The sequence below is a fragment of the Oryza glaberrima genome, chromosome 8 (assembly GCF_000147395.1).
Source record: "Oryza glaberrima chromosome 8, OglaRS2, whole genome shotgun sequence".
NCBI lineage: Eukaryota > Viridiplantae > Streptophyta > Magnoliopsida > Poales > Poaceae > Oryza > Oryza glaberrima.
In genome coordinates this window covers 18,474,314-18,542,685 of record NC_068333.1, presented here as the reverse complement: position 1 = coordinate 18,542,685, position 68,372 = coordinate 18,474,314, and the positions used below count along the sequence as shown (strand labels likewise).

The following is a 68,372-nucleotide window of genomic DNA, read 5'->3' as shown; positions in this document are numbered from 1 at the left end:
GGTGGAGATAAATAAAACAGGTGGGTGTTGCTGGTGTTAGCTCGGATTCATCCCTAAAATCCGGCACTTATATTTCACATATGAGTATCTTTTTAAAAAACAAACGGCTCATGACTTATAAGATGGTATAGGTGCTGATTTTAATTCTAGTCCCACCCGAGAGGCTGGGACTTGGTAGAGCGAGACGAGAGGTTGAGAGAGCGAGAAAATCCTCTCGTATGTGCTGGTTTTATATGAATTGACCTGTACATATGAGAACATTATTTATTGTAACGCTCCGCTTCTCGCGAGACGTTAAAAACTAATTCGGTAAAATCCTAATTGCGAAAATTTTGTTCTTTGTGTGCGAGTCTAAGTCGTGCCATGGATCTCAATTCAATCCCGTTGTACCCTCTCATCGAAATCAAAAATCCTCCACCTCAAGATTTCCTATCCAAAATTCAAGTCTCCGAAATCAAATTCCGAAAGTCAATCCCTTCCTTTGAATCCTTGCCGAATATTCGCTCCGACTACAAAAAAATATCCAAGTTTCCGTTTTGAATCTCTTCCTTGACTTCTCCTCGAGTCTCCCTTGATTCCTCCCTAAACCATCAAGTTCGAATGTCAAATTTAAATTCGAATCCAAAACCCCAATTCGAATCCACTCCAAATCAGTCTTCTCTGCAAAAGTCTATTTTACCTCCCTCGGGTGTTGTGGGCCGTTTTCCCCCTTAGCCCACCTCCCTTCCTCAGCCGTTTCTCCTCCCTCAGCCTCGCACGTGCGTTGCACGTGCCGAGCCGAGCCGAGAGAGAGCTCTCTCGCTCTCTCTGTTTCTCCCTCTCTCTCTCTCTCTCTCTCTCTCTCTCTCTCTCTCTCGTTTTCTCTCTCTCGCGCCGACGCCGCTTCCTGCCGTCGCCGCCCAAAACCCGCCACCGCCTTCGCTCTTTCCCGCGCCCACGCATGGCCGACCGGCCGGTCGTTGCCACCGTCAGCCCTGCCGCGCCTGCGCCGCGCAGCCGCCCGGTTGCCGCCGCGTCAAGCCCTGGCGTCGCCTGCGTCGTGCACTGCCGCTCTGCCGCTCCACGCCGCTAGCTTCCAAAGCCGAGAGAGGCAGCCCCTCTCTCACTCCCTCTCCCTCCTTCAACTTTTCCCGAAACAGCAAGGAGCAGAGCTCCCTTTTCCCCCTTCTTTTTCCCTTTCCCCGACCACCGCCGGCGTCACCACCTCTGCGCCGCTTGACCGCTCGCGCCACCCGCCTCATCTCCTTGACCGCCCCAAGGTCGGTTCTCTCAAACCGACATCGCCACCTATAAAACCCAACCCGAGCCCCTCCCTTTCCTCCTCGTTTCCTTGCCCAACCTTCACCGCGCAATTGTTGCCACCCCGCCCTGCAGTCGCCCTCGCTGTCCGTCGCCGAAGCACCAGGGAGACCAGTGCGTGCGTGGACGCGTGACGCGGGACTCCGGGCACCCTCTCCTTCCCCTTCCCCGGCCCGAGGCCGGAGAGCTCGCCCCGCACCGCCGCCGTCCTTCACTGCGCCCGGCTCGGTAGTGCCTCCCTCCGTTCTCCTTCCTCGTTCTCCCTCGCCATCTCTAGCTTGCATGATAGTTCGGTTAGCCCCTCGAACGCGCGTAGACGCCGCCCCGAGTTCCGCCGCCGCTCAGCATGGCCTTGCCGCCGTCGGCGCCCGCTCCCGGAGGCCGCCTCTCGTCGCCGGCTCTCCTCGGTGCTCCTCCGTCCCATCCGGCGCCGGAAACGGATTCCTTGAACCCCGGATATGCTCCCAACCCTTTTAATCGAACCCCCGTTGCTCCGGTGAAGTTTCCCCCTTTTCTCGCCGCCGGCGTGCGCCGCCGCGATTCGTTGTCGCCGGCCTCCCCCCCGGCGAATCCGATCCGGTGGCTCACTTCCTCTCGTCCGTCCCATCGTTCCGGTGTACCCCCTCTCTCTCGAATCGTCACAATGAGCTCTCGTGAACTTGGCTGCCGTCCGCCGTCCATCTCGGCCTCCCCTTCTTCCTCCTCCCGCCGGCCCGCGTGGCTGCCACGTAGGCGCCACATCGGCGCCACCTCGGCTTTGACCGGGCCAAGCCGGTCAGCCGCCCCCCTCCCTCCGTCTTCCCTCCCGTGCGCGCGGTTCACGGCAAGCCGTGCGGCTGCACGTGGCCCCGCCGCCATCCGTCCACCCGGTGCACCGCTCCTGAGCCACGCGCACCTGAAACCCTAGCGCCCGCCCCTGCGTGTGCCGTTTCCACCGTGCACCGCCTCACCGACAAGCGGGCCCGCTCGGGACCCCGCGAGGTGAGCCCGGTCCACCCGGCTCCCCATCCCCCTCTCTCTCCCCGCGCCTCTCTCTTGGGCCGCCTCCCCGTAGCCCGCGCCGGCCTAATAAGCTCGGCCGAACCGCGCAAATCCTCTCGGGCCGCGCCAAGCCGCTCGGGAAAGTCTGATTCCTATCCCTCCTTCCTTTTCTTATCCAAAGGGATTAATAAATCATTTTCCCTTTTTCATAAATCAAATCCTTATTCCAAAAATTTCCATGAATCATTTCCTTTGGTCCCGCACGTCAGTGACCATCAATAATATTCTTGAGAATATTATTCCATAAACCATTTCTCGTGTTCTAGAAAAATCCAATAAATCATTTCCTTGTCCAGAAATTCCAGTTAAGATTCCAAAATTCATATCTCTCGATCCGTTCATCCGATTGACTTCGTTCCACTTCCAGTATTTCCGTAAAATTGAGATCTATTTAATGGCACTACTATTTAGTCTAAATAGGATCTTTCTTTTGGTCTTTTGTTTAGGTTTTTGATTGTTTGCGTATAGTTGCGGTTACCGGATTTTCGTCGATCGCGGGTTTTCTCGAAGATTCATGAAGCTTCGTGAAGACCTTGAGCAAGGCAAGTCACCCTTTGACCAATTGCTCCTATAATTGGAAAATCATTATTAATTTGTTTGCAACTTGCATTAGTAGAATCACACACTCAACTTGCTTGGCCTCGGTTTGCGTGCCAAACCGACGGACCAACCCAGTAGTCGCACTAATTCCTGTAGGTCGTACTACCCTGATTCCTTGTCGCTCCACCCTTGTGGTACCTCGGTATTCGTGCTCCCTGAACGCGTATACCAAATATCCCACATACACCGTTGTTTGTCGAAAACTTGGGAAATGGGTTTGTGAAGCCTCAAAAACTCGACATATGGTGTTGGTGTGTTTGAAAATAAAATGAATTGTGAAAACTCGCGATGCGGTGGTTGTGCCTGTGTGGCACTGTCCCGTATTCGCATATAAGGACCGATTCCTGTGGGAAACTCATCAAGCATAACAAAGTGCAACCACAAGGTAGTATGGGACACCCTAGCTAAGTAACTAGTCGGTTCAGGGAAGCCTCGCATGCCAATAGTTGGGAACGCCGGGGCGGGGTCGGTTGGAGCCAACCTGGGTTCCTGGTAAGGCAAGAACGCGAAGCTTGCCTGATTACCGATCGAGGTGGTTGGAGTTTGATTTGTGAAAACTAAAATGGCCTATATTTATGTGAGGATTTGATCCTTCTATGTGGCATGAGGTATCCCTGGGTCGGCTTGGGAAAGGCTTTGTTGCGAACCTCCGATACCGACGGGTGTTCGGAATAAGTTCGTATCTTGTGGGTAAAGTGTACCCCTCTGCAGAGGTTAACTAACTGTTCGAACAGCCGTGCCCATGGTCATGGGCGGATGTGAGGTGGTTCCCGTTACGTAGATTTGTTTGCCTGTGCTTTGTGAAAAGTTGTTGTGGTGTGGGAATCGTAACCAGAATCAGCCTATGAGGCAGATGGATGACCTGAGTGGTCAGAAACGAATCTGTGTGATTCGGGATGTCTACGGGCATCATAGACTAGGCTTCCTGAGTGGAAGCGGATTGTTGTGCTGCTGGGCAGCTGGACTCTGGGAGTCCGAGAAAATGAAAAAGGCTCTGGGAGCCGCTTTATCAAGTGAAATGGCTCTGGGAGCCAAGAAGTAATGATCTGACCCGGGAGGTCGGTACATTACCATTTGAGTTGTTGAAAAGCATCTCTTAAGTCGATTTGAGACGCGAGTCTCTTTTCGGCCCAAACTTAACAAGAAGTGAATCACTTAGTGATTTCAAAATAATTTCAAACAAAGGATTTGCAAATCAACCTTGCCTCTCTTCCAAGCTTGCATTAAACTCCTAAATTCCCGTGACTTGCTGAGTACGAAAGTACTCACCTTTGCTCTATATAAATATATATAGTTCCTTCGCTCTGAAGCTGAAGATAAAGTGAAGTGAAGATTAGGGTTTCGTCCTGGTTCCCAGCCGTCGCCTGTGGTGTTGGGTGTTAGTCCGTTGGCTCCGCTGCTGCTGCTGTTGTTGGTGTTTCCTCGTCCGTGTCGTCGGTTGCATTCTCGGGCTGTTCTGAGCTGCAACCTAAGTTAAGGTAAATAAGTCCTCTATTTATTTTAAGGATTCGCAATGATTCATATTTGTCACCGTGGGTACCAGCACTATGTCCTGGGACTGGTACCGAGATCGCGGTTTCGTAGGAAGCGGTTCGCGCCGTTATTCCTACGACACGCTCCTATTAGGTGCCGTTGTATGGCGGTGCCGGATTGGGGTGTGACATTTATTAGGGTTTTTTATAGGGTATAGAGATGTATTGAAATTTCCATGTTTAAATTCTAGATGAACCAACTACAGTAAACAATGCTACACTGCCATATTTCATGTATAATGGTGATGGTTTTGCTACTTGCTGCAATAAACTGTTACTGTGCTACTACAGAGAGAACCGTGTTAAAATAGTGTATTATGCATGCATGTCGATGATGACACAAGAAGATGTAACTGAGTTGAAAAAAAAAGGAGGTGAAATTGGGCATGCAAAGTTTGGTGACCAGCACAACAATCAACTTGTAACCCTACATCTAGATTCTAGACCCAAATTAAATATGGCCCAACTGCTTGAAGGGCCAGGCCTATCACTTTGGCTGGTGCTTGTACAGACTGGCCCACGCTCACCATTCTTGCTGCTATTACACATTACCCCTTTCTTACCCAAAAGAAAATACTAGCAAACATTTACTCTACAGTTGTAAAGTTTTTTCTTTATGTCCAAATCTTGAGAAAAAAAATACATAATCAAATTAACATTGCCATTTTTAAACATAATACATACACGAGCGCTCTTATACATGCGTACATATCAATCCCTATACTATAGACACATGCATAACCTACCCTCGAACGCACACTACAACCCACCAGTATGAGCACATCCTAACACTAGGTCGATATATCTTAGTATTAAAGATATGTGTTGCTGTTAACAGACGAGCAACCACACTAAATCTTAGACTCATAAAAAAAAAACTAGTAATAAGTTAAGCTCAGTCACAATATCACCAAATTCTTCTTTTAAGCAGCCGCAACTGGTAAATCGTAAGTGAGGTTGATTGGGGCCGGTGAAAGAAACCAAGAGGAAGGTAAACAATACGCACGTGGCCAATTGTGCTGCCTGTCAATTGTGGAACAAAATATCTCTCTGACTCTCACTCTGGTCCATGCAAGCAGGCTTATTTTGGCCCTTTTCCGTGCAAGCTGTTGGCACACGGGTTGGTTGGTTAACGTAACATCTGAGCCGTCCATTCCAAGAAGAGAGGGTGCACGGTGCACCAGAAAAATATGGAGGAAAAGGACGTGCACGAAGCAATCACGATCCCCACCAACAAAAAAAAAAAGAAAAGAAAAGAAAAAAAACCAACGTCGACGTCTCCGTATCTTCACGGCCAAGAGGGGGAGGATATTCCCCTCTGGCAGACTGCGCGTATTTTATACCTACCAAACACCCAATCCACCGTGCACCGGCCGTAGGAATTATTATCCCTCGTTGAAAACATCTTCTTCCATAGGAGGAAGGATGCAGGTTGTGTACTGCTTGTAGTGCCGTAGATCGACGGCTGCTTTTTTTTTATTATTTTTCTGGTGAGGTGTTATTATTAATTTTTTTAGTTTTGTCGGAGTACAGTGGTGTTTATTAATGTATGGGTTTGCTTTTAGATATATAAATTGTTTTTTATATTAAAGTATTTTCTGGTGAGGTGTTATTATTTTTCTTTTAGTTTCGTGCCATTTTTTTTATTGAATTAGAGGAAGCTGGAACTTTAGCATTGTTTTATAATGCTTAAAAAATGTGTGCCATAGTTGTGGTTTCTCATTCTAGTTTAGTGGCTATATAATTTTATCATATGATCCGGGATAAAATATATCAGCCTCATCTTTTCGCTTATGCCTATGTTTATCAGCTAAAATTTAAATTTTCAACCTTAAATTTGAAGCTGGTTTTGAGGTTTTTTTCATCAAAGTTTGTTTTTCAGCCTTTGATTTTAGATCGCTAAGAACATGTATATAAAAGTTTTGTTCACAAATTACTTTTCGTTTGCAAATATGCCGTTTAGCTTATTCCACGAATTGTTGGAAATTTGGTCACAATTCAGCATATTTTAATCCAAAATATTAAGATGATAAACATGACACATATAGAATATGAACTAGTGCAATTGATAAATTCGATCATCATGAATGTGCTTAAGATAAAATAAGCATCAACATAGATAAGACAATGCAATAGCATTGAGACTAACCATTGAACAAATGGTACCAGAAAAGAGGAATCTAGCAATAGAACTTGAAGAAATAATGTAAGAAGGTTATACCCCGAGAACTAGTGCAATTGATAAATTCGATCGTCATGAACATGCTTAAGATAAAACAAGCATCAACGTAGATAAGACAACACAATAACATTGCGACTAACAGTAGAACAAATGGTAACAGAAAGAAGGAATTTAACAGTAGAACTTGAAGAAATAATATAACGACTAACAATAGAACAAATGGTAACAGAAAAGAGCAATCTAACAGTAGAACTTGAAGAAATAATGTACAAAGGTTATACCCCGAGAATGACCCTCCGCTAGAGTTTGAGACAATATTGCCTCCGTTGGTGTTGACGGGAACCTCCTTTTTCTTCCCCCCGCTAGACTTTGAGACAGTATTGCCTCCGTTGGTGTTGACGGGAACCTCCTTTTTCTTGTCTCCAGTGTTGTTGTTGTCTCTAGTGTTTGACATGTTGATGAAGACGAAGTAGACGTTGACGAACAGTGAGTAGTCGCGCCTTACGCTCCCAAAAACCTGATCGCCCGCCCGTCTGTGCAAACGTCGCAGCAATGCGTGGTTTCGGAGGTCTACTCTCCCAACGTGTGTGCACACACTCATCGGGATGGGATTACCGTAGTAACAACTGCCTTGGAAATGGATGAAAGTGTTTTTTCTCTTCTCACGCGGGAGATCAAATCCATTCTCATTTTATAGGAAAAATGGAAGATGAAGAGTAAGAGTCATGGAATAGGAAGAGGAATAGAGTAACTAATTCTCATCAACTTGCCATCAACCATCCTCCACTACACAACCATCAACCAACCATCAATTAGTAGTAATTGATATAAGTTACCAATTCATTAATCAAATGGATTAATTCTCAAAACTCTTCATCCCATTGATATCCCATAAGAGAATGAGTACACATGAATTCTTAGCATATGAGCCCTGGAATTTATTTGATTTAATTGATTTAAATGGATCAATTACCCAATTAAATCTAACATGAATAAGCCAAACAATGAGGCTTAAATTTATGTGAAATTCTAAAGGGCATTTAGTGTTGCCTTTCATCGTTTTGTAAGACACATTCATACACAAACCATGTTCGCAACACCATTAAGGCTGTGTTCACAGGAGGCAGTTCCCAACCCAAACACTGCATACGGAAAACGGAGCAGTCTATTAGCACGTGATTAATTAAGTATTCCCTCCATCTACTTTTGATAGTCATATTTTATTTTGGCACGCAGACCAAGAATAAGTAATTCTACTTATTATCCATTTAAACATGCTACTAGTTATTCCTCGTAAACAAGCGATTCATTAGTATTTACATTTCTCGATGCCCATGTAGCCAATCTTGTGTGGAAGAATGGAGAGTCACGCATTAAATCCGAGAAAGTCATTAAGAGGATAGGTTGTTGGATTGAAATATGCCTATCAAAAATAAATTTTTCAGATTTGGAAATATGCCTATCAAAAGTAGATGGAGGGAGTATTTGCTATTTTTTTTTTCAAAAATGGATTAATTTGACTTTTTTAAGCAACTTTCGTTAGAAACTTTTTGCAAGAAACACACTGTTTAACAGTTTGAAAAACATGCGCGCGGAAAACGAGGGAGAGAGGATAGGAAAAGGGGCATCCGAACACAGCCTAAAATAGGAATAGCTAGGATCAATAATGAGTTAGGGCCACATCTCCTAATAGTACCAATCTTACTTATGAGCCAACAACTCAAGGCTTGTTTTTTTTTCAAAAATTGGATTGAGAAAATAGAGGAATAAAAAAATATGTTATTATGATAGGAATTTAAGTGTGAAATAGAGAATTATAGAACACGGAAATGATCGTTTAGTAGAAATTGAATAAAAGAGATATACTTATATGAAATCTTCTATAAGGTTGATCCTCATGTTAAAAATCCTCCAAAACTTTATATGGATCAAGAAATTTGAATTTCACATGATCCCATAGTTTTCTATCATTTGTTATAAAGGGTTGTATAGCATAAAATCCTATAGGATTAAAATCTAAAAAAAAAATCCTATCTTATTTTCAAATCAAAGCAACCTGTAAGCACTTTACCCCATTTTTTTTAGAGAGAATCTATTCTATACCACTGAGTTTATTCGAGTTCAACGATTTGCCATCGACATTGTCTCCTTCTATAATATACCGACGACTTTATCGATTGTTCTACAATACACCATTGGGATGGACATTATTTTCAAAAATGCCCAAAATACCCTTATGAACATACAAGGTTAACAATTGATTTATCCTATTAGAAGTTTCAAAAAAAATATGAAAATTTTTATATGGCCTCCTTACACGACATGAAAGTTTGTATAGAAGTTTTAAGTTTTACAATTATATATTTTTTAAAAAAAATATATAACTTATTTGTTATATGCTATATAAAATTCTTTTATTGATGTTTTTAATATAAATCATCTTTCATACACTACATAAGATATTTTTTTGCTATTATCTCTCGTATAAACAAATTATCTCTCATATACCACATAAAAATATTTTTTTCTAAAAAGTAAATATACCAGAAAAAACTTGAAACATGCATACAAACTTCCATGTTGTGTAACGAGGCCGCATAAAAAATTTCATATTGTTTTGAAACTTCTAATGAAATAAATCAATAATCTTGTATGTCCCTAAAGGTATTTTGGGTATTTTTGAAAAGAAGGCCTAGCCCAATGACGTATTGTAGAATAATTGATAAAGTCGTTGGTATATTATAGAAAAAGACAATGTCAATGACAAATTGTTGAGCTCGACAAACTCAGTATAGAATATATTCTTTCTTTTTTTATATAATTACATAGAAGATGCAGATAATCAATTTTTAACATGGGCAATTCAGGTTAGACTTGCACATTATTCAACCCTACTACATGTTTGGTCATGGTTGAACAACCACTAAACCACAGAATTGTATTTTTCCATGTGAAAAAAAAGGACACCAAACCACAGAATGGTGAGGCAGTCCATACACCGGATCCACGCAGTGCACGGACGGCGGAGGCAAAAGCCCGTTGTTTCCGAGGCCCTCACGCCGCCGCCGCCGCCGCCATCGCCGTCTCCAGCGACCACCACCATAAAAAGCGAGCCACCCACGCCGCTGCCCGCTGCCCTTTTCACGACCCAAAAAAAAAGAGGCCAACGCCAACCCACACATCCCCTCCCCTCCCCTTCCTCCGCCCACGAGTCCACGACCAATCCGGCAATCGAGGTACCCGTCCGTCGATCTCTCCTCCTACCTCTTCTTCTTCTTCCCCTCCAAGATTGGATCGAGATTGGCTCCGATTCGTGCTGTCTAACCGTGTTCGCGCGTGGTTCTTGGCTGGCTGCGTGCTTTGGTCTGGGATAGTGGGATTCCGTGGTTGGTTGGTTTGTTGCTTGCTTGCTCTGGCCCCGATCTGTTCGCGGTCGCACGGCGGAGTTCCCGAGGATTTCTTGAGAAGTTTCATGGATTGCTGGTAGGATATATGCAATGTTACTAGATGGTAATCGTTGGGTTCGATGGGTTCTGTATTTAGGGGGGAGTTCACCATGGTTTGGGATTAGGTTGCTGGGTTATCGCTGAAACAATATGTTTTCTAGTAGTTCAGTGAGTCGTCAGGCTGATTGACTGGTGTTACATTTCTTGGAAACCATTTTGTAAGAAACCTTTAGATTGATCTTGGTTGCTTGGATGTTTTCAAATTGTGTGCTGTTAAATCCAGCAACAACTTCAAGTTGTTCTTTGTTTGCTTCGTGCTATCGAACAAGTTCAAGAATTGCAGCAGTCGGCTGCTTTGCGTTGCTTTCGTATTGAGTTAACAATCAACACCTGGTTTCAAAAAGAAAAAAAAATACAATCGATATCATGTGTAGTAGTCTGAAAGAACAAACTACGCAGTTAGGAACTTAGGATTTGGTGTGGAAGAGCCTTTTTTTATTTGGGTTACATTTTTTGTAGTGAAAAAGGAGGAGGTGGTTTTACTCTGTCTAAGTCAGGTGTATACTAGTATTGATTAGCTGGAGCGTTTTATTTAGATATCCAATATTAACATTACTTCCCTTGCATGTCCATGTATCCATTATCCCTGATCCTTTGTTTGCTATGATTATTTCTGTTGAGTGATCCCTGTTGTGTGCGATAAGCCCAATTATCTTTTAAGTGACTCTCATGTGCTGATGTACTATTATTCAAGATCTGAAGGATTTGGTGCTCTGATGCCCGTAGGTGTTGTCTGTTGTTCCATTGCATTTGCCTGGAAATACTGTAGAATCTTGTAGATAAATGATCCCTTTTGTCGGGGAAGATAAGGGATCATTTTAATCTGTCAGTATCACTTTTCAGGGTTTTTGGATGAATTAGTGTACTGATTTATAAAAGTTTCTTCATGTTGCCAATCTGTATATTATATCTCACCAATATAAATCTATATTCCTGCAGTTAAAAATGGCATCAGCTGTTACCATCAGTTCGGTTGGCGCTCAGGCTGGCCTGATCTCAAAGCCAAGGAATCATGGCTTCACAAGCTACAGTGGCCTGAAGGCAGCATCATCCGTTAGCTTTGAATCAGAGTCGTCATTCCTGGGTAGGAATGCATCTCTCCGGGCATCTGTTGCTCCAAGAATTGTACCAAAGGCGAAGTCTGGTTCTCAAATTTCTCCTGAGGCTTCGTACAAAGTGGCAGTGCTCGGTGCTGCTGGTGGTATTGGCCAACCATTGGGCCTTTTGATTAAGATGTCTCCTCTGGTCTCAGCGCTGCATCTGTATGATATTGCAAATGTTAAGGGAGTTGCTGCTGATCTCAGCCACTGCAACACACCTTCTCAAGTTCTGGACTTCACTGGGCCCTCGGAACTAGCCAACTGCTTGAAAGGTGTGGACGTTGTTGTCATCCCTGCTGGGGTCCCAAGGAAGCCAGGCATGACTCGCGATGACCTTTTTAACATCAACGCGAGCATTGTCAAGTCGCTTGTTGAGGCTGTTGCAGACAATTGTCCAGAGGCCTTCATCCATATTATCAGCAACCCAGTAAACTCCACGGTGCCAATTGCTGCCGAGGTTCTGAAACAAAAGGGTGTGTACAATCCCAAGAAGCTCTTTGGAGTTACCACCCTAGATGTTGTTAGAGCTAACACATTTGTAGCTCAGAAGAAGAACCTCAAGCTCATCGACGTTGATGTTCCAGTTGTCGGTGGTCATGCTGGGATCACAATTCTACCACTGCTGTCAAAGACCAGGCCATCTGTTACCTTCACAGATGAAGAAACTGAACAGCTGACAAAGAGGATACAGAATGCTGGAACAGAGGTGGTGGAGGCGAAAGCTGGTGCTGGCTCCGCTACCCTCTCCATGGCCTACGCTGCTGCCAGATTCGTCGAGTCATCTCTGCGTGCACTTGCTGGCGACCCTGATGTTTATGAGTGCACATTCGTTCAGTCTGAGTTAACCGAGCTGCCGTTCTTTGCATCCAGAGTTAAGCTTGGAAAGAACGGTGTCGAGTCCATCATTTCTGCTGACCTTGAGGGAGTGACCGAGTACGAGGCCAAGGCACTTGAGGCATTGAAGTCTGAGTTGAAGGCCAGTATCGAGAAGGGCATCGAGTTCGTCCACAAACAGCAGACAGCCGCGGCATCTGTTTGAAGCAAGCAGAATGGAATCAATACAAGGAAGATAATAAACGGAAGAGGCTCTTGATACCTTTTAGTTTCCAGGCTAGAATTTTCTCTTGTCGACGCGTAGGGAGAGGCTCCAGACTATTTGCATTGTATTGCCATTGCTAATTTCTTCAGAATACATGAGGGCGATAACGCCCAAACTGCTGCCTGTTTTAACACAAATTTTGCTTCAGTTTCTGAGAGGTTGGTTTGTAGCTGGACAAACTAAGGAATAAATCAATTCTTTGATCGTTTTCAGCATTCTTCTACGATGTGTAGCTTCTGAAGGAATCCTCACTTCCTGTCATTTTGACTTTCATTGGTTGATAAACTTCATACAAAACTTTCTTTCTGGCATTTCAACTGGAGCCATCATTTCATCTAAGCTAAGGAATGAATCGATTTTCTGATCGTTTTCAGCCTCTTCTGTGATGTGCATCTTCTAGGCAACCTCATCTCCTGTCATTTTTAACTTCCACTGGTTAATAACCTTATGCGAAAGAGAAAATTTGCTTATTTTTTTTCTTATGTTACATTTCAACTGGAACCATCGTTTTGGTGAGAGTGACGGCCGGAAGCTGGCATATGCTTTGGTAGATTCGGAGTTTAGCATCAAGAGAACACTAGAAGTTGGTTGCTTCTTGCTGTGATGCGTCCAAAACGTCTCCATCTCTTTAACTTGGACCAGAAACGTGGAAATGGAATTTGCTGCCCCTGTACTCCTCAGTTTCGTCCAGGGACACAATTGCATGTCGTCTTGGCAACACAATGCCCTTGCAATTGTCCAAGAAAAATAAAAAACGAGTTAGGCCCTGTTTGAAACAGTGTCTTCTCTCCTACTATGTTCGTATGTCTCCTCTAGAACAAGAATTTCGCATGAGACGAGTTGATTATTGCTATTTGCTTCAATGTGGTCCGTGAGTTTTTCATGTATATATATGTGCATCAATTCATCAAAATAGTGGAGGAGCTCCCGTCCGCGTCGACCCCCGTCCTAGGGGCGACACAGACGACGAAAATCCTCCACCGCCGCCCCCTCCCTCCTCCCCTTCGCCTCGCCGCCGCCCGAGCGGCTCGTTGATCGGCAATGCTGGATGGCCGCAAGGACGGCGGTGGCGGGGTGTTCTCCCCACGAGGATGCCCGGCGGCGGGGGACACCGGGGTTTCTCGGCAGCGGCAGGTCACAGGAGGTGGCGGCCGGGCGGTCGATGGACGACGGAGGACTGCGGAGGTTGGCGGCGGCCCGACTGCTCCCGTCGGTGCAGGCGGCGGCTTCCGTCGGCGCCGGTGGCCCTAGGGGCTGCGGTGGAGGACGGTGACAGCTCCCGTTGGCGCTGGCGGCCCTAGGGGTTGCGACGGCTATCGTCGGCGCCGGTGGCCCTAGTGGTTGCGGCGAAGGATGGCGGCAGCACTTTGGATAGTGGATGCCTAGGAATCTGATGAAGTTGAAGTCGATCCCGTTGATTCGTGTCTGGTTGGCTAGTTCCGACTATACGACGAATGACAAAGTAGGCTAACAAGCTGCGTGTGACATCAACTCACCTGAAATTGATGAAGATGGCACCAATGGAGGTTTGCATCAACGGCGCACTAGGGGCGGCGGCGACTGGTAGACTTCCACTGGTCTTTTCTTTTTTTGGTTGTTTCTCCTCCTTATTGAGGTGTGAGTCTAAGTAACTCTTATATTATTTTGGATGTGTATATCCTTCGTAAATATAGAGGTCGGATTAATGAAAATCCATTATCTAAAAAATCAATTCAGGATAGATGAACATTGCTTTGATGTAAAAATTCACGTAAATTTCATTTCTTTCTTTGATTTATATGTTCCACTTCCCCCCTAAACTTGTTCAAATTATGCGGGAAAAAAAGAGAGAAACATTACATGGCCATACTTTTATTGCAACAACAGAATTAAAAAAAAACACGGCCAGATTAATAATTACTCCGTAATCAATAACATGGATTACTGAAATGGATTAAAAATTAATCATCATCAATTCTTTGTCGTCGACGTCTTTCCGAATTGAAATCCTATACCTTCAAAGACACCATACATTTATCATTGACAAGTGAACCCATGGTTCATCGAACCCACGTGCCAGTGACAAAGGCACATGCTTCGAAGGTAGAGTCTTCCCCGTAAAGCTAGGAGAAGAGGCTGGTTAGAGAGAGAGAGCTCAGAGCTCTAGAACGCCGGGAACTCGATCCGGTTGCCGCAGGGGCGGCCGCCGGGGGAGACGGGGCAGTCGACGAAGCGCTCGCCGGCGGCGTCCACGCAGAAGTAGAGCTGGTACAGCTGGCTGTTGCCGGACTCGTCGCGGTTGCACTCCACGAACGGCTCGGCGCCGACGCCGCGCTGGATGGCGCCCTTGATCTGGGACAGCGTGTAGTAGCCGCCGTCGGGCGACACGCCGCCGTCGCGCAGCGCGGCGAGCACGGGCAGCCGCGACCGGAGGCGGAGCGCCGCCTCGAAGTAGCCGTGCTCGTCGCCGAGCGCCGCCGCGGCGCAGGTGCCGTGCTTCTCCCACTCGTGCGCCCAGAAGCGGATGCCGTCGTTGCTCGGGCACGCCAGCGTCGGCCACTCCGAGCGCATGCTCCCCAGCAGGTCGCTCACCTGAACCACAAGTCCACAAGAAACAAAAGGTTTTGTTTTAGTTTTTTACCTTTTTACCTGCAAAATTCACTTCTTTAATTGGGGAAATTGGTTGATAAACACTGGGGAAAAATTCTTTACAAGTAGGGAAAGCATATTTTCTTATAAAGAGAAAAAAAAAGGCTTTTTAGTTGTAAGATACAAAAAAATAAATCACAGTTTTTTACTTGGGAAAATTGCTTGGTGAACACTGGGAAAAAACTCTTTACAAGTAGGAAAAAGTTTTTCAATTTCTCTTATTTCTGAGTCTCTCAAGAAAAAAAAAAGGAGCTTTTTAGGGTAAAAAGGGTTTTTTAGCAATGATTTGGAGATTAGTAAATCATACTGGACATATCTTTACAAGTAGGGGGGGGGGGAGCATTTTAATCTCGGTTTTAAGTTTCTATCTTTGCAAATGAAAAAAAGATAGTCTTTTGTGAGGATAATGGGGTTTTTTTTATCATTGTTTTATTGTGGGGTGGAGAAATCAGACAGGGATTTATTTGCAGATTACGAAATCACACCCAAAATAGGTAATGTTGCTGTTTGATTGGAAGAGCAATTAAAGTAAGAGGTAAGTGCAGTTGAGTAGAAACCAAGGCAAGGATGACCTCTGTTTCGTCTGCTTCCTTGCTTTACTCTGAAATCAATCTTGAATTAAAAATCTTTTCAATGATGTCTTGGATTGACTTAGTTCTTTCAAACAAAAGATCATCAAATAAATAAAAAACAAAATCATCAAATGAAAAGAGACAATAAGGTTTCAGAAGAACAAAAACTCCAAATTAACAGGATCAGTCGATCACATAGAATCCCAACAGAAGAAAACCAGAGGCTTCATCAGACAGACAGCAACAAACCAAAAACAACAACAACATCATCATCATCAACAGAGACACCATGACACAAATGAACCGAGAGGAAGAAGAGGATGAACCTTGGAGGGGTCGAACTCGCTGTCAGGGTCGCAGTTCTGCGGGTAGCTGCCGTCGTCGCGGTTGGGCCAGAGGCCGTGGATGCCGAAGTCGGCCGCCGGCTTGCCGGAGCGCGGGTAGCAGCAGCTCTGCTTCGTGTCGCAGTACGACCCGGGCCACTGCAGCACCAGGAAGAAGAAGTCGTAGTCCTGCGCGCCGACGCCCACCACCGCGAGCAGCAGCGCAAGCCCGACCCGCGCCGTTGCCCTCGCCGCCGCCGCCATGGCTGCTTCACTCACTCACTCACTCACTGCAATCTCTTCCTCCCTCTCCTTCTCTCTCTGATGATGATGAAGGCTGTGGCTTTGTTGCAAGAAACGAGCCATGGATGTGCAGATTTATAGGCAAAGTTTAGGCAGGAAGTACAGAAAGAAAAGCATGGGTAGAACGCTGCATTGATTCTGCATGGATGGCAAATTGCGATGTTTGCATTTCAAGGTGTGAATAATTGCCAACTTATTTTTCTTTGGGATTGGGAGGAGTAATAATTGGCTACTCATCAATCTTGCAAGATATGGCATTGGCGGGCAAAGCTAGGTGTGGAAGGCAAGCAGTGTATCCATCCAATTGGAGTTTTTATTTTTATTTTTTTTTTAGAAATGTATCCAATTGGAGATTGACAGGTCGGAGATGGATACACCCGTACACCGCCATCAGCTCTCTCTGTCTATCCGGTTGCTGTGCTTTCTATTTGGATTTCATCAGTACTGATCTGTTTACATATACTTCTTCCGGCAATGAAAATTTTAATGTTTCCATAAGAATTGGTCAAACAACTTTTAATGTTCCACCATTTACTTCATACTTAAATACTTTAACGTTTGGGTTTCATAAGCACTCACACTCTTGTCTGCATATACTCCTTCCTATCGTAAGTATTTAACGTTTCATGTAAGGACTAGTCAAAATTTTATACTTAAATAGGCTTATATAATACAATAAGTTTATGGTGTTATGATAGCACTTTTAATTTTATACTTAAATAGGTTTATATAATACAATAAGTTTATGGTGTTATGATAGCACTTCTTTTTAAGGCAAATCTACTTATACACGTTCATTTGTTTTAATAAATCTAAGCATTTGAAAAATTATTGATGATCAGAATTTTAAAAACCGAATCTTATCTTAAACACCAAATATTTAAGTAGTAATAGAGTATTTGTCATTCTTACCGTCAAATATTTAAGTAGTAAGGGAGTATTTGTCATTCTTATCGTTAAACGTTAATTAGGAAATTAATTATGTAGTTTTATCTTGAGATCTTTTATCTAATGTTGATAGCATGTCCATGATAGCTAAGCTAATCCTGTTTAACTGCAAATGATATAGGAGTAGGTAGGAAGAATGGCCAGATGGAAAATTTTGAATCGAGGGGTGAATATCAGTGAACAGAGGGACTGCTAAGTAGTACTATTAGCAACAATAATCAGCACCGCATGTCTGCAGTAAGGAACCTTCCATTATTAACAGGAAAAGACCCTGTTATATCCAGTTCATTCCTCGTTCTGCAGTTGTTAATTACCGTGTTTTTGTTTTAGTAAGCTGTTATGGCTTCCCTCTCCTGGACGTCCCATAGTCCTCCTGTACAAGAAAACACATGTCGGCACGCAATTCTTGGCACGTCTTTGATTTGCAGCCGATCACCACGTACTGCCAACTTATTTGGTGCTCTCTGCTGCCGCTGCTAGCAGCTTGGATACTGGGGGCTTAATCAATCCGTTCATATTGTTCACCGGCCCCGCTGCATCCATCGGCATACTCTATTCACTTCAAAATAAACCAATCTCTTAGTAGGATATACTCCCTTCGTTTCAAAATATTTGACACCGTTGACTTTTTAGTGTGGGTTTGACCATTCGTCTTATTCAAAAAATTTAACTAATTATTTATTATTTTTATATCATTTGATTCATTGTTAAATATACTTTCATGTACACATATAGTTTTACATATTTCATAAATTATTTTGAATAAGACAAACGGTCAAACATGTACTAAAAAGTCAATGGTGTCAAACATTTTGAGACGGAGGGAGTAACAAATTCTAATACAATAAATCTGAACATCCTAAGATATAGGATACTCCCTCCGTTTCTAAATATTTGACGCCGTTAATTTTTAAGCACATGCTTGACCACTCATCTTATTTAAAAACTTTTATGAAATATGTAAAACTATATGTATACATAAAAGTATATTTAACAATAAATCAAATAATAGGAAAAGAATTAACAATTACTTAAATTTTTTGAATAAAACGAACGATCAAATATGTTTAAAAAAATCAATAACGAATATTTAGAAACGGAGCGAGTATATTTTATTTTAAGATAGAGAGGACGCATTGCGCTGTTGTTGTTGCTGTGTGTTGCCGGGCGGTGAGGCGGTGAGACCTCGCTGTCGGAGTGGGAACAGCAGCAGCAGCAGAAGCTCGTCAGAGAGGCGCAGCGGCAACGGCGACCGGCGGCAGCGTCTCGTCCGTGTATATGGCGAAGCCCGGACGCCATCACTGGGTGTCCCGTGGATGTGCTGTTGGGTCAACCAGCCGACCAGCCGTGCCAAACTGCCAACGCAAAGCCAAAACGTACGCCTGCGACAGATAGTGATTTTGGAGTAGGCTATAGAGAGGCCATAAGGCCCAGTTTGAAAGGCTGAATCAGAATGGGGGAATAAAATCAAAGGTTTATGTATTTCTTTTATAATATTTGAGGGTAGAAATAAATGAATTAGTACTTACATAGTTGAATTTTTGTTTTAAAGGGAGTATTCTAAGCAATTTATATATAGAAAGTTTTTTTTCTTTTTGCAAAAATCGCCATCATTTATGAACTTGGGAAATGTTCTCATAATAATACATACTAATTTGTAAGAGAAAAAGAACGAGGCAACTTTGATTTGCTGCCCTATCAAAACTTGGTAAAAAAAATGAGTAAATTTCACAAAACTATATATATTTTAACCAAATTATCACAAAACTACAGATTTAAGGTTATATATCACAGAACTACAGATTTAGCAACAAATTTATCATAAAACTACAGGTTTAAGACTAATTATCACAAAACTACATATTTAATATAAAATTATCACAAAACTATATATTTTGGGGGTTAAATCAGTTGCACTAATGTTATGTTTGAGTTATAAATGTTCAAGTTTTATGATTAATCTATATTAAACCTGTAGTTCTGTGATATCTTTGTTACTAAATCTATAGTTTTGAGATATTTTACCTTAAATTTGTAGTTCTGCGATAAAATTAGTGTTAAATCTATAGTTTTATGATACATCATGTTAAATTTGTAGTTTTCTAATAATTTGACTAAAGTACCTGTAGTTTTGTGAAATTTAATCTAAAAAAAATTGATAAACTTACAAACCAAACACCTCCCTAAAATGCTCTATACCAGAATTTTAGTAATACCAATCTATTCATCTAACTGGAGTAAAATATAATTTTGGTGTCAATGCAACACATATATATTTTTATATCTCTGTATCTTAACAAAATTTGATGGTGCCAAAACGTACTGCTTACAATTCTAATTTTGCATGTCCTCTAGAAAGAGAGGGACTGATGGTGACCGACGAAAAAGTTGCAATACTTACATAGGTTTTGCAGGGAAGCACGGCACCGATCTGAACAGCGTACCGCGAACGTGGTTGGCTGTCGTCCATAGTCCAACGCACTTGGAAGGACAACCTAACAAAAATACAGATTATCATTAACAGGATAGATAGCTCTTCTGATTTTTCTTTTTTTTTTTGGTTGTTGTTGTTGTTGCTTGGTTTTGTATATGTTCAACCGGAGAAGCCAAGTCTTTTGTCAGATGTGACATTTGCTTGATGCATCTTCCATTCGTCAAATCTATGCTTAAAGAAACTCTCAGCTAAACAGTAGTATACACTTGACAAGATGAAATAAAAAGGAACCAAAATGCCATGCAAACATCAACATCAACATAAGAGAGCTAGTGGGAACAAACTCGGTCATAGACTCATATACATGATGCACGCATCTTCTTGTATTGCGTAATCCAATGGTATAATATCAGCAATAAAGAAATTAAGCGCACCTAATCGATAAGACTTATTCAGAAGAGAATCAACGTCCTTAAAAAAAAGGTCTTGAAAGCGCTTGGTTGATCATCAATTTCATTGTACAAATCAACTAAAATAATTGATGTGCAGAAGAATAGCCAGGTCTGATTAGCAAACGAAGGATACATGTTTGCGTCGAGGATTGATGGAGCGCCAAATTAGAACATGCCAAAAGGAACTTCCATTGGGATATTCCACAGAAATCCTAGATGCCTGTCATGGATAGGACACTAGAAAACATACGTGTCACAAGATCATAGATCAATACAAAGTAGTAGTAATAAAATAAGTAGTCTTCGCATTATAATATATGCACCAAAATAGCTGTTTATACCTGTTCAGACTTGAGAGCCATCAGTTGGTTCCAAGTTCCAACATCAAAGTAAGGTGCACTAAAATATCATGAGTTTTGCAGAGCCGCAGGGATAGCTGGTGCCTGGACATGGTCCCATTATTCCTATTATATGAACTAAGAAGATATACTCTCTTTTATCACATTAAATGTGAAACTAATGCTTCTCCTGCAATTTTATTAGAGAGCCTTCGACCATCACGTCAACAAAGATAAATTCATCAAACAAGTCATTGTAGAGATCGGCTATTGTAAAAGAAAAAACAACAGTCACTAGCCTGTATAGATTGGGCATCCTGTTAGATGAAATAGAACACATGAGCCATTTGAATCATAAAACTGTTATTCTCTGCCAATTAAGAATCAATTCTGAGAGAAAGCAGGCACATAATTGAGTGATCTGTGTCAAGAGTAAACTGGGATCCATTTCAACTAAAGGGGAAAAAATCAATTACTGCTAATAACTGAGCGCTCATGTCATGCAGAATGTACACACAAGTAAACTGGTAACTTAGCATTCATGTCATGCAGAATATAAACAGGTACTCCCTCCATCCCTAAATGTAAGGATTCTGGCTATGAATCTGGACATTTGCATCCCTTACATTTAGGGAAGGAGGGAGTAGCAGGTAGTAAATAATTTCCTGGTTACCAGTAGTAACTAAGCATTCATGTCATGCTGAATCAATTTCAAGGCAAGAAAAAAAAAAAAAAAAAAACCCTTCAAGGCATAAGCTTCTAGTGAAGGGAAATATTGGTTAGACATCCAAGAATTGAAAGCTCAGGAAGCTGTCCTATACAGATCACACTACCATTAGATATTTTCATACGCATATAAGCCATGTACAGTAAAAGAGCAAAAATTATATTTTCCACAGAAGATTCTGAAATTGTGCATGTGCCTTGCAGAATTTTTTTTTTGTAAGTTATGTTTGGACTTGGAATTTCAAACATTGAAGTACTGTATTTGTCCTACGGTTAAAACTTTTGGATGGATATGCAATTGTAGAAAAAATAGAGTGACTTTCTTAGTTTTCACCTTACCGAGATAGGCATTCACTCGTGCACCTTGTATTTCACTATTTGCTCTCTTAGATATATACTGTTAATAATCCTTGAACAACTGAGTCGTGGACATTAAGGTTGACTGGCTTGTTCTCAACTAGAATCATCATCACCACCATGAAAATTGATAGTGATGCTTCATTTCTCAAGTTGTACAAATATTGATCATTACTAATCTCTGCTGAGAGATCAACACATCTAACAGTATCTTAAGAGGTGGAAAGTGTATGTTCCTTAAGCTTTGAAGCCCAATGTGCAGGTGCTTGCCAATGAAACCTTGTGTGACAGACTAGCAAGGAATTGCTATAATTCATCATTAGTTTCCTTTCACATTAATTTCCTTTCTGCTTCTGGCCAAGGATATTCTTTATGGTGTTACGTTTTTTGTAGGTTCAAATAAGCAATAATGTATAAATGAACCTGATAACTGAACACTGCCCAAACCTCAACACATTGCTGTTCTAGGGAAGATCATGTTCTTCATAAGGCAGTGATGCAATCTTAATGACCTGGTGTTTTAGATAGTTTTTGTTGAGATCTGGTCCTTGTGTCCAGATAGATCATGTGACATGTCTGACTGCATACACAACTGATGTAATCTTGCATCTCATGCCAATATCATCAATTCCAGCACTCAACGAAGCTCTGATATTCACTGTGTGCAAACACTTTATATCCTTTGTAATCAGCATAAATGCACAGGAAAGAAATGGTGGACTACCAATAATCATTACACGAACACTGGAATTCCTTGAAATGATGGAATCGGGTTCTGTCTCTGACAATCACTAAGCGATGATATACACCAGAGAATACCTTTGTGAAATTGTGGCAGTCTACACAAACACGAAGATTCTTAGCAAGCCTTATTGGTCTATGCTGTGGTGTCACAAGAAGAGCAAAAGCAATTGCTAGCTTTTCACTGTGATATGCGAGGGCGCATTCCTTCCCCTCAGAATCCAAATCATGCAACTCCGACGACACGTTAGGAACATAACCAGCTATTCTAAGATGTTTGTTTATCTCATCAAGCTTTTCATAAATCTCTGCCTTTCTTGGATGTGAAGCATCAGCTGCAATAAATTCATGGATCTCGCCGTTCAGTTCTACTGTCGTGCAGCCAGGAGTAGTTTGGATCCCTTTCTCCTTCATCAACTTCCTGACCTCTGCTACCTTTCCCCAATCTTCAACTGCTGCAAAAGTATTAAGCAATAGAACATAATCCCCAGCTTGTTGCGCTTTCAGTTCAATTAGATGGTTGATTACACGCTCTCCAAGGTCAATATGACCATGAATTCTGCATGCACCAAGAAGGGTTCGCCAAATCGTTGCATCTGGTGCTACCCTCATGTCTTTTACCACCAGTTCATATGCCTGATCAAGCAAGCCAGCACGGCCCATGAGGTCTACCATGCATCCATAATGATGAACATTCGGCTTTAACTGATATTCGTAACACATAATATCAAAAAACTTGAACCCCTCATCAACCAGCCCGCTATGACTACACGCTGAGAGCACACCAGTAAATGTCTGTTCATCAGGAGCAACGCCTGATCTACCCATCTCCTCAAATGCAGATATAGCATCCTTCCCAAAACCATTAGATGCCAAACCCGAGATCATTGCACTCCATGTGACCACACTCTTCTTAGGAGTCTCACAAAACACCTGGTATGCCTTGTCCACACAGCCGCACTTTGTGTACATTGTAATCAACGAGTTACGCACCTTCAACTCACCCCCATATCCATGATTCACCGCATACTCCCAGACCTTCTCCCCGAAATCGAGCGCACCCAAGCTCGTGCACGCTTGGAGAAGGAGAATGCAGGTGACATCATCTGGTTCTGCCCCATTCTCCCCACCCCTCATCGCATCGAAAAGCTTGAGAGCATCCTTCGTCCGCCGGTTCCTGGTATAACAAGTGATGAGAACGTTCCACGCGACAGTGTCCCTGACCGGCATTTCATCGAACACCTTGCGAGCGCTGTCCCCGTCGCCGCAGGCAGCATAGGAACTCACCAGCGAGGTGGCCAGGAGGGCGTCCGGGGAGTGCCCCTCGGCGACGACGTTGGCGTGAAGCTGGCGCGCGTGGGCGAGGGCGCGGCAGTGGCCGAGGACGATGGACAGGGAGAAGGCGTTCCCGCGGCGGCCGAGCGCGCGGGCGCGGCGGAGGAAGCGGAGCGCGTCGGGGCCGCGGAGGGAGCGGAGGATGGCGTTGAGGCGGAATGTGGAGGGGAGGGTCTCCGGGGCGAGGGCGAGGTGGTGGAGGAGGACCGGCAGCGCCCGGTGCGACGGGAGGGAGGCGGCGGCGAGGGAGAGGAAGGCGGAGGCCGCGGTCGGGGCGAGTGGGAGGAGGAGGAGGCCCGTGCGGAGGAGGTGCGCGTGGAGCTGGAGGAAGCGCGCCGCGGGGAGCGGCGACGTGGAGGATAGGAGCGCGGCGGCGGCAGAGGCGGTGGCGGCGGCGGCGGCGGAGGACGGCGGGGAGGAGAGGAGGGCGCGCGTGAGATGCGATGCCATGGCGAGGCGGAGTGCGGGAGTGGCGAGTTCTTTGTTTTTTTTTCTCTTTTTTTTTGGTTGGATCGAACGCGTGAATTCGGCCCAAAACACGCTCCTGAGTTCGGCCCAAACTGCACGCAACCTGGGTGCAAAGAAAAAAACATTTATTTATTAATTATTTTTTAAACATATATATTGCTGTAAATTTTTAAAAGGGAAATATATTTTTTCTTTGTGGATATTTTAATATATGTACATTTTTAAAAGAAATATATTTCTGTAAATTGTTCTTTAATAGATTTATTTCTGTAAATTTTTGAAAGAAGTATATTTACAGAAATATATTTCATTTAAAAATTTATATATACTACAAAAATCCACAAAGATCATCTTATGGCCCATGAGAAGTTCGTTCTGGCCAATTTCTACTAGCCAGTACGTGGGCCAAATATTGTTCCAGGCTTAATTTCAGTGGGCCTGTCGTTGGGCCAGGATGTGTGGCCAAGCTTAATTGAACGGGCTTCTGTTCAGTTGGGCCATTTAACGTGGGCTGAATTAGTGCACAATCTTACTGGGCCCGAAGCACATAAATTCAGCCCATGAATCCGCTATAAATATGCCTCTTCGCCCAACCCTAGGATTTTACAGCCCTCCCCTCCCCGCCGCCTACACACGCATCTCTCTTTTTCTTCCTCCTCGTTGTGCCCTGTTTTGCTATTCGTTTTGGGTACAGTTCATTGTTGTTGTTGTTGTGATTTTCGCTCTCTGTTTGTTTCCTCTTTTTTTTCTGATGATTTTGTTGCGAGCCATTCTGATGATTTTGTTGCTGGCTCGCAATGAGGTGATGTGGTGGGTGCAGGTGATGAGAAGCAAGACAGGGACATCAGATCTCCTTCCGAGGGGAGTGATCGACTAAAGTCTCAATGGGAATCTCTCTGATGCATATTATTTGCATTGCACATCCAAATCGATATGTTGATTGATTTATTTTGCTTGATAATTTGATATAAGTCGGCGTCTTCATCAGTTTCTATTGCATCTAATCGTTTGCGTTTCAGTTAATTTTCTCTTGCCTTTATATGTGTTGGAGAGGGGGAAAATGCATTTTTTTTCCATTTAAAAAGATACTTGCACAAGGTTGCTCAAAATCTCTGAAGTAGCAAGTAGACCGTGTGGCGGTGTGGCTGATTCAGGAGACGAAAAATGATCCCTCGTTCACCAGGCAAACACATACTTCTTAGATAAAACTTCAAATAAACTTTATAATATTCAATTCATTCGATTACGCCCTCAAATAACTGTATTAAATTATGTTTCATCAATCAATCATCATCCATCAGCACTACTTCCTCCTCCGGTCCATAAAAACTAACTTATTACTAATGTGACATATTCTAGTATTATAAATCTAAATCCTAGATTTATTGTAACATCTTTAAAGTAAAAAAGTAAAAGAGAGCTGAAAATAGTTTTCACCTATCAGATTTTCAGGTGAACCGTCTGCCGGAGGGTCATTGGGCTAAATTATTGATTTAAAATACAAGTAAAATGCATGAAGTAATTTTTCTGAATGGCCTATTAGCTCAGCTGGTTAGAGCGTCGTGCTAATAACGCGAAGGTCGCAGGTTCGAGACCTGCATGGGCCATTAAAATTTTTTACTCTTATTGTTTTCTCTTTCTATGATTTATTTTTTTCTGTTCTACGTGTTATTGTTTTCTCTTTTTACTCTTATTGTTTTCTCTTTCTATGATTTATTTTTTTCTCTTCTACGTGTTATTGTTTTCTCTTCTTTAGTCTTATTGTTTTCTCTTTCTATGATTTATTTTTTTTCTCTTCTACGTATTACTGTTCTCTTCTACGCACCATTGAGAAAATTAAATTATTTTTTCTTCTCTTTTACGTGCCATTAATTCTATGATTTATTTTTTTTTCTCTTCTACGTGTTATTGAGAAAAATACTATTGCGTATGTATTTTCATTTTTCTACATGCCCAGTTGTTGAAGTCATCTTCTACCTCCGTTCCAAAATAAGTGCAGCCGTGGATATCCGTGTCTAACATTTGACTGTCCGTCTTATTTGAAAACTTTGTGAAAAATTTAAAAACATTTAGCCACACATAAAGTACTATTCATATTTTATCATCTAATAATAGCAATAAAAATATTAATCATAAAAAAATTTTAAATAAGACAAACGATTAAACGTTGATCGTGAATAGTGCAATGATTTTGGGACGGAGGTAGTAAGATATCCAAAATACTTTTGTGAAATCATTTAGTACGACCCATTTCTATACGCTACCTTCAAAATGTACACCAATGCATCGTTGTTCTAGCTCGTGAACAGCTGGTCATATCAATTACTACTAGGTACCTATTATGGCCGTTTCGTTTTCCACTTTAAATTAATGAAGAAGTGATGATCGATAGAGCAGGTCTGAACGGGTAGAGGAAAACACTCTTCACGTTCACACCTAACGAAAAAAGAATTAAGTGATTAGTAATTAATGGTGCTTATCGATCGGGACATCCTCCCGTTTGAGCAATCGCGACGTACTCCACCCAAACGCGAAACGATCCATCGGCTAGATGTTGTCAAACTTATGAGCTCCTCATGGTTTCATGGAGCTATCAAATTAATTATCTCGTATGTTTTATATATATATCTCTTATCCTATTCAAAACTTTTAAGTTTAATTAAGTTTATAAAAAAATTTTGCGAAATCCAAAACAACAAATTAATTTCATTAAATATATTTTAATAATATGTTTTTTTTTTGTTAGAAATGTTACTATATTCTTCTACTTAAAATGACTAGTAAAAAGTTAGGGCGACTCATAATATGAAATGAAACTGCACGGTAGATGCGGTATAAGGGGCCTGCTTATTTGAGCCACTACTAGTGTTTTGTTTTGAAGATTCCTAATCAAATTTTGAGAAATCCTTGGCATGTCGCTCTCTTCTCATCCTACCGTGTGTATTGAGAGACGGCGTGCTTAATTCCTCTCCAGTAGAGAGCGAGAAGGACTGAGAATAGATTTTTTATTAAAAAAATAACTTAGGAAACTGTTAGAGCAAACATTTCATAAAATGACTAAATTTTAGGATTACAAGCCATATTATATATTTGTTTGTGATGCTCTAGGAGATGATAACTTTCAATCGGTTCGATTTTTATGGAGAAACTCATTCACTCGGGTTCAAATAATAATAGACTTAACATGGGTATTCGTATTTACACTATTTTTGAGTGGTAACCATAGACAATAAGATACTTATGATAACTTCGTCAACTTGAAGATATATCGACCCAATCTTTCAAAAGATGGTTGCTTGTGCACATGTTGTGAGCATCGAGTTAATACAGTTCTGTGTAGAAAAAAAAAGGTAAATCCGCGACCATAGGGAGTAGCAGTGATTTTGATGTAGTGCTAATTAAGAGCAAGTTCGATAGTATAGCCAACTGCTAGCTTCAATTCATCTATAACCAATCTAATAGCTCATTAATACAATAATTATATACTACACTATTAATACCTAGTCCCACCTATCATATATACACACTGCGTCTTGCAGTCTGTGCTATAGCTGGCTACAAATCTATAGTTCGCTGCTCTTCTCTCTCCTTATTTATCTTCTTAAAATATATTTACAGCTAGCTTATAGCCTGCTATTGTACCTGCCCTAAGGAGACACACGACGCATGCGGCAAAACCTAGTATACAAGATCCCGGCCGTCATATTAATTGCGTGTCAAAACTAATTAAACTGATAACGATATATCGATGTCCGTGTTTGAGTAATTGAGTTCACACGTAGTACGGATACAAACGAGCTCGATTGGCAATGGGTTGATCGTCCGATTACAGCAGAGTTTGACACTTAACCAGTAACCTCTATCTATAATTCATACTAATACGAGAGCTTTATACCCTTCAACCTTTTGCGTTCACATCGTTCTTTTTAAGAAACTTTCACATTTTTTTTGTTGATACTATACCTCCAGTCACAAACAAGTATCGCTTTGGACAGTGACATAATTACTAATATATACTTAATTTTAGTTTTCTAAAGATGATGAAATTTATTCGGCTTTTGCTTAACGAATTTAATTATTATCAATTTTTATAGTGGTTGTAGAACGAATGACTATGAATTGAACCACTTAAAAATAACAAAACTGAAATAATGTACTCCCTCCGTTTCATACAATAAATCATTTTGAGTTTTTTTCTAGTTAATTTGTGATTTTAAGTTTGACTAAATTTATAAAAAAATATAGCAACATTATCAACATAAAATAAACATATCACCAAAAAATATTCAATATTAAATTTAATGAAACTAATTTGATGATGTAGATATTGCTTAATTTTTCTATGAATTTGGTTAAACCTAAAAAAAATTAATTAGGAAAAGAAAAGCGACTTATAATATGAAACGGATGGAGTACTTATTTTATTACGAATACCTATATAAAATTTATAAAAGGAATAACAAACTTATAATATTTTGAATATACTTTTAAGATGAATTTAACTTACAAAGTTGTAAAAAGCCACCATATTTGTTTCCTGCGTGACAAACAAGTGTGACAACCGTAACTCCAAAGCTTCCGAGCAGACATCTACACATATTATGTGGTGGAACCGTAAGTTTATATTTTCACCAATTATTTAAATTTTATTGCTCGGAATATACGTGGGGACATTTCTCTACTACTTTAAAAACACATAAAAACACAGTAGTTCTCCTTCCGTCCCCTTTGTGCGGGGGTAACCACATATGATCCAATATTTTATTATATATCAATCCATATACCCAACCAATCCCTAATTATATGGTTTTTGCCCATATTTTATTCTCAATTCACTCACTCAGTCAATCCCTAATTATATGGATCGATTTATTGTAAAGCATGGATATATTACTAGATTGATAAAAGAAATTTTAACGAGATATTGAATTTACAACTGGTCTCCTTGGCTGTCTGATGGATGTATAGATTTATGGTCCCACTGTTTCGATTATGTTCATTCTTATTAGTAAATAAAATTTTATATATGTGTTCTTAACTATTAAAAACAAACACTATAAAATAACCACAAAATCATCTTTAAGAATTACTCCAAATTTATTCCATCCGTCCTAAAATATAAGTATTTTTAGCATAGGGATAAGTCAAATATTTTTAACTTTGACCATTAATAGTAAAAAAATTAAAAAGATCAATCATGAAAAATTGATGTTACTAGATTTATCACTAAAAAACTATCATAATATGTAACTCTTTTTATTTAAAACATCTTACTTTTATATAGATATTACTGGTCAAAGTAATATCTCGAAGACCGTGTCAGTGTCTAAAAATACATATATTTTGTGATGGAGGGAGTAAATTTTAGGCAAAATTTGCTACAGGACATCTAAAAAACATGTAATTAGCTAGGGCACATCGTAAAAACTCGTATTTGCTGTAGGGCATCGCAAAAAACTGGTTATTAGCTATTAGACACCCGCGATATTATTTTATTATTTTTGGAGGAATAGGACAGAGAAACAATCACTAAAGACAAGATTGCCCTTGACTCAAATAAATCCAACTTGGACCCCACATGTAAAGCCTCTCTCTCTCTCCAGATGGGGCGGCAGAGCGGCGAGGGCAAGCACGACAGCGGGCGGCACAGGGGTAAACGCCCGGGGGGGGGGGGGGGGGGGGGGGGGGGGCAGGCGTAGCGGTGGCCTCGACGGCAGCCTCCCTGTTCCCTTCCACCACCAGCACGACCAGCAACAACTTCGCCGCAAGCCTCGTTGTTGCCGGCTCCGATACAGCCGCCACAACCCCGGCCACGACAACGATCGGTATCGCCCTCGCTGCCGCCTCCATCTCCCTCTCCACTGTCCGTTGCGCCGCCACCACCTCCCCCGCCGAGAACTTCTCCGTGCTCGTCATCCTCCGAGGCCGGCCGCCCTTGCCTGCGCGGTAACGCCGCCTAACTGCGTCGGCACCACCTCCCCTCCTGCTCTGCCTGCCGAGCCGTGCCGGCCTAGCCCCTGCGCACGACCGCGCAGCGCTGCCCCAGCCGAGGCACCGCACCGGCCTACCCATCGCCGCACCGTCGCTGATGCTTTCCCTCTCCCTCTGCTCGCTTGAAGAAAGAGCAGAGAGAGAAAGAACCTATCCCGCCGGCGCTCTCCCTCTCCCTCCGGCGGACCACTTCCCCTCCTGCTCTGGCCGCCGCGTCCTGCCGAGCCTGGCCCCTACGCACGACCGCGGAACACCATCCCAACCAAGGCGCCGCATTGCCCGCACCTCACCGCTCCATCATCGGCGCTCTCCCTCTCCCTCCGCTCGCTTGAAGAAAAAGAAGAGAGAGAAAGAGATAAAGAATGAGGGAGAGAAAAAAAATAAGGAAGAATAAAGAAAAAAATTCAAAGGATAGAACCGTACTTACACATCTGTTTCTCTCTCCAATTCCATCAGATATAATAAAATAATCTGATAGGTGTCCAGCAGCTAATTACCAGTTTTTTAGGGTGTCCTATAGCAAATACGTGTTCTTGCGATATCCTCTAGCTACTTAGGTGGTGTTTGGATCCAGGGACTTAACTTTAGTTTCTGTATGTAGACACTAATTTAAAGTATTAAATATATACTAATTACAAAACTAATTACATAAATGAAAGCTAATTCACGAGATAAATTTTTTAAGCCTAATTAATCCATAATTAGAGAATGTTTACTGTAGCATCACATAGGCTAATCATGGATTAATTAGGCTCAATATACTCATCTCGCGAATTAGTCCAAGATTATAGATGTGTTTTATTAATAGTCTACGATTAATATTTATAATTAGTATCCAAAGATCCGATGTGATAAGGACTTAAAAGTTTTAGTCTCATCTAAACAAGGTCTTTTACACATTTTTTGATGTCTTCCAGCAAATTTTGTCTAAATTTTAGCAACAGATTTTTCATGTGTGGACTGTGGACAAACGAGCCGTTGAATCAATCACATGGCCTATATAAAGGCAAGCCAATCGCACGCTTATATAATAAAAAAAAAGAAAAAAAAACTACTCCAGTTTAGCCCCACTCCGCAGTTCTCCCTCGGATCCTCGATTCCGGGAGGTCGTCGTCGTCCTCGTCCATGGCGGCGGCGGCGGCGGCGAAGACGACGACGAGGCGGCGGCGGCGAGGGGTGCTGGACCTGGAGGCGCAGTTCGCCTTCTTCCGGTCGCAGCACCGGCACCCGGTGAACGCCGCGGCGCACGCGCTCCTCGCGTGGCCCATCCTCTTCACCGGCCTCCTCGTCCTCCACTTCCTCCCCTCCCCGCCCGCGCTCCCGCTCGACCCGGCGCTCGCCCTCGCCCTCGCCTACGCCGCCGCCTACGTCGCGGCCGACCGCCGCGCGGGGGCGCTCGCGGGGCTCCTCCTCGCCGCCGGCTGGGCTGCCAGCCGCGCCCTCGCCGCGCGCCTCGGGTTCGCGCTCGCCTGGAAGGCCGCGCTCGCCACCCAGCTCTTCTGCTGGACCTGGCAGTTCCTCGGCCATGGCCTCTTCGAGGCAAGCAAAGCTTCCCCTTGCCCGCCCTTGGAAAACCTAACCTAGCCATGAGTGTTTATGAGAATTTGACGCCATTGCTGGTGATCTGCTTCGCTGAAATCTGATGCTTGTTTTTGTTGTTGCAGAAGAGAGGGCCGGCTGTGGGTGATCTCCCTGAGGTGTTCTTGATGGAGCCATTCCTCATCTTGTTGCAGGTGAGCACCACATGAACACATTAAGGTCTTGTTTGATTAAGGATTGAGGAGGATTTAGAGGGGATTTAGTCCACACCTATTATGGTCGTGGAATTATTCCCCCTCAATCTCCTCTAACCCCTCTCTCTTGGGGATTAGACGAACAAGCCCTAATCCATTCATGACAAATACCTTCATTTCTCTATTGGATTGGAGGAATTTTACTGGAATTGAACTAATTCTTGTGAAAATCCACTAAAATTCCTCCATTCCAAAAGAGCATCGTAGTACTATGAATTTATCGACTTTTACATATTCATAGTAAGAGAAATTAGATTAAGGCCATGCGAGAAATTGGCGATTAAGTTTGCATTTTGACGATTGTGTCAAATACTGATCGATATAAAAAAAAATGACGTGTTTTTGTGACACTAAACAGTTAAGGGCAACTGTTCTTGTTTATGGCCTAGTAGTATAAGAGCATGATAGACTTCCCTTTTGGAACAGTTGATCCATCCTTGTCTCAATTACAGATAAGCAAATAAATGTATGGACCTACTAGGAATTGAGTCGGATTGAATTGATATGTGATTGGTGATCATTTCTGCACTTGTTGGCTCTCTCGTGTTCGCAGATACTCAACAAGCAGTTTGGCTATGAGCCATACCCAGGTTTCAGCAAGAATGTGGACAAGAAGATGGAGGCCATTCTCAGGGAGAACAGGGAGGAGCTCAAGCAGAGGAAGGCCACCTGATTGATTTTGATTTGGAATCGATTCGAGAGGAAGTGTTACACATGTACATCTTAGCATCTTTCGATTATTACCTACGACGATTCGTGTTGATCATGTAGTCATACAGTAAAACCCGAACTGTCTGAATATGATTGTGATGGTGTTGTTTGAGGCTTGCTCTGCCGATTGCTAGGAACAATATACAAGATGCAGAGATATGTTATAAATCCTACGCAAATGCGGGCATATTCAGATTTGCAAGTCCAAATGTTCACAGCGAGGTTACTCTTCGGCAGAGCATTTCGCCAAACAGCTCAGGAACACCACTGCAGCATGTCTTGCATTGCTCGATCTCGTTTTAGCATTTTGTACTGATTGTGTCGTTTGTATGCATGATGTTTCGATGTGATATGTAAATTACTGAATTAGCGGTTGCGCTGCTGCTGTTTGTAAAAAACTTCCGCCTGTTCATATTAATAATCTCCGCAATTTCAATACTGTGGCTTTCTCTGGTGTTTGTGTTTTTTTCTAAGAAAAGGCTATACGTACAAAATTTTCTTACTAAATTCTTACTAAGATTGATGTGTCATGCTATGAGTGTATCCTGATTTTTTTATAACTTTCATATCTATCTAAATCAAATGGTTGATATGATTGTTAGTAAAAATTTAGTCAGAAAAAAATTAGTACATGTAGCAGTGCTCTCTTTTTTTATTTTTATTTTATCATTAGCTCTGACTTCACAGCTCAGTCTGTCACTCTCTAGCCACAACGACTGATGCCGATTAAGCCCAGTTTGAGCAATTTTCTCGCAAGCTAAATCAGCGAGAAATCGGAGGGTTTTTGGGTTGGGTCAGCTTGAAGGATGACACTACATTGTGAAATCTCAGCGTCGGAAGCATATGGCCCATTTGGACATAGTTTCATACTTCCATTGCAGCAGATTTCTTGCAGTCCAAAAGCATGTATCTCTTGTTGCTGTAGAGCTCATCGCTTTCCTAACCATCATTGGCATTTGCCAACCACCCGGACAAGGAACACTTCCCGGGTGGTAAAGCTAGGACGAAAGAAGGCAGAAGCACACTTTTTTCTTTTTTTTTTTGAAGAATTGGTAAAATTTGCTACAGTACACACAAAAATCATATAATTAGTTAAGGGACACCGTGAAAACGTGAAGCTGCCCCAGGACACTAAAAAACTATGAAATTTGCCCTAGGACACTGGGCACATTATTTTATCATTTCCCAGCTGAAAAGTGGTGATAATTTTTTCGAAATACCCAAATTGCCCTCGTGTCGCCATCTATACCAACTCGGTTTGGTTGAACCGAACTCAGTCACTTTCGTCGCCACACACCACCGACGAGAAAATCCCAAATCCCTTACCCTAACCCTAGCTTGCGACGGCGGCGACGTCGGAGGAGGCTTCGGCGACGGTGGCAACGACAGCGGTGGTGACGACGGGCGATGGAGAAGTGACATTGGTAGGTGATCGAGCGGTGGGGAGGATGGCCCGTCGTCGCGGCCGCTGTCACCAAAGCCTCCTATGCCACCGCCGCCGCAAGCTAGGGTTAGGGTTAGGTACTGTGAATTTTCTCATCGGTGGTGTGTGGCAACGAAAGTGACTGAGTTCGGTTCGACCAAACCGAGTCGGAATAGATGGCGACGTGGGGCAATTTCGGCACTTCAAAAAGAATATATAACTACTTTCAGCCGGGAAATAATAAAATAATGTGCCCAGTATCCTAGGGCAAATTTCATAGTTTTTGTAGTGTCCTGGGGTAGCGTCACGTTTTTACGGTGTCCCTCAGCTAATTACAGAATTTTTGCCTATCCTGTAGCAAATTTTGCCTTAAGAATTAGCAGCACACGGTAACTTTTTGTATTTTGGTCCTTCAAACATTATTTTGATAAATAGACCACTGAGGAAACTTTTAAGTGGATTTCTAGGTCAACCCTAGAACCATTGGCGCCGACGTGACATCATTAAGATGGCTGGTGATGACTCCCTTACACTCGTGATACCTAGCCACTATGGCTACTGGTGTGTCCGGAGGATGGTGCAAGGGTTATTGGTGCCGAACAAGCGTAATGCGATGATTTACAATAGCTATTCTAAGGGCTATGATTTACAATAATGCGATGCCCTTTTTTCTCTTAGAAATTACTCCCCCCATCCAAGAATATAGGGATTATGTTCAAAATAGCATAACTTAGGCTATGTTCGACAGCCTGTTTTCCCAACTATTCTCCCTTGTGTTCCGTGTGCACGTTTTTCAAACTGCTAAACGGTGTGTTTTTTACAAAAAGTTTCTATATGAAAGTTGCTTTAAAAAATCATATTAATCCATTATTAAAAAAAATTAGATAAATACTTAATTAATCATAAGAAAATACGTCGCTCCATTTTATATGCGCGAGAGATGAGTTTCTAACCTCACCTCCCGAACACAGCTTTAAGGAAGAGCTGAGTTAACCGTAGCCCAAAGTCGTATATCTTTGGTTAATAAGATTCAAAAGGTTTATCCCAAGGAGTACGAATCCATAATAAACATATAGAGATTATTATACGCCAAGTAACATCAAAGAGTATGTTTATAGCTATAAAAGGCACCCATTGGTACAATGAACGAAGTAGTAGTACTAGTACGTTCTCTGTATTTACAGTGGACGGTGTGGAGTAGTAGTACTGGACTTTTCAAATTATAGCCAAAATAAACATTACCAAATTTTGGCAATGTCAAAATTTTAGCAATTTGATAATATTGCCAAGTTTTGGCAGGATTTCATATGTATTTATCATGGTTTAGTAAAAAAACTAAATTAATGTACATATTTAACAACTTTTAAAAAATATGGTATATGGTTTAAAATGGTATCAAACTGAATAACCCCGAATAATTCCGATGGAAACCAGTGGAGTACTTAATTTCTGATGGAAAAGTCCAATATCTTCTTGGACATAACGAGAGGGTAAAATCGCATATATTTCTAGACGGGGGGAGTACTGTACTATGGATTCTTTTAGAAAATAGTAAGTTAATAGTCTTATTACTAATATAAGCCAAGTGATGGATGGTGTGTGGTATGTGAGCTAAAGCGATTGTGTAATTTATTTTCATCAAACAAAAAAAAGTTTCGAATCAACACGACCCAACTCGGTCCACAAGGCCCAAGAGAATTAGGCTTAGTAGGGACAGCAAGTCTACTATGATACTATCCTTCTAGACAACCTTTACATTAGTCATCATCATATAAATGTTGTACGAGTAGTATAAAACAGGGGAACTCTATTTCAATCGGAAAACAAAAGCAGAGGATATCATCCTAAATTTACTGTACCTTGACCCTGCAATCTCTATTAATAGTTAACTATGTTCTTTTGAAGCAAATGCTAGAATGAATGCATGAATCTCCACGGTAAACATCATCGACTAAAATTTCATTGATACGCAGGAGATTGGTATCCACTAATTCCTTATATTTTAAAATATAAATATACTTTCTCCATTTATATGAATGTGGACAATGCGAGAAAGTTTTATAATATGAAACAGTGGGAGTATATATTATGCTCGATATCTTTTCCATCTGATCATGTCATGTCACTGACGTGGACATTTTAGTGACACGGTTGGCGTGGTCTCCCTCCCTCTATCCTGGAGATAGGACGCATCGTTATATAAGCCATTGGTGACTTGCAACTTGCAATTTGCAAAGAAGGATATGCTAATTTGTGTGGTGAGTGGTGACTTCCTGCAGCCTGCTTCTCGGACATCTTTGTGATTATCAGTTGTAAAACCGATCACATCTCGATCCGTCGTATCAATTGGAAATTCAGATTGCATGATTGGCAAATCAATTATACACATATAAACAAACTTATTAATCAAACACGACCAAGCGACACAGGCACGCAATAATTTTGAGTACGAGAGTTGTGGTGACTGGTGAGAGTATGCACTTGTGGCGGATGGCGCTAGGCGAGGATTGATCTAATCTCCAACCCTGCACAGTTTGGTCAGAAAATCAATTTTGTGGTATAGTCATCAAATATTACTTCCAATCACACAATAATTATGTCCTAGAAAATGTGTGTAATCGACCGATTTTGACCATACTTATAGAGCTAGCTGTGCTCTGATATGTGAAAATCATACAAGAAGAACTTGCTTTACAAAAAAAATACTTTCATAATATTGCACTTCGGTAATATTTCTTAGATATATATCTGCTCATAGCTATATTTTAGAAGCAGAACTATGCATCTTGTTGACTTTGAAAAGTAAAATACATCTTTGTTTTCTTTAGTAAAAGTATTTCAGAACAATTTTGTAATTGTAATTTATGTACAATAGATTTTAAAAGAATTGGATTTATATGCAACTCTCAGATTTTGTTTTTCATACATAAGATTAGTGTAACTTGTATACAACTTCGATCAGTCTACACCGGTATAGTTTAGACTTTAGACTCACCACAATTTATTGGTATGAATCTTTCTCCTTTTCTTTTCTTTTAGTAGTAGAGTAATTTCTAAGCTAGTAGAATAAATGTGGTGTCTTATTTTTTACATCTCTGAAATCTATAATTTCTATAAAGTTACAACCCATTAAATCTAAAGCTCAATATGTAACCATGTCATATTATCACTCACGGGTAATAATTACATATTTAATCCCATGCAAACATGGACCATCATCTATAATATATTTAATTCTACAAAACAGCATGCAAGTATATCCAATTATCACCTCTCAAATCATTTTTATAATATTTAATGTATACTTATAAATATGTTTCACATTAAAGCGCAGGTATCATTTGTTTGTATCATGATAAGTGATAATAAACCATAACGTTTCATTATTTTTTTCCCTTTACTCTTAACTTGATTGTTGAACAAAATATATTAAAAATTACTTAGTAATTCTCACATCAAAACACGGGAATCAGCTAGTTATATAGATTTTTTTTAGCCCTGTTCGGAAGCAATTGTTGTGGCTGCGACTGCAGCCGCTGCAAACAGTGCTTCTATTGCTGTTATTTGTTGCGGTGCTACGGGAGACATCTCCACCAAACGCAGCCTTGTTTAGCAATAGAATACTTATATGATTATATCCTCCTTACCTCTGCAGCCTTACTCCATTGATGGGAGTAAAGAAGAGAGGTCTAAAAAATGTCACAACATGAGCTACTCTCTACAAGTTGATAATACTTGTTGTTTTACATACAAGTCTATTGCCAAACTTTAAAAACTTTAACTAGGGAATGATATCTAGAATATTTATTTTTGAAATATGGAGAACATATGTATAGATCAGTCTTAAAAATTACTTTAATAAAATTCAGCCCGGAAGTGGTACAAGTTTGCATGCATCCAAGTACACAAATCCAGATAATACCCATGCGTGGATGAATATAAACTGCAAATGGTTGTCAACGCCTTTTTTAAAAAGAAAAAGAAATATGTTTAGTCCATAAGAGGTTGCATATGATACACATTTTTAAGTTATTTTTTGAAATTTTCATAGCCCTATATATCTGTTCCGTTTTGCAGAGAGATCATCATCAGTTCCTAGCCATATATTATCTTGCCATGATCTCATCACCTCGGCTGTCGCCTGGCGCCGGCAGCCGACAGGTGCCTACTACGTGCACGCAAACTGGCAGCTGCCTTCACCCGTACTATAAAATGGGGCACACACGCCTTGCTTTCTTATTCTCGCCGCCACACAAGTTATTTTTGCCCGCGATTCAATTCTCTGAATCAATCTCACGTACGGTAAGTCTTTCATTTTCCTGCCATGCTCATGAACACAAATTAAAGAATTAATTAATGTTTAACTAGATGGCCTTATTATCTCTACATCACACGTTATATCTATGATCATGCAGTATATCTACGCTAGCTTAGCTTTCATATTCGATCGTTTAATTAAATTAGTAATTACACACTCGATCGTCCGATCATATGCATGAATGCTTGCATATTGTACTTTACTGTCACCTGGTATGTAATTCGCTCTGCTTTTTCATGGTGTAGTGTTTACGTACACGTGTATATGTCATACTACCTCTATTTCAGAATAAAACAACTTGTGATTATGTACATAGACATACTCTTATTCAAATACAGAGCTAAAAATTTTATATTTTGAAATGGGGGTAGTAGTAGGGGAAACTGTTTTCATCCCTTAAGATATATCCCTTTGTTTTTTATACCACTTGAATAGCTACCAAAAGAATTGAAAAAAAATAGGCATGATAGATCCATAAGAAATATGCTATTCTATAAATATGCAAATTCAAATTCAATATATAGAAATAAAAACAAAAATAACATATTTATTGCAAATGGTGTGTACTATTCGCAGTGAAATTTGTTATTTTCGCTTCTACTTATATATGTTGAGTTTGAATTTGTATATTTATGAAATGGCATATTTCATATTGATCTATCATATCCATTTTTTTTCTCTTTATTTATGATTTTTGAGCAATATGCACAAAACGAGAGGATGTATCTTCGTATGGTTCAAATCCTCTGCCTTAATGACACCACTACACTGACATGCGGGGGTAATAGGATGGTCAGACCCATATATCGGTGACTGTAATGGTAGTGATATCATGGTAGATGATTCTCAGCCAGACACCCATCTCTGGTAGAGTATATATATATTGCGTATTTTGTTTGTTGGTTAATCTTGTCTGCTGGGTGCATGTATACGTATACGGCGGGCGCAGATAGATCGATCGAAATGGAAGAGGAGCAGCGGTTGCCGGCGGGGTTCCGGTTCTTCCCCACCGACGAGGAGCTCGTCACCTACTACCTCGCCAGGAAGGCCATGGACGCCACCTTCGCCTCCGCCGCCATCCGCGACGTCGACCTCTACACCTCCGATCCATGGCACCTCCCATGTATGCCCTAGCTCTAGCTGATCATGATCATGTGATGGTGTCTAGCTCGTTGAGAGAGAGAGAGAGAGAGAGAGAGAGAATTTGACAGTTAATTCTCGATCGATCGTTGGAGATGATGACCATATATATGCGTGACGTGTTTTGCGATTAACTAATGCACAGGCGACTCGTCGGCGGCGAGCACCGGAGGCGGCGGCGGCGGCGAGTGCTACTTCTTCTGCAGACGGAGCAGCAAGTACCCGTCCGGCGCGCGCGTCCGCCGCGCGACGGCCGGCGGCTACTGGAAGTCGACGGGGAAGGACAAGGGCGTGTACGCTGCCGGCGGCGGCGGCGGGCTCGTGGGGACGAAGAAGACGCTGGTGTTCTACGAAGGGAGGGCGCCGCGAGGGGAGAAGACGAGCTGGGTGATGCACGAGTACTCTAGAGCACCCAGCACCAACTTCATCAGAGGAGCTCAGGCACGTACACATAATCTTCTCGATATTATCTACGTATGATTAATTAGCTTCCCTTAATCCTCATGGCTCATGCACGAAGATGCTGTGATACAGTTCAAGTTTTCAAGATTCACTACTTCTAAGTTCTAACTGTACTGGTGATATTCTTCTACTATTGGTACGTTGGTGATCCTAAGCAGTGAGTTGGTCGTGTCTGGGCTCCATTGATTTATCAGAATACTTGTATATATATAAAAAAAAGCGTAAATACATTAGGAATTTCAAAGATGTCGACACAATTGGTTTCCAAAAATAATGGGTAGAATAGAGTACATATATATCGTGTCGATTTTGTGCAACTCTTAATTTGTACTCTCTCCGTATTTTAATGTATGACACCATTGACTTTTTAATCAACGTTTGACCACTCGTCTCATTCAAATTTTTTATGCAAATATAAAAATACTTATGTCATACTTAAAGAACATCTGATGATAAATGAAGTCACGATAAAATAAATTATAATTACATAATTTTTTTTAATAAGACGAAAGGTCAAACGTTTGTTAAAAAGTCAAAGGCGTCATACATTGAAATACGTTCAATACGGAGGTATTACCTTACAATTCATTCTAATTTATACCTTTCAACTCCATCGCCAACTTTATCTAATTTTCCTTGATAACACATGTAAAAAGAAATAATCGATCGCTAGCAAACGCTCTTTGTCATCAGGGCTCAACGATGCCGCTGGCTTCGATCGCCACTTGTTCGTAGTCATTGATTTAGGATGGTTGTATCTCAGCAATAGAAAGTGCTCCTACGGGGATCAGACGTTGATCGATGTTCTTGACGTGTTTTCATTAATGTTTCCTCGGTGCAGAGCGAGTGGGTGATCTGCAGGGTGTTCAAGAAGCAGCCTCCAATTGAACACTGGCTGGAAATGGAGCAGGAGGTGGAGACGACGACGACAGTGCAGGAGCACACGCCAAACCGGCGCCGTCTCCCTCCGGCGGAGGCTGCGGCGGCGGCGCCGCCGCCGTCCGGTCAGCCGTGGCAACACACGAGTCGCCGGTCCGGCGATGGCCGTGCTGCCATCGATGGTGGCAACCGTGAGGAGGAGGAGGATGAACATGGCCTGGCTCGAGAGGAGTCGTCGTCTCCGGTGGTCATCAGCTCACCATCACGCTGCACCTCCTCACCGTCGTCTCGGCTTCTCAACCATGAGCACCTTGGTGCTTCGTCGTCAGATGACCTGCCGGAGTTGATGGAGTTCGGCGACATCTACGGCGGGATCGCCGCCGGTGGCCCGACGGACCAGCAGGCCTCATCATCAAACTCAAATTCCATTTGCAACTTTCTCGACGAGCCATACTACTGCTGGAACTTCTGGATTTCTGACAGTTCAGAACTTATATGTACGTATATTAACTAATCACTCAATGTGCAGTCAGCATATGCAGTAATGTATATACATGTTATTAGGCGTAAATCCAGTTTTAGGTGCAAGCATGCATGTTTTCTGAACAGAGAATATGCATGTAGATCAATTGAAATGTGTAGTTTAGCATCTAGAATATACGGATTGATGCGTGTAAAGAACACTGGGTTGGAAGTTGGTACCAGGATGTAGACATCTGGGACCCATATGCATGATCCAACTCACTTTGTGTCATGTACATACATACTTATCTCGGTACTCTTCTCCAAATTACGGGGAGTGCCTGTACTGTACATGTACTAGCTGGTTTGGTAGCACAAATTGTTGTAAAAAAAAGTAGTTATTATTGCAGAAGAATGTTCAAAGCCAATATTCATGCAACTAATTGACCAATTTGCATAACATTCTTTGTGTATACAAACCAACCCAAAATAAGCACCAACGTATAAGAGTATACGTACCTACGAAGATACGATCCTGATAGATGGGTGTGTTTAGTCTATTTTTGTCAATCATCAGCACTTGCCACTTGCTTCTGAGCTTTAATTGCTTGTTCTTCTCCTCTTTCCAGCACTAGCTTGCATTGATCACTCATAATAAGAAAAACCAACTTGCAATAAGGAATAAAAGATAGGATTAGTTAATGCTAATCGCGTCATCAATCATGAAAACATGGGAGGTCCTCGAGAAGAGGTCCGATATCGATACATCCCCGTCACGTGTCGATATTTCCATGACTTGTTCTCTTCTCGTTATCCTGCGAGCCGTGTGGATCTCAACGATCTTGAGTTAGCACCCGACATGATTGAGTCCAAAACCATATAGATTTGAAGTTTGAAAAATGACAGCTCTTTGTAATCAATAATATAATGGATGGATTAATGATTGGACATGTCAATTTTTACTTGTGACCAACGGCAACTGAAGTCAAGTTGGACATTCCCCGGATAATCAGATAATCCCTGCATGTATCCGTTAATGAAGCTGGCGATAGCAGAAACAGTTAATCCATGATTACCTGATTTCATTTTAATACCCAAGAGAAACAGTGTTTTGAAGGTACTGTAAATCTGTAATATATGTATTCAGCTTATAACAAAAGAAAGAAGTCACCTCAAGACAACTTTCATCGAAAGGATAATATAACCAATACTGTATATACCTGTATGGTCCGGCTCTAATCAATTATTCTCCTATGGATCTGCAGAATGATGAATTAGTATGCCTTTTTACCAAATGTGTATAAAAGATGCTAACAACAGAGGGAAATAAAATGGCTGCCTTCTACAAGGTGACAATCTTGTCTACATTTCTTGTGTCATGTCATAATCTCTTGACGTAAAAACCGTAGAAAAACATTGATGTCAGCTTGCTGTTGGGTTTTTCATTCAATCATGTCCTGCCTCTGGATAAAAGAACAAAATTACATACATCAGAACATTACAATTTACATGACAACTCAGGCGCAAGCAAAGGAAAGCCACTGCCAGAGGCTTGCACGGAAGAACCACCCCTTGCTACCTAACATTTTGTCTTTCACGTGGAAAATGATCAGCAGTTAATAACCATATAGTGCTACAAGTGAATACATTAAATTATGATCCGTAAATCGTCTGTAGCTAACAGTGTCCTGGAATTAGGCAAATGATGGGATTAATCTTCATGCCGACGTTACTTTACTCGTCAAACCTCATGGTTATCGCACCTAATGTCAACATCCAACATTCTAATTAGGTCAGATTGGTTGCACCTGACCGCAAAACAGTGCGGAAACTGACACCACTGCATATGCAAGCTTTAGACTCATAAATTTTAGGCAGAGTTTTCCTGCTCTGAATTCCTACGGAGCCGTGTTTAGTTGTTTTGGCAAAAAAATTGACTTATACAGATAAACATTTGAAGTATTAAACGTAGGTTATTTATGCATAGCAGATGCTAAGGACTGTCAGAAAATAATACTAATAGAGATCGAAAGGTCATACCAATGCAGAGTCAGGACTTGCAAGATGGTGTTTGCATGTTTACATGGAAGAAGTCAAGAACTCAAGATAGCACCCATGGTGTTTTACTGAACCGATCGGTTACCCAGGCCAGAAAGTATTTATGGCTGTCTTCTTTCATCTTTGCGCGTCTACAGTGACAGATAAAACATTTTTACCTGCAATGTTCACACACTGAACCACTCAATAGTTGAAGTATTATGACAGCCTTCAGTGCATCAGTGGGGCGCTAACCGCTTTTGCAGTTTGGACCGCTTTGAATACAAGCATTGTGTTATATGCGTGCTTTAAAAGTGCTGCCCCTGTGGGAAAGAGCTAAACAAGACATACCTCAAGGAAAGGTAATCGGGGGAGACCATCCATCTGGTGCCATTTAAGAGGCTGTGCATCTTCACAGTAAGGCACTGTGGAGATATCATCAGCTAATAGTCCAATCACTGTAGCTGCCGATGTAGAGATCGCTCGCTCTTGCGTCCTTCTGTTTCTTCTGTCACCACATATTCCTGCTGCAGGGCAGTGATATCAGAAACTCCTGTGCTTTTTGCTTAAGATACTACGGTCAAAGAATTACTAGAGAAGAGCCAGTAAATATGCTAGTTAACATGAGCCGGTTTTGTGGTGTTTTTGACTGGATATGTAGCTTGTTTTCTTATTCTTCTGTTAGGAATGAGGCAGAGTTCCTGCCCTTCGTTTCAAAAGCAGATTGAACTCCAGGGAGAAAGAGATGACATGCAGACATTTTTATCACGGTAACTGGAACATAAGACCAGTAATAAGGATTAGCTGCCTCTCTCTTTCTTCATGCAATCGATGGTCTTTTCTGTTCTTCTCTGTATACCTAAGAAACATTGATTCCATATGAACCTTATAGATGGAATATAAGAGGCATTGTTTTTGCGAATTCTTCTTTAATTGATTTTTTTTAATATCATTCCATGCATTTTTATCAGTAAAAAACCTTGAATTTTGGAACTTCTTTTAAATGATACTTCCTCCGTTTCATATTATAAGACTTTCTAGCATTGCCCACATTCATATATATGTTAATGAATCTAGACATATATGTGTGCCTAGATTCATTAACATTTATAAGAATGTGGACAATACTAAAAAGTCTTACAACCTGAAACGGAGGTAGTATTAAAGAAACTGAAACTGGGATCATATAAAAATAACCCCCAGTATAATTAATTAAAGACAGATCACAAAAATATTAGATCATATAATGTATTACGTAGCGCTATAAAAGATCAAGCATAATCAGTGTTAGCAAACCAAACTGTAGTTCTTTACACGACATGATATTACTTGTTAATTTGTTCTGATATTAGCTTGACAACATTAATACAAACAAACAATGGATATGATTACTATGGTAAACAGTGAATGGGAACTGTCAAGGCAGGGAGATGAAATTATATGACATGGTATTTTCGATTGTGTGTTATTTCTATTTATGTAACTAATATATTTCTTTGCAGTATCTTATTATTGCTTTTAATCACTGATCGCACATTTATAATGCTCACAACTCAGCTAGCCAGGTGAGCAATATCTGCAAACATTAACACCGTTCATCGTAAAAGGCTGCAATCATATTCATTTCTGTTTCTTTCTGTCTTTTGTAAAGCAAAGCTTCAATGACCTGACACATCCTTCCATTCCTACGTCTCACTGAAGCAATGACTTGGTAGTTGGTATTCTACAAGACATTCGCAATTCATAAATTGTTCTGACTTAATGTTCAACTATTTAGTCCTTTCATTTAAACCTAAAACCAAAATAGAAACCATACATAAATCAAATATGCATTAGAAGCAGGCATTAGTAAAAATAACTTGCACTCTATATATAGTTAGCTAAAAACAAGCACTAGCAGTGTTTGCTAAAAACAAGCTGCACACCATCTATAACTGCTCACCGAGGTAAATCTCTAGTTCCAGACATTTTTAAGCCAAATAGCCAATAGGCCCAATACAGATCAACCATCAAACCCCTTGTGCTGGGCTGCTAAAACAACACATACCTCTCCAGAGTACCAGACTAGTTATCTACAAATAAAACAAGTTAACACTTAATGCTCCCCTCCTATATTTCCAACCCAGAGTCCAAATGACTTTAAGACGACCGTCCTATAGTAAACAAACCAGGACCTTGACCATCACACACCTCAGGGGGGAAAAAAAGGAGAAAAGAACATTGCTTTGTTTACCCCATCACCAACCTGGATTTGGTGGCATGGGTGGGGTCTCATCACCGTGGAGTTATTGCAGTTTTCAATTCATGGGCCATAGTCAATTGGACCAATTGTTAAACTCACCCCCAACTGAAGTCATTTGTTTGTTACGTTATTCTTGCATCTGTTGATCATGGTGGAGCTGTGCATCTACCTGTACCTAAGTAACTTATACGGTTACACTGGAAAAAGCTGTCACAAGGCCATTTATGTCATGATAAGGCATGGAAAATTAGGGCTCATACCTTCATACCATGCTAATGATTTATAGCTTCAACTCGTCTTCCTCCATTCTCCAGCTCTATATATCATTCTCCACACCCAGCTGCCAGCTCTAGGCTTCTGCTAGATAGCATATTGCACTACTCCAATGGGGCGTTCACCATGCTGTGAGAAGATTGGCCTGAAGAAAGGTCCATGGACACCAGAGGAAGACCAGAAGCTGCTCGCATACATTGAGGAGCATGGACATGGCAGCTGGCGAGCATTGCCTTCAAAAGCCGGTGAGTTTGGACAGACCTGAATTTCACCCTCTTGCAAAGAAATGTAGGTAAAATGCTATGAAATTTAGTGAGAATTTGGTCAACATATTGCAGGTTTGCAGAGGTGCGGCAAGAGTTGCAGGTTGCGATGGACAAACTACCTGAGACCAGACATCAAGAGAGGAAAATTCAGCTTACAAGAAGAGCAGACCATCATCCAACTTCATGCTCTTCTTGGAAACAGGTAACAATGAAGCAGTTCACTCAAGATTTTTCCCTCTTCAAGTTACCTTTACAGTAGTAGTGATCCTTCTGCTGCAACATCATTGAAAAATCATGACTTCTTTGTTTACCGGATAAGATAAAGTGCATTGTCAGGCCCTGTCAGACTGTTGTCTGACACTTCATAACAAAGCATATGCATCCATTTCCATCACATCTGCAAGCAAAAAGAAAATATGAATATTGCCTCCATGTTGAATTTGAACTCTTGTTATGTCTCTTCATCTCTGCATCCGGCTGTCCTCTAAGATTGATGCAAACAAAAGAACAACAAAAATCCTTGAATATTAAGCTCACAAGGTTTTCCCCTGTTCCTGTTCAGGTGGTCTGCCATTGCAACACATCTACCAAAGCGCACTGACAATGAGATCAAGAACTATTGGAACACCCACCTGAAAAAGAGGTTGGCCAAGATGGGAATTGATCCTGTCACCCACAAAGCCATCAACGGCACTCTGAACAACACGGCGGGAGACAAATCAGCCAAAGTCACAGCCAGTCTCAGCCACATGGCTCAGTGGGAGAGTGCCCGCCTCGAGGCCGAGGCACGGCTTGCTCGAGAATCCAAGATGCGCATAGCAGCTTCTACACCAAGCAAACTCCATGCACAGTCAACCAACCCACCTGCTTCAACACCTTCTCCATGCTTCGATGTGTTGAATGCATGGCAGAGTGCAAAGATAGACCTGGAGTCACCCACCTCCACACTGACGTTCGCAGGGAGTAATGCTAGCATGCTGCCATTCTCAACAACAACCGCCCTAGAATTATCCGAAAGCAACTCCAATGTGTGGCAGCAAAGAAGCGATGAACTGGAGGGTGAAGAAAGTGAGTGGAAGTTTGTCAGTAAGCAACAACTGCAGGGAATGCATGGTAAAGAGACAGAAGAACACTTCATTGGCTGTGAGGAGTCATGGTTCCCAGGGACAGCCAATATCGGAGCAGGCTTCACAGGCATGCTGCTTGATGGATCCAATATGCATGATACATCAGAATGCTGGGATGAGTCCAGCAATGGCCAAGATGAGCAAAGAAGCCAGGTGTCAGAAGATGCAGAGAATAAGAACTATTGGAATGGCATCTTCAGTATGGTGAATTCAGAGCAGCCACCCCTGCAGCCACCTTTGCTCTAGAGCAGAGTCCTCTCCACTTTTTAAGAAAGGCCTTCTGAGCAAATCCATTGGATCATCCAATGTCAAAAGAAACTGAAAGAGCAAAGAAAATAGAAGCTACAAGAGTCTACAACTGCTTCTGCAGTTTGCAAATTTTTCCTCCACGCATTTGTGAAATATTAGGGTACCGTGGGCCTGTGGGGATGTAGTAAATAAACCAGATTGCAATTTGTCAGTACCTTTCTATTGGTATAAAACTGAAAATTACTCTATGTCAGCCTCCACCTTCCAGGACCATAGCAGGGACAGTACAATTAATGCCCTCAGGGACTTTACAGTTGTTAGTTCAACGCCCAAGTTGCCTTGTCTCCCTAGATTTGGAAACGGAACCAGAATGATTAACCAGTGCTGTAAAGTCAAGTTTTAACCCTCTTCGAGTCCTTTTATCTTATCAAGTTTTAACCCTCTTCGAGTCCTTTTACCATATGTTTGTTACGAAAAGAAGGTTGAAAATTGCATTACTCCAAAACTGAAATTTAAGTTGATCCAATACAAGCCCTTTAGTCTTCCATTCCTTCATAAGGATAAAAGCAATGAATATATTAATTGAACAGTTAAGAAAAGTCAGTGACATCTCAGAGTGCCTAAAAACCCCACTATTGAAAATAATACTGAATTTCGAGTAGTTTCTCACTCAGGATCGTATTCATTACTGGCAAATAGCCACTGGAAACATGACAGATGAAAACAGGATGAACAATTGTTCATATTTCAAAGCAGCAGTAACAATACTCATGGGTACTGGCATATATTCAGGTGCATTAATCAAAATACTCAAGTTATAGAAAGGTGGATATGGAACATATAGGAATGTTTTAGATAAAATCACAGGAATAAGGAGATTCATTTGCAGCTTTTCCATAAAAAAACTGCACTTGCATTTTGTGAATGTCAAAAAAAAAAGTTAGTGGACAGGATACAATACAGATGGATAAAAAGATGTTTGGATTCAAAATGTCCGGGAAATGATATAATCAACAAATACAACACTAGAAAGAAAATTGTACTGTTACTCTTAGGAAGAGAATAGGAGAAAGGTGTTTTCATCCTAAAGACAGATGCACATAAGATACAAGGAAATTCATGGATAAACACTTACCTCACAACGAAGGAAGTAAGGACAACCATGGCCCCCAATGAAATAACTATGCAGCATTGCATTATTCAAGCCTGTAGTACAGGTTCTTCCCTCTGCACATGGCTTTTTTTTTCAAAACAGATCAACCCCTTGTACTGGATTAAGATTGTACCTATTTGTTCAACACCGTAGCCCCTTAAAAATAAAATTATGGTGGTCATTGACAACGTCATGTGTATCAGGACAGAGAAAAACTTACATGACTAACAACAATATTGGATCTACCATGTCCATGTAAATGGTACAATTGCCAATTTGCCATAGCTATTGCATTCTAGATAAGAAAAAAAAAACACCATGAGTATAGATCAACGCAAGCCTTGAAATGCAATACAGGATATGCCATTGTCGTAGGCCTACCTAAAACTATTTTTAAAAATGAAAATCTGAAAATCAAAATTAGCTTTGGATTTTATGAAAAAGCTGAACCAAGCAGGGCCAAAAGTTGATTTAGCTTTGCAGGGCAGGAACTCACCATCAACCAAAAGAAACAACAGCTATTGTTTTGAAGTTTTTTGTGGAAGAGAACTAGAAAATTATGTGGTAAAGAAAAGGAAAGAAGTGTAAATTCTGTTCATACAGGCAAACTGCAAAAGACATTCCATCATTTTTGCAAGCCTAGCTTTGAGTCGTTGACAGCAGCATGATAAATGATCAAGGACAGCCCATGAAAAAGTACAGAGAAACATGCTTTCTACCATATTTTCTGTCCAAGATTCATATCACAAGATAAATACAATCAAAATCAAGGAGGTATCCTTGACATCTAATAACGTGCACCTCCAGCAATCAGCAGAGTGCTATGGAAGCTAGGCTAACAAGGGAGGCCTGGACAAGATAACATCTACACCAGTATATGAGTACTGTTGAGCATTTTTTGGCAAGTTTATCTTACAGGTAAGCACTTGTATCTTTTATTTGTTTGCTTGTGCACATGGCACTACCTAGAACTTAATAGTTACCATGTAATAACAAGCTTGACTTTAATATTGATAACTCACATTTGACTGTGGTCCTATGCCCTAACATGCTATGTATTTAGAACTAGCTTCTCCCAGAGGTAAAATAATTCAAAACCAATATTGGAATAGACAGTAAATTTTACATTTTAGGCAAGTAGCAATACTCATGCAGTCATGCCATATGAACATTGACGTGCCCAAAGCAGTGGCTCAGAACTTTCACTCGTGAAAGTTAGCACATGGAAGACTATAGAGACTCCATGTGCATATAGCATAGCAGAGTATGTACATGAATTAGGATACATAGATCAGATATAATCAATCAAATAGGTACAAATGCAGGTAGACATTGTATCAAGTATGGTTTGTCGATAAGTGATTGATTTTTAATGTGGATGTAGGTATTGAACTTTTCAAATATAAGTTTACTCCATGAAAAGCTATTATAACATCCGTTATTCTTTCCCTTTTAATGTAAATACTGAATAAATGATCTGATTTTGCATGATGCAGATGGTCAAATATGATGCTTCAACATTTCTAGCCATAACTTATAATTTGTAGTCGCAAAGGAATACAATAGTTTGAAAAAGGAGCATTGCAAGCATAACAGAAAAATGTATTTGATATTATTAGTACTGTGGGATAGAAGACTATCGAACTACTATAACTTCTGCATCTAACTCATGTCAATTTAATTCCTGATTTACTTCATTGGACATTATTATGTGGTATTGTAGTCAATTCTAATGTCGTACGCAATTCTGCATGTTTCAAGAATATTTTTTCCAAAACAATGCTTTCAGGATATTATCATTTAGCAAGAAAAAACAGTAATTTATTTCTTTCATGTTGAGTATGTACAGGTACATTTCATGTGCTCTAGAAGCACCTCAAATTAGGTACTCTCAACTCATAAAGCACCTTCCAGAAAGATTTGTAATAGCGGTAATGGTATGATCCATCACTCGAAAAAGTTTGAAATATAAGTTCTACACATGGAGGAAAATATTTGTGGAAAAAGAATCCAAATTTAAAGGAGATTGTATTGCATTTTTCTCTTTATTGCTTCACCTTTCACAGGTTGTTTTTTTGTTTGGAATTTTGTGGAGCGATGGATGACAACATCGCTATGTACAATCCTTCTGTCAAGATTTGACAACATCGCTATGCAAGCTGCTCTCTAATACATTCTTCTCCAACTGGTATCCTGGGACTAGCATGTTCACTGCCACACTCAGCATGATGTGGTTGTTGCAGGACTACTCTTCAAAGACACAATTCATCATCAGTGGTGCATCCAGCCATCCAACCCCCACACACCATAAATTCTAGATCCACCTCTGAATATAATCATTTCGCAAATACCATAGTAAAACTATTATGAGGCAAAATTTACAGTCAATAAACATCCTGGTAACGTTTGGCATCCACTATATCAGGATATACTGCTGAAGTGTTCAATGCTGATCCAATGAAATTTGGAACTTTGCAGCTTATTAATTTATTATATATTGTTGTTGATGATAGATATAATGAATATAAATATTAGAAAATGAAGAACAATGCACTGATAGCAGAGTTGCGGAAAGCAGGATCGATCAGTAAGTTAGAAGTTAATTTAAAATTAGTTGCAGAAAGTGGAATCATTAATTAGGATTACGTACTGGATCATTAGATAAGAATCCAAAGATAAAGAGGGAAACAAAGAATATCACTACTGTATAAACAAAAAGTTTGAGAGTAAGCATTACATAATCTCCAAGATTTTTTTTAAGGAATAGATTACCCGTTTTTCCTTACCACACAAATCCACTAGGATGGGTTTTGTTTATTTTGACACCTAAAAATGCAAAAATCAATTTTTGAAAAAAATTGCAAGAATTGATTTATAATAAGCACTCGAAGTTAATTTAACATGGAATAATTTCATGATTAACATTACCAAAAGGGTCATGGAGAAGCTCCACATTTACATTCCTCCTAAGTCCAAACTTATCGAATTTTTGAAGATCTCCCCTTACATGAGGACAGCATCCCACTTCTCAAATTTCTGAAGACCGTGCCCCTCTGAATATGCCATTCCGATCGCAGCCTCACCATCCCTCCCAACACCCGTGTAATACATCCTCCAATCATATGCTCCATCCATCTGCACCAAACACGGGGATCCAACCACAGTGCTATCCCACCCTTCATCGTCGTCTGATGGGCACAGAATTGGCAACTCACTGGACCGCCTCCACCCCTTTAGCCCGTCCTCCGACACAGCCATCCCAATGCTCACCCGTCCATTGGCATCAACACCCTCATACACCATGACATAGCGCCCAGCTGCACGGTCCCGGACGACATGCCCGTGCCGCACCCCGCCTTCGTCGAACGACCCAGCCTTGCCGCCCTCGAGCACCTTGCCCGCCTTCCTCCACCGGACGCCATCCTTGGACCTTGCCAACCCAATCGCGTGCCTTTGAGACATTTCGTCGAACGAGTGGTAGTACATCCGCAGGTCCCCCTCGGCGTGGAGCACCACCTTGGGAGCCGCCACGCAGCGCGCCTCCCACCCTCGGCGGGGCTCGCCACCCTCCTCCTCCTCCCCGACTCCGAGCAGCGCGCCGGTGTGGTGGTCCCCCTCAATGCGGGCCCAGTGGCGGCCGTCCTGGCTGATGGCGAGCCCCGGCAGCGCTGGGACGTCCTCCGCGGCGGCGGCGGCGGCGGGGAACGGGGAGCCGAACCGCTCGTCGGTGGAGCCGGAGTAGTACAGCCAGTACACGGCGGAGGACGGGAAGCCGCTGCGGGCGGAGGCGTCGGGGCCGGAGAAGAGGAGCACGTCGGAGGGGCGGACCGCCGCGGTGTCGAACGCCCACCAGTCGGTGGAGGTCACGAGGGGGTCGGGCTCCACGGGTGGGCCCCAGCGCAGGCCGTCGGTGGACGCGGCGAGCGCGACGCGCGCGCCGCACTGGTACCAGAGGAGCCAGCCGCCGGGGGCGCGCTTCACCACGGGGGACCCGGCGCCGCGGAGGAGGAGGCCACGATCCGCGGCGGCGGCGGCAACCTGCTGGGTTGGAGCGTGGCAGCGGAGGGGGATCGCCACGTGGCACCGCGGCGGCGGCGGCGGCGCCGGCGAGAGGAGCGGAGCGGCGGTGAGCATGGTGAGAGGTTTGGGTTGGGCGGGACCGCAGGAGGAACGGGTCAGCTGGATGCGGGTTTTGGACTAAACGCCTTCTACAGCTGATGGCGTATTTTTAATTATACGCCATTGCAGCCACTACTATGGGCTCCTTTGAAACGTGATTAGGAAAAAAAATAAAAAAATATATAGGATTTTGATGAAAATATAAGTGTAAAATAGAGAATTGTAAAATATAATCAAAAGAAATATAGGAATGATTGTTTTGTTAGACCTTGTGTTAAAATTTCTTTAAACTTGCATGGATGGAGATGTTTCATAGGATTTAAATAGTGTGAAATCCTTTTTTTTCGAAGGGGCGGTTAGAAAAATTTTCTATAGCATTGAAATCCTGCAAAAAAGAAATCCAAATTCTTCATTCAAATCAAGAGGGCTACAAGATTGGTTCTTTTTTTAGATGTCATTACATTTATATATTGTAATAATCTTTTCGTCCTATAAAAAACCAACCTAAAAGGCTAGAAGAGAAAGTACTCCCTCCGTTTTTTAATAGATGACGCCGTTGACTTTTCTCACATGTTTGACTATTCATCTTATTCAAAAATTTTATGCAAATGTATAAGATACAAATCACACTTCAAGTACTATGAGTGATAAAACAATTCATAACAAAATAAATTATAATTACGTAAATTTTTTGAATAAGATGAATGGTCAAACATGTGAGAAAAAATCAACGGCGTTATCTATTAAAAAACGGAGGTAACGGAGGTAGTATATGTTATCCTGCACGTTGCTACAGATTAGCAGAACAATTTCAAATATATAGATTAGAATGAACTATTGAACTGCAAAAATAGTACATTGAGATGCAAAAGTTCCCGTTTAGTGTGAACTATTTAACTGCCAAAATATTACATTCAGTTTATGTGAACATGCATGTTTAGCTACGATATATATATTTCTTTGAGACCAAAGTTTACATACTAGGGTACATTATTCACGGAACAACAATACAACATACGACTACAATATACAGTAATACAGGCACAAGATGGTACCATATACACCTGGCTATGAATGCACTACCAGTCTACCCTACTGTGCCAATATTTCTCCGGTTCAATGTGAACCTACACAATGTGACGCGATCAGTGTCGGCAGGTTGATGAATTGCTATAATGCTATCATATTCATATCAACTGGTTGTTGAAAACTAGCTATAGCCTAGATAGGCAGGAAGGACGTGATCATTCAAGAAGCTTGTTGCATGTGCCCACCCCCAATGCTGCAGCTAGATGCCATGCCGCATGGAGATAGGGGGTCTCCGGGAAGGCGTCGTCGGCGATGAACAGCGCGCCTCCCAGTAGGGAGGACATCTTGTGTAGGTTATGGGCCATCCTGAGCTCTGGTTCCGTGGATGCTCGCTTCGCGAATGAAACCTGAGGTAGAACAGAGAAAGTTACAATTGTTCGAGAATTGGATGGGATAGGTAATGGATGTGTGCAGCATGAATGAGAAAATCTCCATATTCTTAATACAACTTGGTTGGCCATCTCTTTGGCCAACTCAGCAAAAGAAAAAAGAATGAGAAAATCAAAATCCCAAGACTCTTTGTTGCAGTCAGAAAATAGCATATTATTAGCTTTGAAGTACTCGCCTCCATTATCCCAGTGTGGACGGCTGAAACCACCAATGGCTGGAAAGGTAGGAGCAATGTGGATGCTGCCATCAGTAATTTTGGATGCTCATTTCGGAGTGCTCTGCTTAAACACTACATGAAACACGGCAAGTCAAAATCTCCAGAAGATTAAAAAAAAAAGAGAGAAAACTTTGCATGAACCATCCAAGTTGCAGTCGTAGTGTAACACAAAAGCAGCTATAATCTAAGAAGAAAGGTGTAATGCGCAGCTTATAGTGTTGAGGAATGATGATATGCCAAATATGCATACAGGAACCGGCTTGTATGTGTCAAGCTGCAATATAGATATGGTTATCAAGCAGTTGAAAACTTGAAACAAACCAAGTTACTTATTACATGTATGCCATGTTTCTTCTCAGAATGGGCATCTTTACGCGGAGCATAAATTCTGATCTAAGTTTAACAATCATATTACGAGAATATCTCACTTACAAGTGTTGTAGTGGCAATCATTGTATAGTCTGCCCATCGCATATATTTTCTGATTCGTCCTCTTGACGTATGATACAAACTAGAAGCTATTCCAACTCCAATTAGTGAGTTCGCGTAAAGTGCAGTGTTCAAGTTCTTTCTGCAGGACTGGCACATGACTGTTAGTTGGCACTTGGTAGCAAACAAAAAAAATTCTTTAAGCGATCAATTTGAAAGTTTCAGAAATGTACTCGCCTTGGTGTCTGCAGCCCAAGAACAATGAAAGGAATAGAGGTGACAACATTAGCAATAGTTTCGCCCGGATGTTTATCGCCTGATCCAAAAACAATTTGAACAATCAGATCAGCAAACAAGATACTAGACCATTTTGTATTGATAACATTGCAGTTGGTTGTACATACATGAGAGACTACAGTGGATAGGCCTCAGACATGGGGGTCTCTGCTGCCAGAGCCGCCTGCCAACGCAATACAAAGTGTTAAGTTAGGCACAATTCTTTATGTATAGGACAAATTTTGGGATAGTATTCCCCGTGTTCGTGTTGGTGCACACAACCATATGACTCACCGAATTAGCAATCTTCGGCTTGTGCTAACACCCTCCTGCGGTTCACGAGCCAAAGGATCTATAATGCTAGTTTTGACGGCTTCATCATCACTGTACATTGACCGGCCTGCAAGTTGTACCCCGTAGAGTCCATCTAGACCTCCCAAAGGTCTTGAATCTTCACGGACTCCCATTTATTCACTTTATTTATGTGAACACTATTAACTAAGAAGAACAAATGGTACTCCTGTTCGAAAAAAGAAAAAGATCAAAAGGTAAAGCATTGTTTAAGTGTCACAAGCATATTCCACACAAACACAAAATTGGCGTGTATATATATCGGTACATGCATGAAAGTAGCTAGCGTATCCATAGTACAGAGCACAAAATTTCCTTTCTAGCTTACTAAAAATTCAGAAATGGGTTTTGACAATTGCTCTGGTATGTATGGCTAATCCAATGCCATGAACGAAAGGAAAAATTTGCGCACATTTCTTGCTCATTGTGCTCCACAATTAGGTCCAAATAAGGTAACGAGTTGTTTGCAGTACCCTTTCACATCGGCTTGGCGGTTAAAGAGGCAGAGAAAGCAAGGACCCCCTGGACTCCCTTGCTAGCCATCGCTGCTTGTTGCGCAGCAACCATGCATGAAAAAGCCATCCAACACATGGAAGCGAACTAGTACAAAACCTCAGCGGCTCAGCCCTCTCCCTCCCGCGCCGACGCAGGGAGCAACCTAAGCTCGACCAAACTGCCCCGCGGCGAAACCCCTCTCTCGAATCCGGTGCTCTTCGCCGGCGGCCGGCGTACCAACCACGGCCTATCTCGCAGTCTACATGCCTACGAACGCCTCCTCGCTGGACAAGAGGAACCTGCCGGAATCTACAAGCAGGAAAAAAAAAAACAGCACAGCGAGGCTCACCTCACCTCGCGATTGTTGGAGCGGCCGCGCCACCACCACCACCACCGCCTCCTCCTCGACGGAGAGGGCGAGGAGCGGAGGAGGAGGGGGGGATTCCGATCCCGACAGGATCTTCTCCTCCCTCGTGGTGGGGGAGAAGAAGAGCTGAAGCGAAGAGGACGACGTCTCGCTCCGTCTCTTTCTCTCTCTTCTCCCCCGGAACCCGAATATTCGCGAAGCGGCATTCCGCTACCTTTGGGCCGGGCCGTAATTGTTTCGGCCCATAGGCTTTTCTCGCCGGTTTGGGCCTTCTTGATGGGTCGAAATAGGCCCATGCATGTGCAGGCCAAACTTTAGGCCCATTCAAAGAATGGGTGTAATTGCTGGGCCTTCGCTCTCAGGCTATTCTCAGGGCTCCCAGCAAGTGTAAAAAACTGCAAAGGGTTAAGCATTTTTTTTCCTTTTTAGTATAAGTTAGTTCCTCCTGCTAAAATTGCTAAGGCCCTCGATTTTTTTAATAATGGAAATCTAAAAACAATGTGAATTTATGCCTTTTTACATGGAATGTCATTTGTGAAAATCAGTTTTGTATAGTAGCCAATACCTGAGAGAATCTCAGCTGCTACCAAACAGCACAGTGCTACCATACGTGCTACTAAACTTAAAAGTACATTAAAAAGTCAATAAAAATGTGATTTTTTTTTTAGATGTGCAACACTATCATATGTAGTACCATACAGAAAAATCAACTCAAAATTTGATGTAGATGTGAGAAAACAAGAAAGATAAATCCGTGCTGCAAATAGTGTTCAAACAATTCGCAATACTATTTACATGAGATTTTTTTTTCTCAACGTGTACATTGAATTTTGAGTTGATTTCTTATGTGATACTACTACTTGCCAAAGTGTTGCCTACCTAAGATATTTTTTATTGGTTTATGACTTTTCAATACACTTTTTAAGTTTAATAGCACCCCGGTAGCACAACACTATTTGCTAGCAGCCTAGCACCTGATATTGTCTCGCCAGTACCCTACACATGAGGAATTTTGGTGATAGGGGAGCCATTAAAAGCATAAAAACCGAACGATCAAGAAAATTAAAAAGCAGTGGACAGCTTATTCTTGAAGACTGCAAACCTAGAGTAGTGATGGAAAAAGGCTAATTATTACTCCCTCCATCTACTTTTGATAGTCATATTTCATCTTGGCACGCCATTCCTCGTAAACAAGTGATTCATTAATATTTACATTTCTTAATGCCCATGTAGCCAATCATATGTGGAAGAATAGAGAGTCACGTATTAAATCCGAAAAAGTCATTAAGATGATATGTTGGGGATTGAAATATAACTATCAAAAATAAAATTTTCAGATTTGGAAATATGACTATCAAAAATAGATGGAGGAAGTGTAGATTTCATTCAACTCGATCGTCACTTTTATATCTTGTAAGATGTCATTATCAAATTATAAGGGAACATAACATCAACCCTCTCGAGCTACCCTCTGCCATTTATTAAGTTCCTTTCACATGTTTTAATTTCCGACCTTTAATTTCTTTTCGTTGTCATTCATCCTCGCAGAGTCAAACTTCTAGCCCTCAATAATTAACAGCCTTGCTTTTTTTTTTCTACAAAGTCAAATACTATGTGTTGCATTGTTATTTGGTCCTAAAAATACAAATTAGTATGCAGTACCTGTTGGCGTGTTCATTGACACTTTGACAGCAGCATTTGGCCGCATATCCCAAGTACACAAAAAAAATTACAGAAAGAAATTAAAATAATATCCTCGCAAAAGGAAAAAAAATGGAAGCAATGATTCATGACCTCTATAATTGTACAATTATAGTCTCATAAAATAATAGTGAAATATAGTACTACTAGAATCAACAGTGATGTTATTAATCGAACTTAATTATCTCAATGCAGATCTAATTTTAATAGTACGTCCTTATCGTATTTGTACTTGCGGCTATTGTGGATGAATAAGAAATATTCCCTTCTGTTTTGTTCTTGCGCAAATCTTACTTTGACTTTGTGTGAGGTATCTAAGCTCAGGTACTATAGACACACGCTGTCCATTTCACTAATTGGAAAATAATTTTGGATTTTTCCATTATTTTTGCCACGTTTCAATGTCATCTAATATAATCGATTCAGAAACGGATAACCACAAGATAGCAATCTGATGCATTAATCTGAATGATCAAACTAGAACTTCTCTTTCACAAAAAACACATGATGGTGTTTATTTTTTTAGATGCGACAAAATAGGCTTGGCATGTTTATACCACTAAACAGGGGTAGTTATCTTCTCAAGTACGGTTGTTTTAAGAATACAGCTGACATAATATATATTTTTGTGATATAAATTAATATGTGTCTGATTTACGTTGGCTTGGTGGTGATTTCTTATTTTCAAATGAAACCAATCGGAATTGCTCCTGTACGATCGGTTCTTTTCTAATTAAGATTTGAATTTTATCCCGGTTTCTATTAGCACGATTTTTAAATTACCAAATAGTGTGTTTCGTGCGAAAACTTTTTATATAGAAGTTACTTTTAAAATATCAGATATATCCACTTATCATGTTTATAATAATTAAAACTTGATTAATTATGTATTAATGGCTTTCTCGTTTTACGTGCGCCAACTTAATATTTGTCTTCGTCAGTTTCAAACACCACATGGAAATTAAATTGGCACACGTAAAATAAAAAATTAACATATGATTAATTAAGTTTTATATATACCACATGCCCACATCTCAAAAGGCAGCTACAGCTATAGTACCGGAATAAAGAACATCTGTTGCGCTACTGGAGCTAGCACTACTGAGCACCCCAATGATAGAGGCTGAAAAAAAATACACAAATGAGATACATGAAGATTAAGATTAACTTAAGGACACTTAAAATGAGAAAATAAGTAGTATATAATTAATTGAGTTTTAATTATTATAAACTTGACAGATGAATATATTTGATATTTTAGAGCAACTTTTACATATAAAGTTTTCGCACGAAACATATCATTTAGTAGTTTAAAACCGTAAAAACAAATTGGAGGTAGAATTTACATCTTAACCCGAAAAGAACGAGCCAAAATCTTCTTGATCTTCTACCAATGGAATCAGATTCAGATTTGATAGCTTTTATTTAGTACCAGCCGGCCATCCCACGAATCGATGGGTCCACTTAGGCATACATCAAAGGAGAAAGGGTAGATACATGATACATTGTGCCACCTACTGTGATTTGAAATTTTTATATTTATTTTGATACTTTCATATATTTCTACTTTTGTCTGCAACGTTATCGAGGTTAGATCAAGACATTGTTTGGAAACAACAACAACAAAAAAAGTAGAAATACATAAAACCGTCGCTGGGCAATTTTTTTAATGCAGATGCTTGGGACGGTGATAAATTACGTGACGGCTTAGTTGACTCGTATAAAATCTGCACAGGTAACACTGAATTTTTTTTTAAAAAAAAGAAGTTGTACACACTGAGCTCTGTTAATTACCTTCATATCTTGGGGTGAGAAAATGCCAACCTTTAGGTTCGTTTTGATGGATGAAAATTAGGTCTGGTCACACACACACACACACACACACACACACACACACACACACACACACACACACACACACACACACACATATATATATATATATATATATATATATATATATATATATATATATATATTTCTAAAACACTATTGTCTTGCAGTACAATTGCTTGTCTGACCTGCTTTGAGGGGACGATAAATAATTAATTACAACTTGAAAAACGAAAATAGTTATTTCTGAAATGCGCGGCGAACATATTTTAGGTACCATGATCGAATGATCCTAACATTTCCTGACAAACAATACAGTAATCAAAGGGTAATTGATGTTATTAATCATCCACACATCTACAATTTTAAAAATAAAAACATGTATGAAACTCGATTACTTATAGAACAACGTACGATTGCAAATTAACACAAACAAAGTTTAGAAAAAAGAGTTCAGAATGTAAGAGTCAACATCAGTACGCTTATCATTGTCTAAAAAAAGTGCTGTGCTCTTATCCCCACGCACCTCCATCTTTCCGTTCCATGGGTTCCCACAAAAATAATCATAGTTCTATTATCAATATCAACAATACTATTTCTTTAGCATACTCTTTGAACAATAACATCAAATTGTTTTGTGCATGCAAACTCACTTAGAACTTGCTTTAAAAAAGAAAGGGTACTCCAACTTTGATTTTTTTTCAATTAGTATACATATTTGACACCTCTAATACCGTTTGAGTTCTATAAAGTCAACTTTAAACTTTCTTAGCTAGTAGTACAACTGTGCTAATATCCTTAAGACCTGTTCTCTTCATTCATTGGATTGTTAAAACAGATTATTTACTCTATGCTTCGAAAACTATATGTTCTCAAAAAATTTCTTCTATAAATGCGTAGACTATTTAAGCTATTAATTAAGTTTATCTATCAAAATATTTAATTTATTCCTATAATCAAATAGATAATGCATAGCAATAATCAATTCAATAATCTAAGTTTTCATAAGTTTGCTAAAAATGAACAATGCTAAGCAGGATACCTGGTGGTTTTCTTCACGTTCAGCCATGTCAACCAGTCTCGTCACCTGTTGGACCACCAAGTTAGTTGTTTGTGCAAAAGAGTATTGAGATTGGTTACGTATTTAGAGCAAGTTCAATAGCAGAGCTCATTGTCAGCTATTAACCCATATTAAAGCTAACATATATAATAGAGTTATAAAGTTGGTTTCAATTTTTCTTCTCCTCTCTCTTTCTCTCACTTATATGTTTAATGTATTTATCTTAGAGCACGTGCTAAGCTAGCTCTCCTCAATATAAGTGTAGCCTTATAGCTTATTATTATCCTTTTTTTCTTTTTATGTGGTAGGTTTGTTTAAGGGACCCAATTATCTAATTCACCGGCAAAACCAATTCCTTGCATCAAAGTACTACTAAAATGACATGTGTAAACTTGAATCATGCATGCATCGACCCTTGTCTTGGTATCTTATTTGACAAAAAATAATTAAATCTAGTGGCCGAAAATCCATCATATTGAGCTTGGAACCTAGAAAAAAAACATCAATGCCATCGATAAAAGGATTGACAAGCTAGAAGGAAAGCCCTCCTAGAAGTACAAGAAAAGCATGCACACTGGAGAAATAGGATTTTGTAGATGACATACCTTAAGTTCTAAAAAAAAAAAGGCATATCTTACGATACAAGTCCTTTACTAAAGGCAATAGTACTGCTGCCAAAAAGAAAAAAAAAATCCAAAATAACTTATATATTTACAGGACCATCAAAATAACGACTAGCCTAACCGATTGTGTTCCTCACACCTTGTAGCATTAGAGATGGCATCCAAAAGGAGAAGTACTCTACCAGGCACTAGCAATACATGAAAATGACATGTAGCCTAGTGGTTGTAGTGACATACGTACCAAGACATCTTAATTGACACAATCTTTTTCATGAGAAGCAAACGGGTGGAGTAATTAGATATAACAACATATATCATATAATTCAACACTATTTCCGATAAGATCGAACTTAAGTTATAAAACACCGATTATTCTGACAATTGAGAGAAACAAACCACCAACTTTTTCCGTTGACGTCATATTTTAAGACTTTGCACATATATAGTGAGATGGTTAGTAAATCCGGTCCTGATTATTTACATTAAACAAAAGTAAATAATAGAGCTTTCACCAAAGCAACCACCACAATGTCACGTCAATTGCTTTTCTTTTTTACAAAAGTACCATTTTCTAGTGATTTTAGTTATGTGGAGTTTCCAAAAATAAAAACATGCCTTCCTCCACCATTATTTGCTACAACAATCGGGTGCATACATTTTACACTTTTCTTTTTCTTTTTGAAAAAAAATACTTTACATTGCACTCTGATTATGGTGTGTCCTATACTCTCTATATTTCTAACTTCCACTCTCTCATTTTCCATGCACATGTTGCTTGAAATATTTTGTTTTTCATAAAATATTTTTCTAGGAAAGTTTTTAAAAAAATCATATTAATATTTTTTAAGTCTTGTAAGCTAATACTTAATAAATGGTGTGCTAATTCGTTGTTTTGTTTTGCATGCCAGACAGAAATGGTTTCCCAACTCAAACACAACTCTGTTTATGAAGTTTTTAACTGTTGCAGCTTTTTCCAGAAACTCCAGCTCCCCAAACAACCCAAATTTTTACTTAGATTCAACTAATCTATTGTTATAAAATCTTAAAAAAATATCAAAAACATGAACCCAATTTTAATACTACCAACTAGCTGCTTCTCATAATCTTAAATTTCCTTAAGCATACCTCGGCCTCACGTTGTGCCACCACCGGTAGCGGGTCTACACATATTCTAGAGCTAGAGCAAACTATATTATAGCAAATACTTTCTACAAAAATTCTATTTCAATTTGTCCTAATTACATACTCCCTCCATAATTCTATTTCAATGTGGATAATGCTAGAAAGTCTTACACTGTGAAACGGAGGAAGTAGAATTTTTTATATTTTAGTGGATTATTATCGACTAGTCCCCTCACCCACCCACTGTGAAACGGAGGAAGTAAAATTTTTTATATTTTAGTGGATTATTATCGACTAGTCCCCTCACCCACCCACCCCCAGCCCCAGGTCCCCAGTGACCCGGGAAACGTCGCAACCAAAGCAGTAACAGCACACAACACACAAGACGCGGTCACGCCGCTGGCACGCACGCATCCCGCCGTGCACCCACCACCGCACGTGCGCCGTCCGTCCCCGATCCGACGGCCGCGCGCCCCCCTCGCCTCGTGCCGCGGAGACCCCCCCACGGCTGCTATTTACGACTACTACCAGCTGCGTCTCCCCCCCCCCCCCCCCCCCCCATCCCCAACCCACGCCTCCCTCGCATCGCCCCTCCCCGACACCGCCGAGATCGGAGCAGGCGCCGCCTCCCTCCTCCCGCCTCCTCCTCCGCCATGGCGCCGTCTCTGCTCGGGGTCAGCTCCCTTTCCTCCTCCTCTCTCTCGTTGCGAGTGTTTGCTGCGCAAACGAAGGATGTGACGGGGTTGGTTTGTTGGTTTGTTTGTTTGTTTTTGCCGCTGGTGCAGGGGTTCACCAAGTCGCTGGCCATGACGGTGCTCTCGGAGATCGGCGACAAGACCTTCTTCGCCGCCGCGGTACGCCTTCTTTTTCCACCTTGCTCGCTCGCCCCTGTTCGTTCTGCTTGTCTCAGAAGGGTGTGGATGCGCGCGCGGGGTGTTCGACGATATGCCTCCCTCGGGTGCCGATGCGCAGTCATCTCTCCTTTTTCTCTTTTCTTCTCTTGTTGGAATGCGGCGATGTGTGGGTCTTGGCTCGTTTCTTGGTGGTGATTGGATTGGGGTCAAGGGGAAGCTGGGACTGTAGCTGTGAATCTCGGTGAAGTAGTAAAGCAGGTGAGCGGTGTGTATCCAATTACAGGGGACCAATTCATACTGTTTGTTTGCTAAGAACGGGATCTTCTACTTAGCCAAGATTGTGAGCTACGTTTTGTTCCCGTTCCTCTGTCCGCTGGTGAATTTGGCTAGGAATTGCTTGTGTTCTCAAATGGTCCCATTTATCTGTGGCTGGGAACTCTCCTGTTCACCTCTCCACTTCTCCGGCTGGGGTTCTATGCAGCGCCCATGTTGGCACAGAGATAGAGAGAGCATTTGGTTTCTTGGACGGTTGTGAATTTCCTCACCTGCCACATGAGTTGGCCACTCCTTTTTCTGCAAGGCTGCTGCTAGTTTTAATGAGAGGCTTGTCCTCTTCCACACAAAATTTTTTCACCGGGATAGTAACCTTAGAGAGAGTGAGGCACCGGTGGTTAGAATGTTGCCTCTTCAGGTTCAGGGGGCTGTGGGTTTCAGAGCGTCTGACATAGCAAGACGAACATATTCCTTTCTAGTGATACACTCCACTCTGAAAAGCTTTTGTTCTCCTTTTGCTTGGACGGCTATTATTTGAGCACTGCTTTACTTACCCTTTTTACATCTACCTTTGTAAGATTCTGGCCATGCGCTATCCCCGGAAGCTTGTTCTTGCTGGTTGTCTCACCTCATTAACAGTGAGTATTTTCAACAAAAAAAAATCATTCATCAGTATAGGGTCATACTTTTTGTGTGCTTATTTGTGTTGAATTTTAAAAATACAGGTGATGACGGCTCTATCAGTTTCACTTGGTTGGGTTGCGCCTAATCTGGTAAGTCACTGTAAGAAATTATTGGACCTACTATAAAATTAGCACATCAAGTTTTTTTTTTTTTACTATGTCTAAAGGCTTCCACGTATTCTTGGCACATTATGTATACATATATTTGTCGAAATATGTGTTTTCCCCACCTGGACTGCATCCACATTGGACTCAGCGAGTGCTGCTTACATTATAATATGGTTAATGGGTTGATAATTTTTGAACAGCAAACCCAGTAAAAGTGGGATCTAAAGAAATCATACCAATGTCTTGCTAAATAGGTGTTCATATTCTATTTGACAATGATAGTGTAATAAACTTTTTTTCTGATGGAACTTCTATTTCTATATTGATAGTCCTCACAAGTACAGTAGTTAAGCATGGATGGGTGATACACTCACTGGTACCTTAGGGTGGATAGTACTGACCCTGTTCCTGTCAGCTGTATTGTTGCAATGAATTTGCCAAATTCTTTACATTGCAAGATATTGCAAATGATAGTATTGTATTGAACAGATATCACGCAAATGGACTCATCATGTGACCACTCTGCTATTCTTTGTGTTTGGCATTTTGTCATTGTGGGAAGGCTTCAAAGAAGATGGGTACTTAACTGCTTCTTTGCCATTCAGTTAACCTTCAGCTACTAATATTTGGTCTTTTAGTGAGTGACTTTAGTAATTGAATAACTTACCATGCAGAGATTCAGAAGAATTGGCTGAAGTGGAAGCTGAGCTGGTCAGCAAACTTTATCCATGCCTTATGTTATAGTGGACTGTAGTTCAAGTAACCTATTGCTAAGTTTTGCCTAATTTTCAGGATGCTAATTTTAAAAGCAACAAAGCAGAATCGAAAAGTAAATCTAAGGTCAGTTTACAAGAGGCGTGCCCATTATTAATCACTTTTTGTGCTCCTTTCATTGCTGTAGATTTTTCTACTTGTGTACAGTGAAAATAGAAGTCTTGAGCTCCTTTCTTTTCCCATCCTTACTCATTATCTCTAGATATATTCAGCTATCAAAATTTTTGTGTACTTAAGAGAATTCTTAAGAACAATATATATGTAGAGTATGTTGAAGTAGTTCAATGCAAAAGTCAATGTGAAGATTTGATCATGTGTACTACACATATTTTGTGCACATTGTACATACTTTAACATGACCTAGATTTGTATATATTTTTACAACCTTTTGAATTATATAAATAGGAAATTTGGAAAGAGGTGAAAACTAGCCGAAATTCTCTATTTGTTTCGATGTTTGTGAACAGAAGTAAAAAAAGCAGCTGTTATTTTGGTGATAGGCAATATAAAAAAATAATTATTGATGGTAATCCTGGCTTGTTTACCCTTTTCAATTGGTCAACTTTGTTTTTCACTATTAATTTGATGCAACTCATCCTTGTTCAATTTTAGGCAAATGATGATAAAAAGAAGCAGCAAAGACCATTTGTTTTGCAGTTCTTCTCACCAATCTTTATAAAGGTACGAACTAGTACTGATTAAGTGATTATATGCACGGTATATTTGACAAAAGATACGGTGCTCGTGTTTTTTCTGGAATTTTAACAAGCTCGTTTGTACTTTGTAATTGTGCTGTAGGCATTTTCCATTACATTCTTTGGAGAGTGGGGTGATAAGAGTCAAGTAAGTTCAACTTCTGCCTTGCAATGCAGTCAAGCACTTGTTAATTAGCTAATAATTCTGAATCTCTTCTCAGATTGCTACTATTGGTTTGGCTGCTGATGAAAATCCATTCGGTGTTGTCCTGGGGGGAGTTCTGTACGAGCTACATCTTCTGTTTCCCTTACACTTTTTAAATGGTTTATTATGTGGTCCTGACTAAACCTACTACTGTGCATAGGGCCCAAGCACTCTGCACTACCGCTGCTGTTATGGGTGGGAAAAGCTTGGCCTCTCAAATATCTGAGAAAATGGTAGGAACAATTGCTTCATCCTGCTTTTGTACTGCCAATGGAGTGCCAATGTTCTGCATCTGATGCAATTTTTACTTATCTTATGTAGGTCGGATTGTCGAGTGGAGTGCTATTCCTGCTGTTTGGTATCATGTCATACTTGTCAGGACCAGAAGGAGAATTATAATGCCCCCAGAAAGTCATGCATAAGGAGAATTATCATGTTCATCATGGCCGGTTAACAAGCTTGTTTTCACTACGACTTGATCTCATCTGAGTAGGTGGACGATGGCGACGAAAGCGCTGATCCTTTGCAAGGAGGATGGCGATTACTTAGCTTAGTCAACACATTGTAAACATTTCACTCATCATTCATAAATAACAAGATGGTACCAAAGACTCTACTGGTTGCTTCGTGTTAGTCCCAGCACCAGGCAACATTCAGCCAAAACTGTCGGAGTAGTTGCTGCATACTACCATACTATTTTTTTGGTCGCAACTATGCATAAGAACTGCTAGTCTTCGGACTAAATTGCCTGGACTGAAGAGGGGTTACAAATCATAAAAAGTGATTTCAGAATTAGTTGTTTTTCTAACATCACCCTTCACTTTTTTAAAATCTTTATTCTTTGGGATTTCGGATTTGTCCTGCAGAGACTACATTCAACTGGACTATAAGACAGGCAATGTGTGTGCTGAATCAGTCGGCATGAAGCCAGACTCTGTGTCTGGGAGCTCTGAACCACAGGCCAGAATTAGTTGCTTATCTCTTGTAGGAATAAGTTCATCTGATGTCCCTTAACTTGTTTACGAATCCGATTTTCGTCCTTCAACCGAAAAACTAGATACAATGGGTCCCTCAGCTATGAAAACCAGTGCAAAATAAGTTCCTCGGCGGTTTGAACGACGGTTCTAGCTGACGTGGCGTCTACGTGGCTAATTTGACTTGGTCTTCATCTGACGTGGAATTGACGTGCCGCTAACGTGGCAATTCAATCCGAAAAAATATTAAACCCTGTGGGACCTACATGTCAGTATCACACATAAATTAATTAAAAAATAGTGGGGCTCACGTAGGCCCCACATGTCATTCTCACCCCCCACCACTTCTTCCTCCTCCATCCCCATCTCCCCTCTCCGGCCACGGTCACGGCGGCGCCGGGGACAACGACCTCAAGAAGGCGGACGAGGCCAGTCTTGACGCCCTTCCCACGTCCTCCGCCACTCACCTCGGCGGTGCGCTCGGCCGGTGGAGAGAGGAAGCGCAGTGGAGATTGCCCAGGCGGCGGGAGTGGAGATCGGAGGGAGTTGGGGGCGCCGCCGGCAGATTGCCGCCGCTCCGTCCCACCGGCTTCGCGCGCCGCCACCGCCCCACTCCGTCTCGCCGCTCTGCTCGCCCCGCCCCGCCGGCTTCGTGCCGCTGCGCGCCGGATGACGACGACGACGAGGCTGGCGCCCTTCGCTTGGCTCCGCAGCCCCGCCGGCTTCGGGCGCCGCCACTCCGCCCGCGCCGCGCGTCCGCCGGCCGCTGCCCCACTCCGCCCCGTCGCTCTGCCCGCCCAGCCCCGCCGGATTCGCGCCGCTGCGCGCCGGAAGACGACGATGACAAGGCATGAAGAAGCAGGAGCAGACTACAAAACAATGGCATTAATCATGTTAGGATTCCACATTCAGAGAGTGAGCTGGAGCACATCATTGATTTTTGTGCAGAGAGCCAGAGATCGATGGATCGATTAATTCTGTCGCCGATGACTCTACCAATTCTGTCCAGGCTAATCAACTCAGCTGAAGTGCTTGCAATTTACATCGGCCGTCAGGCTGCCGCTGCCGTCGCCGGCGGATGGCTGGATGGTGGTGGCCACGCTGTTCGCTGCCATGACGTTCCAGGCGGCGCTACAGCAGCCGGGGTGGATGCCGAGGCCCAGGGACTGGTTCGCGGTGCTTCTCGCCGCCGATCCGACACGATGGACCAGGCCGGGAAGGCGA

General features: G+C 41.4%; 9 protein-coding genes, 2 long non-coding RNA genes and 2 other non-coding genes across 20 annotated transcripts; 7 read left to right on the top strand and 6 right to left on the bottom strand.

Moving 5' to 3' along the window:
• The first annotated feature begins 9,689 nt into the window (after positions 1–9,689).
• On the top strand, positions 9,690–12,578 carry LOC127782772 (malate dehydrogenase, chloroplastic). The gene is made up of 2 exons (XM_052310040.1): positions 9,690–9,890; positions 11,100–12,578. The coding sequence occupies exon 2, from the start codon at positions 11,106–11,108 to the stop codon at positions 12,297–12,299; it is 1,194 nt and encodes a 397-aa protein (XP_052166000.1). The 5' UTR covers positions 9,690–9,890; positions 11,100–11,105; the 3' UTR covers positions 12,300–12,578.
• Positions 12,579–14,182: 1,604 nt separating this feature from the next.
• Positions 14,183–16,411, bottom strand: LOC127783392 (extracellular ribonuclease LE-like). Its single transcript, XM_052310658.1, has 2 exons — positions 15,886–16,411; positions 14,183–14,930 (listed from the first exon to the last, which is right to left on the bottom strand). The coding sequence occupies exons 1-2, from the start codon at positions 16,144–16,146 to the stop codon at positions 14,502–14,504; spliced, it is 690 nt and encodes a 229-aa protein (XP_052166618.1). The 5' UTR covers positions 16,147–16,411; the 3' UTR covers positions 14,183–14,501.
• Positions 16,412–18,239: 1,828 nt separating this feature from the next.
• Positions 18,240–24,004, bottom strand: LOC127781225 (pentatricopeptide repeat-containing protein At3g47530). Of its 6 annotated transcripts, none has more exons than XM_052308154.1 (4): positions 20,361–24,004; positions 20,002–20,256; positions 19,535–19,628; positions 18,240–18,515 (listed from the first exon to the last, which is right to left on the bottom strand). In XM_052308154.1, exon 1 carries the CDS (start codon positions 23,964–23,966, stop codon positions 22,161–22,163), a length of 1,806 nt encoding a protein of 601 aa, XP_052164114.1. In that variant the 5' UTR covers positions 23,967–24,004; the 3' UTR covers positions 18,240–18,515; positions 19,535–19,628; positions 20,002–20,256; positions 20,361–22,160. The 6 variants fall into 6 exon arrangements, with proteins under 6 accessions (XP_052164114.1, XP_052164118.1, XP_052164115.1 ...); XM_052308158.1 differs by having other exon boundaries at positions 20,153–20,256; XM_052308155.1 differs by having other exon boundaries at positions 19,535–20,256; positions 20,361–20,674; positions 21,423–24,004.
• A 793-nt stretch (positions 24,005–24,797) lies between these two features.
• LOC127783439 (small nucleolar RNA R44/J54/Z268 family) lies at positions 24,798–24,890 on the top strand. The gene has a single exon (XR_008019340.1). It is a non-coding gene; the product is annotated as a small nucleolar RNA R44/J54/Z268 family (small nucleolar RNA).
• Positions 24,891–25,517: 627 nt separating this feature from the next.
• On the top strand, positions 25,518–25,591 carry TRNAI-AAU (transfer RNA isoleucine (anticodon AAU)). Its single transcript has one exon. It is a non-coding gene; the product is annotated as a tRNA-Ile (tRNA).
• Positions 25,592–31,007: 5,416 nt separating this feature from the next.
• On the top strand, positions 31,008–32,917 carry LOC127781291 (2-hydroxy-palmitic acid dioxygenase MPO1-like). Its single transcript, XM_052308231.1, has 3 exons — positions 31,008–31,514; positions 31,640–31,708; positions 32,322–32,917. Exons 1-3 carry the CDS (start codon positions 31,101–31,103, stop codon positions 32,439–32,441), a joined length of 603 nt encoding a protein of 200 aa, XP_052164191.1. The 5' UTR covers positions 31,008–31,100; the 3' UTR covers positions 32,442–32,917.
• Positions 32,918–38,147: 5,230 nt separating this feature from the next.
• On the top strand, positions 38,148–41,368 carry LOC127782369 (NAC domain-containing protein 41-like). 2 transcript variants are annotated; one of them, XM_052309546.1, is made up of 4 exons: positions 38,148–38,204; positions 39,170–39,343; positions 39,506–39,801; positions 40,664–41,368. In XM_052309546.1, exons 2-4 carry the CDS (start codon positions 39,184–39,186, stop codon positions 41,213–41,215), a joined length of 1,008 nt encoding a protein of 335 aa, XP_052165506.1. In that variant the 5' UTR covers positions 38,148–38,204; positions 39,170–39,183; the 3' UTR covers positions 41,216–41,368. The 2 variants fall into 2 exon arrangements, with proteins under 2 accessions (XP_052165506.1, XP_052165505.1); XM_052309545.1 differs by lacking the exon at positions 38,148–38,204 and having other exon boundaries at positions 38,906–39,343.
• Positions 41,369–41,466: 98 nt separating this feature from the next.
• Positions 41,467–45,811, bottom strand: LOC127782371 (uncharacterized). The gene is made up of 5 exons (XR_008019168.1): positions 45,703–45,811; positions 43,552–43,727; positions 43,204–43,379; positions 41,683–42,626; positions 41,467–41,524 (listed from the first exon to the last, which is right to left on the bottom strand). It is a non-coding gene; the product is annotated as an uncharacterized LOC127782371 (long non-coding RNA).
• LOC127782370 (transcription factor MYB106-like) lies at positions 45,787–47,987 on the top strand. Its single transcript, XM_052309547.1, has 3 exons — positions 45,787–45,960; positions 46,054–46,183; positions 46,544–47,987. The coding sequence occupies exons 1-3, from the start codon at positions 45,828–45,830 to the stop codon at positions 47,352–47,354; spliced, it is 1,074 nt and encodes a 357-aa protein (XP_052165507.1). The 5' UTR covers positions 45,787–45,827; the 3' UTR covers positions 47,355–47,987.
• On the bottom strand, positions 45,956–46,770 carry LOC127782373 (uncharacterized). The gene is made up of 3 exons (XR_008019169.1): positions 46,614–46,770; positions 46,230–46,378; positions 45,956–46,100 (listed from the first exon to the last, which is right to left on the bottom strand). It is a non-coding gene; the product is annotated as an uncharacterized LOC127782373 (long non-coding RNA).
• A 3,418-nt stretch (positions 47,988–51,405) lies between the features above and the next one.
• Positions 51,406–52,698, bottom strand: LOC127782368 (uncharacterized). Its single transcript, XM_052309544.1, has one exon. It carries the CDS (start codon positions 52,642–52,644, stop codon positions 51,514–51,516), a length of 1,131 nt encoding a protein of 376 aa, XP_052165504.1. The 5' UTR covers positions 52,645–52,698; the 3' UTR covers positions 51,406–51,513.
• A 780-nt stretch (positions 52,699–53,478) lies between these two features.
• On the bottom strand, positions 53,479–56,391 carry LOC127781137 (uncharacterized). Of its 2 annotated transcripts, none has more exons than XM_052308045.1 (7): positions 56,226–56,391; positions 55,325–55,550; positions 55,159–55,214; positions 54,992–55,070; positions 54,758–54,896; positions 54,284–54,397; positions 53,479–54,065 (listed from the first exon to the last, which is right to left on the bottom strand). In XM_052308045.1, the coding sequence occupies exons 2-7, from the start codon at positions 55,495–55,497 to the stop codon at positions 53,874–53,876; spliced, it is 753 nt and encodes a 250-aa protein (XP_052164005.1). In that variant the 5' UTR covers positions 55,498–55,550; positions 56,226–56,391; the 3' UTR covers positions 53,479–53,873. The 2 variants fall into 2 exon arrangements, with proteins under 2 accessions (XP_052164005.1, XP_052164006.1); XM_052308046.1 differs by having other exon boundaries at positions 56,231–56,391.
• Positions 56,392–63,139: 6,748 nt separating this feature from the next.
• LOC127782984 (GDT1-like protein 5) lies at positions 63,140–66,918 on the top strand. Its single transcript, XM_052310279.1, has 12 exons — positions 63,140–63,256; positions 63,368–63,436; positions 64,288–64,347; positions 64,435–64,482; positions 64,990–65,078; positions 65,175–65,211; positions 65,293–65,340; positions 65,887–65,955; positions 66,073–66,117; positions 66,191–66,252; positions 66,335–66,407; positions 66,496–66,918. The coding sequence occupies exons 1-12, from the start codon at positions 63,236–63,238 to the stop codon at positions 66,571–66,573; spliced, it is 699 nt and encodes a 232-aa protein (XP_052166239.1). The 5' UTR covers positions 63,140–63,235; the 3' UTR covers positions 66,574–66,918.
• Positions 66,919–68,372: the final 1,454 nt, after the last annotated feature.

Bases quoted from the DNA above. Each gene is read 5' to 3' on its own strand.
- LOC127782984 (XM_052310279.1), top strand. From the start codon at position 63,236: ATGGCGCCGTCTCTGCTCGGG. The intron at 63,437-64,287 runs GTACGCCTTCTT...TACCTTTGTAAG, and splicing joins AGACCTTCTTCGCCGCCGCG to ATTCTGGCCATGCGCTATCC. The intron at 66,118-66,190 runs GTAAGTTCAACT...ATCTCTTCTCAG, and splicing joins AGTGGGGTGATAAGAGTCAA to ATTGCTACTATTGGTTTGGC.
- LOC127782369 (XM_052309545.1), top strand. From the start codon at position 39,145: ATGTATACGTATACGGCGGGCGCAGATAGATCGATCGAAATGGAAGAG. The intron at 39,344-39,505 runs GTATGCCCTAGC...ACTAATGCACAG, and splicing joins CGATCCATGGCACCTCCCAT to GCGACTCGTCGGCGGCGAGC. The intron at 39,802-40,663 runs GCACGTACACAT...TCCTCGGTGCAG, and splicing joins ACTTCATCAGAGGAGCTCAG to AGCGAGTGGGTGATCTGCAG.
- LOC127782370 (XM_052309547.1), top strand. From the start codon at position 45,828: ATGGGGCGTTCACCATGCTGTGAGAAGATTGGCCTGAAGAAAGGTCCA. The intron at 45,961-46,053 runs GTGAGTTTGGAC...AACATATTGCAG, and splicing joins AGCATTGCCTTCAAAAGCCG to GTTTGCAGAGGTGCGGCAAG. The intron at 46,184-46,543 runs GTAACAATGAAG...GTTCCTGTTCAG, and splicing joins CATGCTCTTCTTGGAAACAG to GTGGTCTGCCATTGCAACAC.
- LOC127782772 (XM_052310040.1), top strand. From the start codon at position 11,106: ATGGCATCAGCTGTTACCATCAGTTCGGTTGGCGCTCAGGCTGGCCTG.
- LOC127783392 (XM_052310658.1), bottom strand. From the start codon at position 16,146: ATGGCGGCGGCGGCGAGGGCAACGGCGCGGGTCGGGCTTGCGCTGCTG. The intron at 14,931-15,885 runs GTTCATCCTCTT...CTTGTGGTTCAG, and splicing joins GCGAGTTCGACCCCTCCAAG to GTGAGCGACCTGCTGGGGAG.
- LOC127781137 (XM_052308045.1), bottom strand. From the start codon at position 55,497: ATGGGAGTCCGTGAAGATTCAAGACCTTTGGGAGGTCTAGATGGACTC. The intron at 55,215-55,324 runs GTGAGTCATATG...TTGCGTTGGCAG, and splicing joins AGCCGAAGATTGCTAATTCG to GCGGCTCTGGCAGCAGAGAC. The intron at 54,897-54,991 runs GCGAGTACATTT...CCAGTCCTGCAG, and splicing joins CTTGGGCTGCAGACACCAAG to AAAGAACTTGAACACTGCAC.
- LOC127782368 (XM_052309544.1), bottom strand. From the start codon at position 52,644: ATGCTCACCGCCGCTCCGCTCCTCTCGCCGGCGCCGCCGCCGCCGCCG.
- LOC127781291 (XM_052308231.1), top strand. From the start codon at position 31,101: ATGGCGGCGGCGGCGGCGGCGAAGACGACGACGAGGCGGCGGCGGCGA. The intron at 31,515-31,639 runs GCAAGCAAAGCT...TTGTTGTTGCAG, and splicing joins TCGGCCATGGCCTCTTCGAG to AAGAGAGGGCCGGCTGTGGG. The intron at 31,709-32,321 runs GTGAGCACCACA...TCGTGTTCGCAG, and splicing joins CATTCCTCATCTTGTTGCAG to ATACTCAACAAGCAGTTTGG.
- LOC127781225 (XM_052308153.1), bottom strand. From the start codon at position 23,966: ATGGCATCGCATCTCACGCGCGCCCTCCTCTCCTCCCCGCCGTCCTCC.